The 70,543-nt window shown below is 38.8% G+C and overlaps 1 protein-coding gene across 1 annotated transcript; it reads left to right on the forward strand.

Annotated features, from left to right (window-relative positions):
* Positions 1 to 10,921: 10,921 nt before the first annotated feature.
* On the forward strand, positions 10,922 to 59,032 carry LOC145766026 (uncharacterized). Its single transcript, XM_082577680.1, has 55 exons — positions 10,922 to 11,221; positions 13,450 to 13,642; positions 14,531 to 14,641; positions 14,836 to 15,023; positions 15,351 to 15,548; positions 16,966 to 17,215; positions 17,711 to 17,920; positions 18,215 to 18,358; positions 19,789 to 19,860; positions 20,279 to 20,488; positions 21,086 to 21,218; positions 22,094 to 22,194; positions 22,574 to 22,711; positions 23,406 to 23,585; positions 23,739 to 23,924; positions 24,838 to 25,055; positions 25,580 to 25,752; positions 26,197 to 26,317; positions 26,881 to 27,077; positions 27,423 to 27,515; positions 28,156 to 28,389; positions 28,958 to 29,171; positions 29,250 to 29,445; positions 29,839 to 30,090; positions 30,724 to 30,919; positions 31,615 to 31,756; positions 31,943 to 32,042; positions 32,259 to 32,484; positions 32,974 to 33,142; positions 33,520 to 33,654; positions 34,217 to 34,340; positions 34,885 to 35,005; positions 35,079 to 35,265; positions 35,719 to 35,824; positions 36,435 to 36,617; positions 36,967 to 37,102; positions 38,594 to 38,727; positions 38,957 to 39,180; positions 39,376 to 39,571; positions 40,118 to 40,306; positions 40,592 to 40,808; positions 40,962 to 41,086; positions 41,177 to 41,327; positions 47,571 to 47,707; positions 48,082 to 48,284; positions 48,615 to 48,718; positions 52,085 to 52,242; positions 54,720 to 54,878; positions 55,450 to 55,541; positions 55,797 to 55,970; positions 56,282 to 56,437; positions 56,767 to 56,948; positions 57,595 to 57,776; positions 58,064 to 58,206; positions 58,545 to 59,032. The coding sequence occupies exons 1-55, from the start codon at positions 10,922 to 10,924 to the stop codon at positions 58,809 to 58,811; spliced, it is 9,330 nt and encodes a 3,109-aa protein (XP_082433806.1). The 3' UTR covers positions 58,812 to 59,032.
* Positions 59,033 to 70,543: the final 11,511 nt, after the last annotated feature.

The raw sequence follows: 70,543 nt of genomic DNA on the forward strand, positions 1-70,543 counted from the left end.
CGTTTCAAAGGAGTGTTTCTTTTTCGGTCATTACATACAGACGAATGGATCCGAGAATCTTATGTTACAATTTTCCCACGAAGAGATTATGGTTTACCGCTGTGACCAAGGCCTATACACAGTTCTGCTCGAAATCAATGCTCGGACAAGAGCAGTAGACGCCGACGACAATGATTTACAGTTTTATCTCTTGTTGTTTTTTTATTTAGAGCTAGATCACTGCTATGTTGTGGAATGATGACTTACGCAAATTAGGCTATACCGTATAATGATTGATGCGATATTTATAAACTATGATGCGATGACCTAAACTAAAAATAATCCCGAGTGTGGTAGCCCAACCTATAAGGTTATCAGAGGGAGAGAGAGAGATTTTTGGCTTTAAATTTGCAAAAAAAGAAGATGATTTTGCTTGAGTATCGTTCAGGGAAATGTTTCAAGATATCCCTGGTATCGTTGCAGCAAACTTCTTCCTTCTTGAATATTTGTTGAACGTTATATAAATATAGTCTTTTGCTGCTTCCTGGCTGTGGTGAAATTTAATTCTCAATGACGCCATTTTTTTGAATTGTTAATTATATTTGGATCGTATTATTCTCACAACAGGTAAAATAATTTTTTTTGTTTCTCCCTCTTCGCACATGTTGTCAAAAATTGATGACAGGTTACCCGTTTTGCTTTCTTAGATTGACCAATCACATATCAGGAGGTATCACTTCACAGCTGTAAGTGACGTCATACTCACAATTGCAGACAACTAGTGCTGCCAGTTTCACCGTTTTTCCGCGCAACTGAGTTTGTGTTTTGTAGATTTTGTAAGAAAGAAATCTTTTATTTTGTCTGTTGCGATAGTAGTACGGTACAATTTTTATAAACAATATGAATATAATAGCACCATAACAATCTAGATTTCACAACAGACAGGAAGCAGCGAAAGACTAGCCTATATCAGTCATTGAGTCAGCTCTAAAACTAGAAAACGAAAGCCGAAGGTACAATGTAGGCCTACAACTTTAATTAACGCTTGTAACAAGGGCGATTAAAATTTACTACACACAAGAGAATATTTAAAATATGACAAGCTTTCCGAATTTTTTTTTGGAGAGTCTTAAAAGGCAATGATAAAATAAGATTCAGTTGATTTAATGCTTTAAAGTAACCATGATTTTTTTTTGATTTCGCATTTGATTTTTTGAGAGTGTATTGGCAATGTTTTTGAGTAGCAGTTAGCATTAGAGTTTATTTCACTAAGTTGTAACCATGTATCAGTATCTCAGGTCTCAGTTAAGCTCTGGAGTGAAATAGAGCAATCAATAAGAAACAAGTCATTTGAATTATTTAAAAACCTTCACTAAGATATTCTGATAAATTCTGGATAAAACTAATTCATCTGTTTTAATAACGTCATATTTAACTGGTTAACGTCGCATTTAACTGTTTGTATTAGTTACTTTAGTGCTTATCTATACTTTTTTTCACTGTTTACTGTTTATACAACGTTTAAACATTTGTGTGTTTTTGTATATAAAAAGAACTTTGACCAGAAAATTGCAAGGTTTGTTGGTGCTTCTTACCTACAGTATTATATATGTTTTTTCTCGTTTATCTTTTTGTTGATGTTGTTGAAAGACGAATATCTCCCTCTTTTTATTAGTTCTTAATTAGGAATCAATTTAACACTCTACTAGCTGGATATTGTGAATTTATCGAGTTTTTGATCTTGCACTGTTGTTCAGTATGAGTAACACAACCAAACAACAGTTTAAGCAACTTTGCATTGTGGTTGAAATTCATTACTTGCTCTAAAAATAATAGTATTTAGAGCAAGCAATGCAATGCTTGTATATGCTATAAAAGTGAATGTAAAAATGAGGTGAAGAGAGCCTGTTGGAGCTACCGTACACTCTCAATCATCTTAGGCTGCTGTGTGATGTGCAATCTGTCAAAAAAAGTGGGCAGTGGCTATTTGACCGGCTCCGGTCTTTGAATCTGAAACACTATTTGACCGGTCATGACGTCACTACATAAGCACTTTTTTTTTCTCTTTCAAAGCAAAAGACGATAAGCGCGTTAAGTTTTAAATTCAACACATTTTCTTCAACTGAGTCCGTGGCGCATACGTAACGTCTCGGGCTGCCATTTTAGAGGGAATGAGTTCGATACTATCCGGAAGCTTTTTTTTTTTTTTTTTTTTTAATATTTCTACAAAAGGATACAAACTGATATGAATGAATCAACAAGTGAATAAAAAAGTTTTAAAACGAATTAAAAATATTTTTTCTAGTCTTTATTTTTAACAAATTCCTTTCATTTCTTAGCACAAATTCTCTGAAAAAATCACACCTTCTAATAGGCTTTTTGTTTGAGAATTATTAAAATAAAGTTCAACCAGCCTCATGTTTAAAAAGAATATGTATTTCGCTACATAATGAGCATCTTCAGTTCTTATTCAAATAGAAATAGAAATAGATTCTATTTGAATAAGAACTGAAGATGCTCATTATGTAGCGAAATATATATTCTTTTTAAACATGAGGCTGGTTGAACTTTATTTTAATAATTCTCAAACAAAATTTTCGATGTGATCAAGTCAACCGCTTCTTGCTGACGGCGTGCCAGGGTTAGGTCTCGGTGTCTCAGAAGACATTCACTTCTAATAGGCTTCTAATAAGATTACGTTTCGCTGAAGTCCGAAGTTAAAAATTAAATCCAGTCTCATTGTCGCACAACAATCAGTCAAGTTTCAAATCATCATCTCAACCAACCCTTCAAGACAACTTTCCACTTTCAAAAATTTAGAAAAAGAACGCTTCCGGATAGAATCGAACTCATTCCCTCTAGAATGGCAGCCCGAGTTGTTACGTATGCGCCACAGATTTAGTTGAAAAAAACGTGTTGAATTTAAAACTTAAGGCGCTTATCGTCTTTTGCTTTGAAAGAGAAAAAAAAAGTGCTTATGTAGTGACGTCATGACCGGTCAAATAGTGTTTCAGATTCAAAGACCGGAGCCGGTCAAATAGCCACTGCCAAAAAAGTGCCAGCCACCATCATGCTTTTCCGGACCACGCCAAAAATGGGCTTTTTTGAGCATATACAAGCATTGCGTGTTCGGTTATTCTTTTTCCATTCTATTATCACAACTGCACATTCACCTTAATACCAAACTTGCAAAATCACTTCTAAAACTCAATCCACATTATCTTCTATTTGATTATGTTGTTTCACTGCATCCTAATTCATGGATTCTAATATAAAATCTTTACCGTTCTTTTCAACAGAAGCCTGAGCATAAGTTAACAGAGGTCAATTTTTTTATGTATCAAAAAACTGTTTTGAATTTCTCCACTCCCAATCTGCAGAAATTTAAACGTAGGTCATTAGGCACTATTTTTAGCCTCAGCACAACTATTGTTCAAGATTTATATTCCCTACACACAGCACATTAAGGAAACATTCATACCGAATGTACAAAACTATCTTCAGCATACAAAACGTTGCATGAAAAGTGGTGCATGTTTGTTTCCTTTGAAGCAAGAAATTGTATTCCTGGTGTGAATAGTAAAAGGAAATAAACATGCGCCATTTTAGATGCGACGTTTTGTATGCTGAAGACAGTTATGTATGTTTGGTGTGAATCTCACCTAAGGCGTAATAAGAGAAAGAAAATAGTCAAAAAGCACATGAATTTGAATACATGAAACTGATAGAGTTGACATAAAAACGTAACAATATAATACATTCTACATCAAACTAGCTTCAGTCACAACTGAACAACACTAAACAAAAAGGCAGAGGCTATTTTCCTGTTCACTCAAGCAAGATGATGACCTCAATTATGCACTCTGGTGTGTTGTTACATAACCGATGCAGCCGCTATGAGCCACAAACATTCATGCTAAAAATGTTTCGTAAAGTTTTAAAGAAACAAGCTTGCAAGAACTCACGATTAAATGTTGGTAATGTAAATCCTGATTTAAAGTTTTTCTAGTTTTCGAAAATCAATAAAAATTTTGTGACTCTTGTGACTAATTTCTTCCTTTTTTCATTTGTAATCACTCAGTGGTTACGCGCTTGACTTAAGATTACACGGCGCTGGTTCGACTCTCGGGATGTACACTTGAGCAACGCATTTCAGGACTGCTCTCCATTCAGCAGCACCCAGTGAATGGAATAATTCTCCGACAACAACATTTGAAAAATCGAAAAACTTTACTCTGCCAATCTCGGTAACTGGCCCTGCGTCAGGACTCAGGAGCCTCTACACTACAAGACTACAAGTATGCAAAACTACCAGGAATAATACATCAAGGCTTTGTCACTCTGAGGATAAAAATTCAAAACCGAACCAATATTTTGTTGTATTTACAGTTATAACAAACTGTGAGTGCTAGAATGAAAGTTGCCAGTTTCACGGCTTTTTGGCAGAATTGGGCTAGTTTTGTTTAAAGTCACGAGAAAATTTTAGCCGTCGTGGTTATTTTTATTCGGCAGCCGTGGCCGAGTGGTTAGCGCGTTGGGTTCGCAGTCGAGAGCCTGCATGTTCGACTCCAGCCACCCGCACTTGCTGTTGTTTCTCTGGGCAAGAAACTTTACGATAATTGCCTCTACCCAGTGATCGATTTCGAGTAATGGGTAGTACCAAATTTAAGTCATAAGTAGAGTAGACCACCGGAAACTGACATTGCCGTCAGGTGCAGCGTGGGTCAGGTGTATGTCGGAAGGCGTCGTACACCGATGCATAGCGCTCAAGTCCGCTTTCCCGCAATGCAGGATAAAGATAAACAAACAAACAAATTCTATTTTCACTGAAATTTTTTCGATTTTGCTATATTTTGTAAAAATTTGTCATATTTTGGTCTGTTTTTGGGTTGCTTTTCAGCAGCAATTGGGAATTAAAAAATTAAAAATTGGAAATTAAAAAAAAAAACACTTGGCAATCTTGGCTGGTAAGATGTTGACCAACCATTGCATTTCTGAATTAAGTAATAAGCATTGATCGATAATTCTGCTGTCTCCAAAAAATTTAAGTTGAACATACGTAGCCTTATATTTATAATAAAGTTAAATTTTTTAAATATGAATTTTGTTAAGTTAGCAAGCCGAACCTTTGTGTGACACCTTTTGAAATTCCAAAAAAACGCACTGTTGCACTAAGGCATTGCGACGCACAGTTTGAGAATCACTTGTATTAAATACAGCACAATCAATCAATCAATCTCTAAATATCTTAATTTATCGTCATTTCGGAAACTTTCACGGACTCCCTGAAAACGTTTTGCAGACTCCTTGGGGTTTGAAGACCCTGGTTGAGAGCATAGGCGCCGACTTCGGAGGGGCGGTGCCCTCCCGTGAATTTAGCTCGGGGTGGCTGCCCCCCGCAAATTATTTAAAAAAAAATCCTAAAGCAAATGTTTTTAAGTTCAAATTTGCATTAGTTTGACCTTCATTGCGGATCGATCTCAATTAAAAGATCTATAATACGGTACTTGTTGCAACAAGAGCACTGCTCCCAAGATAACAAAAGAAACAGAAGTACGGTACCGTAGCTGATAAACGCCAGCATGGTGCCACTGAAGCATTGTGACAACGATTGAAAAACGTTTTTCTTGATTTCTTCCGCTTTGTTTTTTCTTGGGAGTGTCAATAACGAGGTGCAGTTCGCTCAGTTTAGTATCTACGCGTATTAAGAGCTAAAGTTCAAAGTGACTAGCATATAATTCGAAGTAGCCTACAGGCCTCGAAACTCGTTTTTGTTGACTGCGGACAAACGTGTCCACTGTCCGGTCTGAGTAGCTATCTCGGCGGACAAATCAAGTCTCACGGCGGACACACCAGTTTTAGCCGTCGATCGTCATGCTTAATCACTTTATCTTGATAATAATTCTTCGCCATTTCAGAACTATAACTACGGTTTTAGAAGGCTTTTTAAAAAATCAGTAAAGTCACTCTGAAAGGCTTTCATCAGACCAACGACTTGCGCTTGAAGAGTCAAAGCGCCGTGTAGCTGGTCAATACGTCACATATTATAACTGATTAACTTCCCCCGAACGAGGTCGTGTGGCTTATTGCGTCACAATACTCTGGGAAGGAATCGGAAAATTGCTACAATGACGCTACTATTTTCTAACTCTGAAACTCTGTGTGCAAACTCTGAAACTGTGAAACTCTGCTGTGCAAAGTTTTACAGGCTTTTTTCTTTAAGTTTATTTTTGCGTGTCATGTGAGCGAAAGTGAATTTTCCTTTGGTCTTTTCTTTCTTACTGTAATACCAAAACTTAACAAATTTTGTTGCATCTTGCTGTAATAGCGTACTCGTATAATCTAATTTAGTAACCAACCTTGCCGTATCATCATTAGCCTACTCGGAGATCAAAGCCAGATATTGTGACGTAAAACTTGAACTAAATTGCGTGTGATTAGTGCAGAAGTACCTGTACTCCTACCGATTCTTAGCAAAGAATTCACCTTTGTTATGCTGATTCAATGTCATCAATCCTTGAAGCAACATTAAAATCGAAAGTTTTCCTCCTTGAATGGAAGCTAAGGGATACAGTATTCACATTTTTTACATGCGCGCTAGAATGCGCTGGAAAATATATTATTGCAATAATTGTTTGTGCTATGCAATGACGATTTGTATCGCTAGTTCCTGTTTTGTTTCTCGGCGGACAAATATGACCGATCTAGATGGTACTTTGCGCAGACATCACATGCTGTGACGGTGGGCATGTCCGCCGGGAGTTTTGAGGCCTGAGCCTACATTATAAAGTTTGGCGATATACAATGGCAGATAGATGCAAACAAACATCAATGCTGACAAACAAATACGAAATTAAAGCTTAATACGAAATTAAAGAAACAGGATAGTTGGAAACTAATTGAAAAGTGATAAAAGTGTGATTGTGGAAGTGGAAGTATTGTTACTATAAGTTATTCAACATTCTATCAAAATGAGTTGTGACAGAACTAAAAATACTTTTACTTGTGATTACATTATTATTTGTGAAACTGCCTCCATTCTTATCTTACTGACAAACGTTTTGTGCTATGCGTTTTTGCTGTATGAATTATGAAAAATCAATGAACTAGTATTAGAGGTAGGGGATAAAGTGTGACCTTCTCAGATTTTGCTCTGTCCACATTTTTTGGAAAGTATTTATGATAACTATCAACAATATGCAAAAATATTTGAAAAATATTTATTTTTGATCAGTAGACACAATTTTTAAAATTTTGACCATATTTGTGAGAAAAAACGTAAATATTCGGTTTTCGGCATGTTTTGATGAATTCATAATAAAGACTGTTGAGTAGAGTGTAGGTCCTCTTCATGCACGTATGCTAGGTACGTTCCACTTGACCCACTTTATTGTTCCGCACATCTTTAATTTCATTTTGACCTTAGTTGACCCCAAGAGCAGAAGCTTGACCTCTCATTTTGTGACCTTTAGAATAGTGAAAATTTGAACAATTTTCTTTGCGAATGAAGACAGGAAGAATATTACGAAGTTAATAGTTGAAACCTACGAAAGATTGGCTACAGCAGCCTCACTGACTACACCTTCTATTGTCACAGCCAAGCAATTTTGGGACAAAACAGATAGTTTAATGACTGATGCTGCAAGCAAGAACTTGCAGGTAGAAGAGCATGTTGTAATTGCAATGTCATCTGATCATCGACCATATCATTTGCTTTGCAAAAGCCATACTGTTGAGAAACCACGAATAAGTCTTTGAGGTATTTTGGCTCATTCTTTTTCAGATTAACCTTCAGCGCTTCCAAACTTTGGTGGTGTTTACTTGAAACCTTGCTCTCAAGGTAAGACCAGATGCCAAAGTCTAAGGGATGAAGGAGGCCATTCTTCCTTGGAAATGAAGAACGGCACATTCTCTTAGCTCCATGTGAAGGGGCAGAATCTTATTGGAATGACCAATTACGTTTTTTGAAGTGTTTCTTTTCTCAAGGCAACAATGAACCCTCAAGAATATCATTTCGGTGGTTTTCTTGGTTCAATTTCACTCCTTGATCCAAAAAAATCAATGGACTTCTTCCTGATTTGTTGACTGCGGTCCACACCATCACTGATGCCACCCCTTGTCTTCGAGTGACTACCCTGGGTTCCACGTCACCATCTATTGACCAAACACGATCATTCTGACTGTTAAAATGATGCTGGACATCAAATTTCTTCTCATCGCTGAACACAAGGTTTGGCAGCATGCCTCCAATGCCTCCTCCTTCAATGCGTGAGAGCAGAAATCTGACTCTGGAGAGACGTTTCTCAATGGTACTGGTATTTAGCAACTGTTTCTTCATGTGTTTGAATGGGATCATCTTCAAATCCTTCTTGAGAACTGTGAATATGATTCCATAGGCCACCTTTGCCAGGTTTTGAATTGGATCTCTTGTAATGTTAATTATTATTGATGACCCTGTATTTGAAGATCTTAAGAATGGCAAAATGGATACTTTAGGTGATTTTGTTGTGCACTATAAACATGTACCGATATATATAATATACACCAGATACAGTCTTGAAATCTAAAATCTTACAGGATATGTGCTATGATTCTGCAGCAGCCATACAGTTACAATGTGGTCGAGAATATGGTTTTGCTCAAGAAAATCAAAAATGTCGTGCCACAAAATTGGACAAACTTTCAGAGCAGGATCTTCAAAACTTACTAATTTACAACCTCGATTGTGAGCGTGACCTGGGCAAGTTTAACCACCTGTCAGTAGTAGTGAAATATCGCAATAAGTTCAATGCAAGAGGCATACGCTCTGACATGACCTTATACCTACCAAAGCAATCAAGGAAGAGTCGACAATATATCAAAACAAATCATGAAAATCCTGAAGGTAAAAGAAACTAATAAGGCCAGATTAATGAAACGACAAGAAAAGGATTAGGCCTATGCAACAAAATTATTAGAATTGTGCAAAACGTGGAATGGTCCTTGCACAATGCACATCCACAACAGAACTTGGATCGATCCTGGCATCAAACTGTGACAAGCAGGAAAAAATTGTAACAGTAGAATTGGCATATTACCGTCATACACACAAAGTGGATGTAATTCGAATGCCCGGATTATTCAAACTGAGCAATATTTCCCATGAGGAAGGTGTCGAAAATCTGTGCATTTTGTTGAGTGATACTGATCCATTAGTCTCCAGTAGTGTAACAATCATGGACTTGCCAAGTGATCAAGATGTCCTTCATGCGGTACATATTACCGAAACTGGAGTTCACCCTGTTCCGGATATTTGCGAAGCAAACAATTTGGAGGAAAGCAGCTTATGCGTTACAGTGTGGGAAATGGCAGACGGACCTACATGGTTTATTGGGTATGTACGTTCCCACAAAGGAAACATGGTGGTAGAAGTTGAACATTTGCATAGAGTACAACCTAAAAGCAGCCGGCTATGGAAATACCCCGAACATAATGGCGTTGAGGATGTTGACATGGAGCAAGTGTTGCTATGTAAACCAGATGGTGATTGGGAAATGACTGGTGGACACATGATGAAATTTACGCTTAAGAATGCAGATGACATTATAAACGTATTTTTATCTTTGAACTTGAAGTAAAACAGATAAAAATGCACGTTCAAATAGTATTGATTTAGGCTATATTTTCGAAGTGACTTTTTTCAGGCTCCTTGCACGAAAGTGTGAGTTTCACGCTGCGGTAACCGGATTCCTGCTACCGAAGTGTGAAACTCACACTTCCGTACAAGGAGCCTGAACTACCGAAACTGTAAAACTGCAACTATGGTACCCGAAAAATGCTACGCAGTGTATGTTTTCACACTTCGGGAAAAGGAATCAGGCATGCAGCCACCATTTTCACACTTGCGCGCCCGAAAGTTCTGCTATCGAACTTCCATTTTCTAGGTTCGGTCTCAAGAAAAATTGATCATGGTCATACAGCTGGGGACCGAATCTCGCAAACTACACTTGCAAACCTGATTTCCTTGCAAAAAAGGCTGCCATATATTTTGAATTGTTGGTGTGAGTTAATTGTACACATCATTGAAATTTAGCTTTCTTTTGTGTAACCGGTATTCTTCGTTTCGCAAATTTGAAAAAACTAATCTTGTAAATGATGTCTACTGATGTGTAGTTGACGGATTTTAATATTTTTTGCAGTTTTGAAGCTAAACAACAAAACTGTTTCCAAAATGGTTGGACACTGATGTTTTTGACACTACCCCCCAAAAAATGTGTTGTACCCCCTACCTCTACTAGTATGTATGTTTCTGAGTTGCTTGTACAATTTTTTTTTCCTCTTTTGGTTTTAGACCACAAACAAAAATGAAATCAATGAAATGAAAATGTTATTTTAATAACAACAGCAAAAGACTGGAAGATCAGCAGCCATAGTATGTTGCAAGAGTGGAGAAGAAACTGTCAAGCATGTCCTGCTAGAGCGCCCAATTATCCATTCGTCGACACACGGCCAGTTGACTGTCCCGGAGTTGATCGCAAATGAACCACAATTGGCACTTAAGCTTTGGGAGAAATGGAAGAAGGTGGCTGAGATGATTGTGACAACAACCCAACAGACCGACTGACAATTGCTCAACAACAGCAATTATTTTTTGCATTTATTGTGAAAAAGTGTAGTGTGCAGTGAATTGTACGTGCAGATGCAACACACAGACGTTTACACAGCATCGTGTTTTTCTTCCTTTTTTTAACCCAGGGAAAATTTAAAATTTTAACTGGTAACTAAATGATTGTCTCGATATGCCATGTTTGCAATTTAATCCATAAATGGTTTAGGCTAATAATTCCTTTAAATATGTTCAGTGTATATTGGATATTAAAAACAATAGTTTACAGGTTTACAGTTTAGATAGGCCAGTTGCCTTAAATGTAAATTGTGTGCTGGATGTGTTTATTTATTTAAAATGGATAATCCAGAAAATCATGAGCCAACTGAAACTACAACAGGAGCTACTACTGACAATACAGAAAAGGAAAAGGCTGCCAATAGTACCTCAGGTCATGTGGAAGCAAAGCCTGATATTCCCAATAGTGCAAATGAGGGAGAAACAACAGAAGTGGCAAAAGAAACAGAAGAAGGAAAGATTGCTAGTGAAACCTCAGTTCATGCGAAAGCAAAGCATTCAAAGCCTGATATTCCCAATAGTACAAATGAGAGAGAAACAACAGAAGTACCGGTAGCAAAAGAGGAACCAATATCTGAGGTATTTTTCAGTAGTTGCAGAAATTTTGGTAGCATTAATTGGTATAAATGTTTTGTGTACCTAGTTTTAATATCAAGTGTGTTCAATGCGTGGTTATATGTGCGGTATGCTCCTATTCTGAGAATCCATTTCAAAGAATCCAATTCGGAGACTGCCTTTTTCAAGAAAGCTTTTTCCGAGAATTCTAAAATTCCACAGCGACATCTGTTTATTCAAAGGAATTATCTTATAATTGATGTTAGCCAAGTAAAGTTTCAGCAAAAAAGTTTCAACTAAAGAAAAAAAAAGAACAGTTATCAAACAGCGTTTCATGATTAATTGATATCAATAGAGGTTAACTAAATAAACTCTCGTTTTTGATTGAGGTTAATTAAGAAAACCTCAATATCATTTAAAAGATAAGCAGCTAGCTTTATCAATATAAAATTCACTTCTCCAAACCTTTTTTTAAATAAAACATAATAAATATTTACAACATTATTAGCAAATACCACCACAATTAAAAGTCCATTTGTCGCTTCCACCAACAAGGCCAGTAGCCTTACAACTCGATTATTTATCCTTTTCCCATTGATCTTTTACGGTGGCGATGGAGCACATAACCTTCTAGTCTGAAAGGAGATCACAAGGCATCACTGAGCAGTATCTTGACTCGTTTCTTACATTAAAAAGATCTCTCAGCCTCAACAGTTGCTGCGGGTAATGCTATAATGACATAGATTGCGAATGCGTGTACTGTTTGTTCACCACTTAAGTGATCTGACATTGTTAATGTTGGCTACCTAGCCTATAGATCTGCCTGACAAGGTTTTGGAAACCCACTCTTATCCCAGAGAGATGAGCTAAAATACTTAATGAAATTTTCAAAGCAAAATCTATTCTTACAAATCCTGTGACGCTTTTATGCACCTTAAAACAGTGCTGAGTTGTTCTTTGCCAGAATTACCTCACAACTAGCCATCCTGTTACAGACACAAATGATTTGGTAGTCTCAATGGCAATCTCTTGCACTATCATATTGCTGGTTACCCTGGGAATCTCATTTTGTTCCATTGGGTTTTGCTTGCAAACTGAGCTTTCCCGGCCATTTGAGTAAAAATGCTTTTTCAATCTTCATCTCCGCCGTCAATGCAAAATTGAACAAACTTCAAAAAATTTTCTTTATTACAAAATATCCATAAAAAACGATGTGAGGCTATTTGAAACACAGAACATCTCATCTTGACAATGGAAGTCATTATGTTCCTGTTTTCTTACATTTGCATATAGGGTACACATTTTGACCAGTTTCCATGCTTGTGACGACAATTTTGCTTCTTTGTAGTAACTAGCATCTTGGTGTAAACAGCTTTCCCGACCAATTTATAGAAATCTTGAGATTTTGTTGAAAAAAAAACTCACCAATTTTGTCGCTTAGGTGTTGCCCTCTCAGTGAACTGCGATTTTCAGAACTAATATGATAAGCTGATCAAACGTTCGAAATCGCAGAGAACAAATCTCGACCTGATTGCAAATAAGACTTTATTTTTTTTTTGCTGAGACTTTTCGGTCATTTGTCCGAAATGACTTGAAAAAATTCGCTCATTTTTTATTTATTTTGGTCATTTTTTCTGATGAAAATATTTCCTTTCAGGTAGCTGATACAAACCAAAATTTGCACTTCCTGACTAGCTACAACATAAAGTATATATTGCTGAGAAACGTCGTGTTTTATCTGAGAAAAGTTAGAACAGACAAACGTTTCTTCAACGTTCATCAGCGAAACTCAACCTTTTAACACCCTGCCGCAGACACCTTTTATTGCATATTTTGACCGAATTGACTATATTTTTTTCAGACATTTTGCTAAAAAATCAGTCAATGACTGATGGATGACCGAAAAAAAACCCAGCTTACCGTCTGCTCATAAAATGCTAGAAATGCAAATATTGAGAGTTAATGTTTGAGAAAATTGGAAGGAGGGCATGGCCCCTTTGTCTCCCCTAGCTACACATATGTGTATTATGCTAAACTCTTGTTCAACAAACGTCTCGAAAACTATACTGTTTTCATCTTCAGTGCTATACTGTAAATGTTTATGGAAAGATTATTATCAAAGAAAGGAGACAGTAGTGCGAAAGCAAATAATTACCTCCATTTGCCTCGACATTGTAGTCTTCACTCTTTGTGATAAGCAAATTTGTTGTGTTAATTCAATTTTAAAGACGTTGTATGTTGATTTTCGTTAGAAAGAAGCTGCTGGGAGTGAGAAGAGAGTAGAAGAAATTGCTGTGCATGATGTAACAATAGACGTTCTTCATTCAAAAATTCCTGATACAGTAAAAGAACAAGACCTTGTGAAAACAAAAGCGTCAAAGCGAGACAAAATAAACTCACATGAATCTGTGATTGAGGTTGAGAATAAGAAACATCATGCTAAAGGTATGACGCACACATGTAGTTAATACACCATTCTTTCAATTTTTGCCTGTACCATGGTGATTTGTTTCAATGGGTGTGGAGTCTGTGGACCGTAAACTGGGTCTGCTACTATTCGGCGAGTCCAATTCGGCTAGTCCGATTCAGCGAGTGCCCTATTCGGCGAGAGCCCTTTTCGGCAAGTTTCCTATTCGGCAATTTTTTGAATTTTTTAAAAAATTATCAGGTAGGCGTACCGTAGCCTAATTATGATTGCCGCTTTTTCATCGTTTTAATGTCGCTAAACGTTGAAATAAGACCCTAACCTTTAACCCTAACCTTTAACCCTAACCTTTAAAGTTTAACCCCAACCCTTACCTCTAACCCTTACCCCAACCCCTAAAACGGCAATAATAATTAGGCTACGGTACCCGATAAGTTAAAAAAAAATTCAAAAAATTGCCGAATAGGGAACTCGCTGAAAAGGGCTTTCGCCGAATTGGACTCGCCGAATCAGACTCGCCGAAACGGGCCATTCCGCGTAAACTAATACCGAAACAGCAAAAGTTTATTTTTTTTTAATGCTAAATGGTGTAAAGAGGGCAACTTTTGCTCATTGGATGATCATCTTCATTTGCATTCTGTGACTTAAACTAATTATTGACTGACAATTGACAAACCAATCACGCTTGACAGGTCTGTTGCCGTCCTTCAAGTGGTTGGTCTCAAACGATATTTGAAGATGAAGTCAAGTTCTTTTTAAAATGTGTTTTGCAATGTTTTAGTAACGCTATATTTCTGTTTTATGCCGATCAATCAGAGCAGCTCTGCTTGTAGATAAAAAAGAAAATTGTCTGGTAGTAAGGAATACATTAAAGTGGACACATTTTTCTCTATACAATTTTCTTATAGGCCTACTACCCAAAGTTATAAAGGAAGAAGTTTCTCTTTCGCGGTATTGGAAGTTATTCTGGCCATGGTTTTCTGTTGCAATCCTTGGCATCATTTTCATACTAGTGGCAAGTAAGTGCTTGTCTCATGCAGTTTTTAATTTCACTTATTCCTTGAGAATAAGCACAGTACTTGTGCATTTGTTTGTCCAACAAGATCACACTACTGTAGCTAGTTCTTTACAAAAAGATTTGCACTTTTGGGATAGAAGATTGGCTTGATCGGTAAATTTCATTGTCTACATGAAAAATCGACTTGTCTTTCAGTTATTCTACTCGGAGCTGGGGTGAGCAAACGAAAAGGAACGTTCTCTTTACAAAACATCAATTTGCCTGCTTTGCAAGGTTCTATGAAAGTACACACAGTTGATGGGGCAGAGCTCGTATATAATAAACAGTTAAAATTCATTGGCAATCTTGAAGCTCGAGAACTGCGAAATAAAATTGAGCCAAAGGTGAACGTGTATTTTTTTTTAACTTGTGTTAAATAGGCTTGTGCTCAAATCGATTGTAAAGTGGATCATGTTTGCAAAATTAGATCATGACCAAAGTGGATTTTTTTTTTTAAATTTATTATTTGTCGCCATTGTAGGCTTAATTTATTGTTGCATTACAACGTTTCTTTTCCAAGTTATTTGAGTTTGGTTCAGGTGCTTACTTGTTTTGAAGCTGGCCGCCTTTCGAATGTTCTGCCGCCAGTGGTCGTGTCAATTGCTTTTGAATGTGCATGTTTGTTAGAATACTTGTGCACCTTTCGTAGTTCAATTTCTTGGTTTCTTCAGCTGAAAAACATTTATGAAGGGGCCGGACTCAACGTAGACTCCACCCTCATTGTTGCCTTTAAGTATGGCGACGGATTAGGGGATGTTCTTGTTGCGCCTGGAAATGGACGCATCAGTGTGGAAGCAAGCAGGAAAAAAAGAATAATCGCTGGTAGATTGGCTTCAACATCTGGACGCTCACTGCTGATCCGGCATTGGGTAAGTTAAGATAATATTTTCTCCACTTTTTGTAGAGTGTTTTACTTTGAATCGTTTTATATACGATAAATACGTATTTAAAAGATGCAATTTTTCATGTGCACGGTCTTTTCATACGCCATTTTGAAATTGCATTACTCGTAAATTATTTCTTTTGCTAGAGCATTGGTTCCTGACCTTAACTAACTCGCCGAATCCTCACAATCTGTAGAATTTTTGTGGAAGCTCAATAAGTTCTACAACTTACTCTGCACAAAACTTGAGGCACCAACTCAAAAATAAGTTTATAACTTTCTTTTGGACCACAATCTTTGACAATGGCGGCTGAATTTCATATGATGCAACTTTGTAAATTTCCTCAATTTTTTCTGGTTGACAGCTTGTGGTCAGAAGGCGGTCAGGTACTGATACTGACAAGGCTAAGAAAGCCAAAAACGCTGTCTGCTTCGCACTACTTTTTGACATACGTTGTAGGATTCGAAGTAGGCTATACAGCTAGCGTGAAGCTTGGCTGTGATGGTTTGCAAACTAGCTGTGTGCTCATTGCTCAGCTTTGTGTGGTGTGCAGATGGTAAAGCAGCCTTCCTTTCTTCTTGTTGCCTTTCTACTGGTTTGACTACTTTCTTACCTTTTAAAAAAAGTTTTAGTTTATGGATTATTATTAGTTTCACTTAAAATGTTTGTTGCATCTTTGAATCACCTTTTGGCCTTCTTTCCTTTTGACCCGAGAACCTTGTTGTTTATTTGGAGGAGCGTTTGTCTGTCTATTCGTAATTTTTTTTTTTTTTTTTTGACAAACCGGTACGGTAAGTTCAACAATCTTTAAATGAATAAGAAATAAATTCATGGTTTAACAGCCGCCCACTGTTCTTTCTACATTCCCCTACCAACTTACATTTTATAGAGTAGGCTAGCTTATGTTCAATGTGACTTCACAAAAGTGAAGAGGTCAATAGGACGTTTGGCAAGTAAGCTAACGCATTTAAGAAATGACTTGACAGCATCGAAACTATGACTAATCCTTGCAAATGCAAAAAAGCATTCTCTGAAGTTTTGTGGTTTCAATATTTCCGCTGAACCACTAAAGCGGAGTTGTCAAACCTAACTTAAAAATCACTTTAGTGCAGTGAGTGATATACAATATAGCTGGATTGAAGCATTATTTAAGGTTTGAACGACGCGTATATTCTTGTTGAAATTAATGCTTTGATTTGTATCATCTGGGTAGTGGGTAACTGGGTATGAACCGTAGGTTATGTGTTACCGTTATCTTTTGCAAATCTTTTTGTAACCTTTTCTTGATGCAGTGAGCATTTATGTCATTCGCCTTTATTTCATTTGTACTTTCTGCAACTAGTTAGTGTTTGGTGAAAGTTTTGTATGTTTAATATTGGCACTTACACTTTGTCATGTTCAGGTTTACCTGGCTAATGATCTTACGGATGCTGACCTTACTAGCTTGGTTGGCAGAGTCAAGCAAGCGGCTACAAACGAACCCAACATTGGCATCGACACTGACTCAATCGCGATCGTTAGTCTTGCAAATATTTCACAAGTCGACACTCTCACAGCTTTGTCTCAAGAAGGATTTTTCCAGAACGGGTTATCGTCGCTTGATTTCAATCTACTTGCCACTATTGGATTAGTTCGGGGACCATCCAATATAGGTATAATGGCTGCTTCTTGAAAGTGAAGTACTATCTTTTGATTTTAATTTCAATGAAAAGACATAACAGCGCTGAGCTTTTCCAGCCGGATTTAGGTTAAATTGAAAAATTCTGGAGCCGAAACTGTATTAATCTTCATATAGCCTTTGCTAACTTCACTAAATCACTTGCCTTTGCTAACTTAATATAAAATATAACTTTTGTGGTGCAGATAAATTTTCAGGCCTGTTCTGATTGGTTTCGACCTGAAATACACAACCCACTTACAATCCTGCATAAAAATAATTTTCAAAGAAAAAAGCAGCCTACAATTCCTTTCCTTTTTGTCAGCGAAAGCAGCTAAACTCACGCCGCCTTGTTTCAGGCACGTGCAAACTTTGTATTGGAAGGATTCGTAAAGGCCAATGTTTTTTTGTGTGCGCTTTCGACTCCTAAAGTTTCGCTCCATTAACAAAATAAATTAAATCTGGTTAAATCTATGTTATGCTACGTCAGGTCTTCAGAGTGGTGACGATGGGCTTTGTCCTGGTTTTAAAAAACCCATAAACATGGTATTGGATCCTCCCGCCTGCAATGAATCTAGTAATACATACCTGGGAATGCTATGCACGTTCACTTGTCGGAGCTCATTTACTCTTGTTGGATCGGCCAGCAGGATATGTTTGTCTTCTGGCCACTGGAGCGGCTCACCTGCTTCTTGCACTTGTAAGATTGCATTCTTTGTACAAACAAAAAATACTAGAATCTTGATTTTGTTTCACTTTTTTTTATAAGAACGTGATAACTCTGTTAACATTGCAAAATTATGTGGTTTGCTGTTTTCTCACCGCATTTACGTACTGAGTGATTGGTATTCCAGTTCTGTTGTTATAAGATGTGGCTGCATTCATATGCAGAGTTTATCTTATCTTTAAATATTGTTGTTGATAATACCATAAAGCAAGCAATGTTACCATAAAGCAAGCAATTAACGATTTAGAAATTGTAGTTTAATTTCAGCTATGTGTCCTCCGGTTGTCCTAAACACTCCAGGGACTCTTTTTCCTCAAACTTGCTCTTCTTCCAACGCAGTTTCGGGCCAGTTGTGTTTTATTCATTGTCCGCCATTGTATCAGTTGTTCTCAGCTCAAGACGATAGAATAGGTAGGCTGTGCTTCATCTTGTTTTGTAATTGTTGAAGGATTTAAAATGTGTCAATTTTCCTTAGCAAATCATCGGCAACTTATGTACACTGTACAGTAATTTGAATTATATACATTTGTGTGTCAGGTGGTATGATAAGTACTTATCGTTTTTCATGTCAATGTTTTTTTGTAATATTAATTTTTTTTATTCCACCCACCTCATAAATTTTAACTACTATCCTGTTCTATCTTGAATCTTTTTTGGTTGAATAATTTTAAATTGATACTGTTTCAGAAATTTCCTATAAAAGCGTTCAATGTCGTTCACTTATGTGTATTTCAGCAGAATAATAAATTACTTTTGGGAATGCGTTGTTGGTAACGAATTTTAAAAGTAATTGCGTTTAATTTTAAGAAGTGTCAAATTGAAAGATGAAACACTCGACCACCAAGCTCATGTTCAATTTTTGAATATTTCCACTGATTTGAATATGAAACTGTAAATAGGCACAAGCTGTTGCAAATGCTTAGCGCCCCTGCTGGCTTGATTCTGCACTGGCTGAAAACGGGTTTTTACAAAGAAAAAATGATGGTTGCAGTGCATGTGCATTATGCAGCCATCTAAAAAGCGTATAAATTGCATACAGTTATTCAGTTTGATTAAAATGCCATTTTGTGCAGATATGCTTATAATATGAATGTTGACTGTTTGGTTTGCTGCTACTACAATGTAGTAATATATCCGAAATTATATATGCTACTATTTCTAAAATTTATTTTCGAAACTAATAAAGATATATAATAGATTGAGTTTCGCTTTTAGCGTACATATCAATAATATAAATACTGAAAAGTTTGGGTGTTCATGAGGACAATTATCGTTTCTAGCACTAGTTGCAACGTTCATCTGATAAAATTGAAAGTGAAAGCAACAACAAACAGGATGGTTTATTGCTTCACTGACGTTTCGCGCACCATGACAATGCGCATCCTCAGAGCGAATAACATACAAAATAAAATTTTACAAGGTAATATACTGCAGTGCGATTGAAGGCAAGAAAAAATAAAACACACAATATTTAAAAAAATTGGCCAATGATGTCATATATGATTTTTGTTGCGGTATGCCAGAGCACATGTAAGCGTTTTACAAAAAGTTTTAGCATGGAGGCTATAGGCATTTGCTTCGTTAAAAAAAAATATTGTGTGTTTCATTTTTTCTTGCTTTCAATCACACTGCAGTATATAACCTTGTGAAATTTTATTTTGTATGTTATTCGCTCTGAGGATACGCATTGTCATGGTGCGCGAAACGTCAGTGAAGCAATAAACCATCCTGTTTGTTGTTGCTTTCACTTTCAATTTTATTAGATAAACGTTGCAACTAGTGCTAGAAACGATATTAATAATATATTAATTTTTTTTACATTTTTATGCTTTTTTATTCAGTTGAAGGTTCAAGTTATATAAGGCAGTGCAGGGACGATGGCACGTGGTCTGGTGATCTCGTTTATTGTAAAGGTAAGCTTCGTTTATGTGCCGTATGATCTGTTGAATGCTGGTTTCCGACCATGGGCGCCTTTGAGAGAACGTAACATTCATACGTGATAAATAAATATTAAATACGAACGACGACGAGGCCATATATGACTTTTGTTGCGATATTACAGAAAGTTTTAGCATGGAGGCTATACCGTAGGCATTTGCTATATTATTGGCGTACATTGCATTTACTGCAAGGAAAGAATCGGCCTTATAGACTGTTGTTTAGCCTACTTTGAAAACGTTGAAAATTGTTTAACTGTTGATTGGTATGACCTGGAAATTATGTTTTGTCATCATTGCAAGTATTAAGTCATGCCAGCTTGAAAACGATATGATAATTTTAATCACGAGTGGCTGATAATTGTGTCGCTTACCGGTATATTGTATATTGCAGCAAAATGCAGGTCATTGAACTTCAATGCGTACTTTACCTTCTATCTTGTGAGCAATTTTAATATTGCAAATGTGTCATGCGGGACGTTGGAAGGTGATGTTTGTTTACTGACCTGTGCAAATGGATATTTGCTTAATGGTGGTGGAAACGCGCAGCAAATAACTTGTGATACAAACGGAAAGTGGAATAAAGAAATACTCTATTGCAAAAGTGAGAACACCATTGGTTCAGCCACTTATTGACTTGTTTGAACTCTGTATGTTCTTTGGATAGCTATGTATGTTCTTGCGAAGATCAAAAATAAATTTCTCACAAGCAAATGTAAAACGCAAGTAAACAACTCACTACTGTAAGAATTTATCTCTTTTGTCACTTCAAGAAGGTTACAAAAGTGACAAATCCGGCAAATTGACTACAAATTGCAAACATTTAAAAGCTGTATTATAACGACGTTTATACTTTCTTTAAATTCGAAGTTTACTTTCTCTTTACGTTGTCGTAACGTCTTATAGATGGTAATTTGCAGAACATTTTGCTACTTAAAAAAGTCGTTTGCTACAAAAACTAATTAGGCTGAATGATGGTGAATTGCGGTAAGCGTATGGTGAAGCGTGTCGATTTTCCATTTGTGATCCCTCGTTAGTCAGTTGTTGCTTCTTTTACCCACCTCACCATGACGTTCAAACTAAGCACTTGTGGAAGTTAATTTGAAATCAAATCAACAGTTAATTTAATTTGAAATCAAAGACTAACTCAGAGCACTAACTTAAAAAACAAAACAACAACAAGTTGCATGTTGATGCATAGAGGAATGTTCCAAGATCTTCCCCTACGCAAACCAAGCTGTGGAACCTGCAGAATGTGAGACCAGCCCGTACGAAGGAATGAAATGCACTTTCAGCTGTGACGATGGCTATAAACTTGACAGTTCCAGTGTGAGGTTTGTTTATAGTTCTGCATCCATCTTGAAATTTGTCGATATTTTTCTCAGAAAATGTCTTCTCAGAAGAAAGAAATGATGTTTTGTTTGTTCATATTCATATGTTTTTGTTTATCCGATTTCTGTCCATTGTTCTGTATCCATCTTGAGACTTACTGATATTTTTCTCATAAAATATCTTCTCCGAAGAAACGTGATGTTTTGACCTTCCAGCAATAAACTGTCTCACCTCAAATTGGAAGAGATGATGGGCATGGTAGTGGTACCTTAATCGATTGAGCCATTTGGTCAAAAACATGTTGAAGTAAAATTATTCAGATATCTGTGGCGCAAAACGTTTTCTCTCCGGACGTTCCCCTACAACTTTATTAAAACTTTACCTTGCAAGAATATTGCCACGCATGTTATGTTCTCTGTGGCTACAGCGTTTAATTTAGTTGCCTTCATAGACGGCAGTTTGCTGGAAATTGGAGATAAGGCAATTTTCTGCACGAATAACAGCCGACAAAAACGTGTTCAGAATGAAGTCTATTGTGACTCTGATGAGATCCAGGGCCCAAGTGGCACTTTCTACCGCTTCGTTCTTTCCACACGTCGACTGCCATTATGCATATTGCATAAGCAATAGTTTTGTTGATTGTGTTCACAGCGACATAATTATATTTACAGATCTTGCCAATGTGCGAGCCTATAGTATTGACTGGAGGCTGATGTAATTTTGATTTCGATCTCTAGACTAAATGTACTTTACGTTTTATTTTATTCCGCGACAACGTAAAAGCCCGATAAGATTGTAGATCAAGGAAGTATGAGGAAAAGGGTTGAGGATTTCTAACCTATTGTGTGCCAAATTTTCACATGAAAAATAATTTCAGGTATTGCTCTGCTGCAGATTGGCAAGATGCTCAGCCGAACTGTGTTGCTGTTTGCCCTACCTTATCACCTCTTAGCCATGGCAGCTTTGTTTCAGTGTCTGGTTAGTCTCATGCACTGTGCTTTAAACTTAATGTTGTAACTTTTGTATTCTTTTCAACACGTTGCTTTGTATCTAATTCACACATACACACACACGCCTTGTATTATCCGATGGGAACATTAAGCATATTCTAAACATCGTTGTGTGCTGTTTGTTCATAAATGTCTCTTTGATTGAGTCAACTTATATTTCTACCATCCCCACCACAAGGTCTTAAGTTAACGTAACTTGTTGCAAACAGTTTACACCTCACCGTTTTAACTCATTTTAAAATATAATTTCATGTTTCGCCAATGATACGCTCCCAGACCCCAGCTACCAAAACCTGTGGTATACACTATAAAAAACCAATTAGTTTTAATATACATTTTGTTTGTAGGGGATTGCTTGGAAGAAACGCCTCAAAATGGTACAACTTGTACAGTGGTTTGTGATGCTGGTTATTTGCCATCAGTTGAAACAGTAACTTGTGATACAACACTTGGAAATTGGACAGCCAATGATACCTCATGCAAAAGTAAGTACATTGAGCAGATCTTACATTACTCTTCTGGTTCTGAGAACCTAACCCAGGTTGCCAGCTTAAAGCGGTTGATTGTTTCACTTCAGTATAGATAGGTACATTATTAATCACACAGTATCAATTCACCAGCCTCAGTTTTATTGACAATGCATTTCGCTGTAATAAATCTTCAGTTTTCAACGTTGAAATCGTTTTTGGTTCAAGTATGGAGAGCGATTGCTTTTGACAAAATCAGTTAATTGCTTTCAAGTCATCGAATGGAATTTCAGCCAGACTGCATGTTTTTGCTGAAAAATCACAATTGGTTTGTTTTAAAAAATACTCTGGTGCTTGTTTTAACAGCATTGTGCTGTGGATGGTTGGTTTAAATCTTTATCCTTAGACTGACAAAGCCTCTGCTAGGTAATTTCTACCTAGTTTCGCATACTTGTAGAGGTTTTCAACTACTGACGCTGGACCGGTTACCGAGACGGACAGAGCGAAGTTTCGTCTTGTTATTAAAGTGTTGGTGTCTGTAAATTATTCCATCCACTAGGTGTCGCTTAGTGAAGAACAGCCCTGAAATGCGTTGCTCAAGCGCACACCCCGAGAGCCAAACCAGAGCCACTTGATCGTGAGGTTTCTTCGTGTACAAAGTCGGGCGCTTAGCCACTGACCTAACAGGAGTGCTAACTGTGGTACATGACAGGAAGCTGTAGCGGACTACCTACGCCGCAGAACGGCCTGTGGGATCCCAGCAGTTGCAACACAACGTCATTTGGACAATGCGAGCTGAAATGCGATGCTGGCTCCGTGTTAACTGGCACAGCTGTGCTCGCGTGTTCTGACAGCACAGGGAAATGGAGTAGCAGGCCCGGAAGATGCGAAAGTAAGTGAATGTAATTTTTTATCAATGTTATAGTTTCTCCATAACAATTTATGTCTAGGTGGAAAGGAAAAGTTACTTGCGTGCCTTCTAGTACTTAACTTGTTGTTTTTAAAGTTTGTTTGTCTTTTACCTTGAGACGAAATCTTTTGACAGAAATTTGTGCCAATCTTGCAAAGCCTGCCAATGGAGACTTAACACCATTAAGTGCTTGTGCAACGAATCCTATTTCCGGTACGATGTGCCACTTTTCGTGCAACCTGGGGTTCAGCTTGAGCAGTAAACAAATGATTCGGTGCGATACTGACGGCCAGTGGGATGGAAATGTTCCGACTTGTGTCTGTAAGTGCAAAATTGTTTAAATTAAAAAAAAAGAACTTCATACGGCCTGTGGTTGATTGTAGTTATGTTGATTGAAACTCTATAAATTACATCGAGCTATTTAAGCTTTAAGGATTGAGAACAGCATTTAAAACAACGGTATTTCTTTGCATCGGCATCCAATTGCATAGACAATATAGACAATACAACAGTGACTAAACTTCCCTGGTGTTAGGAAATAAGAAGTATTACACTAGAAGCTCTATTTTCTTTGAGAAGTACCACATACAAAGAGAACATCACTACGTACTTGTTGATCTTGGAAAAGGATTGGCACAGATTTTGTGATGGTCGGCTGATGTCCTGAAGCTGGATACGATGAGGAATGCTCATTCGAAATTGTTGTCCGGAACAGGTTACGATGGTTTAAGGCACAAGGATAGGAGTGGTTGAATTTAGACAGTGTAAACGGCCCAAGAGAAATAGCGTACCTGCGTCGGTAAAATGACCTACTAAAAGATCGCGAGTTTATGATGGGCTTGGTACAGCCGTTTGACAAGCTGGTTTGAGAAACTGTAGACAGCGACTCTGAGGAGTCTTTTTTCAAATTCTCACCATTTGGCCACACAGTAGAGTGCTAAGACTATAAATGGAATAACTTAAATCACTGATGCAAAACGCGGGTCTATGACAAGTCAAACAAATATTTGATCATATGAGTCTGCATAAAGCTATCATCATCTCTTGCGATTGGTGAACGCTTTGTATTCTTTTTTTTAACAGTTAGTTGCTGTGGTCACTTTTTATCAATGCTGTCGCTTTGTTTCCTCGTAAGTTATGTTTTAAGTAAGAAAATCTGTAATATGTTCAGAAATAAGTTTGGTTCTCTCGAAAATATTTTGCTACGGCTAAACACCAGAATTGTTCGCCGCAGCTATCCCTAAAGAGTATATGATCAAAACCGTCTATCACGATCCTCCGCTCTGTCTGGCTACTGACACTGTGGCTGGAAGAAACATTGCGATAAAAACTTCTGCATGTACGGCTGCTAACAAGCAGAACAGGTGGTCCGTTGAATCTCCGTCGCAGTTGAAGAACTCTCATACCGGTCAATGTCTTACAGCTGTATCTCCCCCTCCCAGCGTGGTTCAGGTAACAATCTACATTTTTCATTTGTATACTGTAAATAACGGTAAATTAACCGCTAATTTTTATCTGTAAGAACTGATTTTTTGTATTTGTAATTTTTTCTGACAGTTTAAAATCATATACATGTTGTTATAAAAGCTACAAGGATTTTCATATCTTCCATTTGCTAGCAAGATACCCACTGCTGATCTGAACATAGTACAGTTTTCACTACTTTACTGGTGCAGAGTGTTGATTTGTTTGTCATTAATAGCGAGAAAGCAGAATATTTATCTGAGTAAGACCTGCCTAAATAACTTCTATTTTTTGGTGTGTTCGAGTTCGACTAATTCATGCTACTTAGATTTATGTTTATTGGTACAATGCCAAAAGACGTAGTTTTTTTTGTGGATGTGGTGCTATAAATAGATGTTGTTATTGTGCGTGATGTTGTACGTGTTGCGTTGTACGCGTTGTACGTGATGAGTTTCAAACCTTTCTACGTTCTCTTGCTCAGTTGCTCACCACGTAATTCAACTTGCTTTCAGATGGGTGATTGTTCCAGTGGCACAACCACTATACCGAATAATGAATTCATCGCTGGTAAACAATACCAAATTGTTCATAAAGCGACGAATGGATTCTTGACTGCTGGGGGAACTCTAACCGCAGTTACACTCACAAAAGCAGAATCACTATTTTCACCAACAGCAAGCTGGAGGTAAGTCTTTCAATACAAATCAGAATCGCCCCGTGTTATTGCAATCGCACACTCAGCGCGATTTTACATTTTCGTTGGGACCCCTCCACGACGTAATAAAGGGGCTGGTGGTGTCTTGATTGCTATCGCAGCGCTTTGTTATTTTTACAAGTCGTTATTATCTCTTCTTTATCAATGACTTTGAAAACTGTTTGTGGGCAAAGTTTTGTCAGCTTCAGTACCTGTTTATGAACTACTAGTGTTTTATTTTGCCCATTCTTCTGCTTTTTTCAGTTGTTGCGAAATAGCATTCAATGAAACATGACATTAAAAAGACGCCTTAGTTTTGTGTCAGTTTTCAAATGAAAGCAAATACTCCTCATGCATGACATGAAGCTCTTTCAACGAAATGATTTGGAAACTTCTCAATTCACCAAACTGAATGTGGTTGTTTTGCTGCTTTAGGTTGATCGATTTGACTTCTCTTTCTGAGAGAAGTCTGCATGGTTACTCTGATAGGTCGTGCACCGGTCTTGTGGCTCCAACTGAGTCGACCGTCGTGACAAGTTGCACAACAGGGAGAAAGGTAGCGATATCTTCCATTAGAATTGTGTTTCAAATCATAGTGGAAAATGAAATATACTAAACTTTGTTATCCTACAACACAAGTTATGAACGCATGGCTGTATAATCCAAGAAATGACATGTAAAAATGGTGGTTGAGCTCTCGCTGTGTGAATGTGCTACGTATTTGCATGAAAATCTATCTCTACAGCCTCAGCGCAAACAGTTATGAAAACTTACAACTGAGATGACTGGCATTTTATTCACCATCTTTTCTTGTGCCTGGCCACTAATGTTCTGCTACTACAGCGTCAGGTTGGCAACACTGCTACCAGCATGTGGGGACTCTTGTGTCAGGCGAACCTTCGCTTTATCTTTGTCTTGTGATGGCAGAACTCAGAGGAAAGCAGCAATAGAAATCCAATGTGAATGTGTATCTTGAAATATTTTTGTGACTGACAAGTATGCTTTGCAATTTGCATCCTCGAGAAATCATTTGGAGCAGGAGAAATGCTTTGTTTAATCGACTGTTATTTTGTTGATCAACTATGCCACGGCCTAACATTTTATTCTTGTACCTTGCAGACAGCGGGTACCAGGTGTGTTATTACCTGCGACAGTGGGTTCACACTTTTAAGTGGTGGCACGACGATCACTGTGGAATGCACTGACGGGGCGTGGAACATAACGGAAGACATCAGATGCGTCCCTAGTGATGGTTGCAAAAAATATCCTGTTGGCCTTTTGTTAGACGGTGCAAAAATATCTTGTCCTGAAAATAAGTAAGGAACCTTAACAATTTTTATAGGTCTTCAATCTTCATACCAGCTTGAAGAAAACCAAGCTCTTTGTTATCTTAATTTTTTTTCTCTGAGTTTTGTTGTTTCAAACTAAATTTCCATCAAAGGCAATGGTTTTTTTTACTTTTGTAAAAATTAAACGCAATATGCTAAATAAACGTTGAGATTCAACTGTATGCTATTTCCATAGCAAAAACAATTCTTACCAAATCAATACTATTAAAATAATAGATAGTCGCGCCAGTGCCAGTATTTAAAGCTAAAGTGATCAACATACTGTATATTAGCTTCACAAAATGTTAGTTGGTCATGAAAACGTTTTATCAGAGTTCCCAAAGGAACAACCTGCATATTCACCTGTGGTGATGACGACGATGTCATAGTCGGATACCCCAGTGTTTACTGCAACAAGGATTCCAGGTGAGAACAAGTTTCATAGCGTGTTGACTAACAAAGAATTTGATATCTTACTTTTTGCTTTTTTGGTACCCGGACATTTTGCCGAAAGACATTTTGCTGAATGGACATTTTGCCGAAACCTCTTTTTGTGTTATATGTATTGATATTCTCCACGGTGTTTTTCGTCTATCGTTCACAACCTTAGTCCTTTCGGCAATTTGTCCATCGGCAAAATGTCTTTCGGCAAAATGTCCTTTCGGCAAAATGTCCATCGGCAAAATGTCTTTCGGCAAAATGTCCTTTCGGCAAAATGTCCGTGCACGGCTTTTTTGACTACTAAGAAAGAGTAGACGTTTTTACTCTGACAGATTTTTGACTCATAGTCTTCTGTATGCCGTAATAGACTAGGCTATACTTTGCAATAGATTAAATTTCGCTTTTAGCCGCATGACCGTTATTTACTTCGCCAATGTAAATACAAACGACCTGTTTTAGTCTGATACTGCGAGTTCGCTGTATTAGTAGCGGTTTGCGCTACTTTTCGGACACGGTTTCCCAGTTCCCGAAACTCGTCATTGCACAAGACTATACTTTCATTTGCACGCACAACAAATAATGTGTTTACTTCATATTTCAAGTTTCAATACTTTTTGTCTTGCAGATGGTCAAGCTACGAACCTGTGTCTTGCATGTCTCCCTGCGCTAGTAAAGCTCTTGGAAACAATATGATTCTCAGCTCCATTGTAAGCACTTCCTGCGTGCGCAATGGTTCCGCTGTTTATGGAGATGTGTGCCAGTATGCCTGTTCTAACGAGGCAGAGATAGGCAACTTTCAGGCCACCTCTTGCTTATCGACTGGTGAATTTGACTCCGAGAATCCCTCCTGTGCCGCTCCGTGAGTTACTGCATTTCTTCAAAAGTGCATTTTTTTCTTAATGTTTGATTAAATTTCGCTCTTGTCTTGCTGCATAGCGGAGTAGTGAGAGACCTGGTAAGGTATTCGGAAGAGCGCTGGTTCGACACCAATCAAGAGCATGTGGCCTGGTACTACGACAATTAATCGAACGACAGTTAATCGAAAACCTAACCCTAACCCTTGAGTATTCCATTGCATATGTGCATTAAAATTTTAGATAAAATTTGTTTCGGTAGATTCGTCGTTCGATAAACTGTCTTTCGATAAACTGTCGTTCGATAAATTGTCTTTCGATGAATTGTCGTCACAATGTGGCCTTGTCTTTGGCAAGACACTTACGGCATGCCTGAAGGTGGACACGAAGATGGCTTCCTTGCCTTCCGTCCACTTAGTCTAAATCTTCAACCACCGGGAGTAGGGTTGGATACGACAAAATTTTGCCGATGTTATTTCTTTGCAGTCACGATCCGTCTTGACGAGAAGAGTTTTTTTTTATCCGGAACGTCCACTTTTCCAACGTTTGTTTCAATCGTGTTGCTTTCTACAGATGCAAGGCTCTAGATCAGTCTTCCACATTTTCGATCCAACAATGCAGCGCAGAACTTGGCAAGCCATACGCCGGCACGCTGCCTTGCTTGCTGACCTGCTTGCCAGGATATGTCGCACGCAATGCAACGATGGAGTGCGTGAATGGAAAATGGAATCACCCTGTCGGTTGCGAGGCATCTTGTCCAGGTCTTCCTTCCTCGGCAAACACAACAGTAAGTTGTCTGTCCTAGGGGTTTTCAAAGAGTAGGCTAAGCGGTGGAAAAATCTTTTGAGAAACTTTTTGCTCGCAGATGGAGCCGTCTGTGTGTATGAACGATGAAGTTCCAGTTGGCACCACTTGCACAATGACATGCGGCCAAGGATTGAATTACCTGATGAATGGCTTGCTAGTGCAAACAATGGCACGGACATGTCTCGACACCGGATTGTGGGATGGAGAGTTATTTTTTTGTGATAACTACTGTTCCCCATTGCAAGTTCCAGAAAGTAATCATTATTTATCAAAACAACTTTTTTTCTTAAATTAGTCGTATCTTATTAAAAAAAATAGTGTTTGCGTGCATGCGATGAAAGTTCTTAACGGTATCAATTGAGTTTATCAGTATTTGTTTATTTTATATCTTTTCTTGGTTATAATACTTCATTTGATTTGTGAAAGTAAAGTATATTTTTGTGTTGTAGTCTCTAGTCTGGACTGTGAACTCTAAACACGTATGGTGGTTAGAACTCTTAAAGTTAATAAGGAATAGTGACCAATAGAACTTCTAGTGAATTGCGTAGAGCGTTGTTTCGTCTCGGTTTTCCGCAAAATGTGTCATCCAATTTTATATCTGGCCTCTTCCAAAATTAGTGGATTATATCATTAATCACGTGACACAGGTGGCGGCTACTATTGGCCAAGTTCGTGCAGTGCCATCCCGCAACGTGCAACCACCGACTGCTTCCTCAAGTGCCAAGGTTCGACCCAAGTGCATGGCGGAAAGGACAAGCTGACGTGTTCGAGTGGTGGGAAGTGGGTGACGGAGAACAACGATAAGCTGGGCAGTTGCTCACGATTATGCCCCTCTCTTGTACAACCGCCACTTTCTACTGTGTTTCCCGAGCACTGTTCAGGGGGCGCCGTTCAACCAGGTTCGTTGCGATAAATGATGCAAAACTCTCGTACCAGCTTGGATTATTTGTAGATTTGTTGTTCTTATAATTTTAAATATAAGCGGTTAACAAAGTTTCGTTGCTGAACTTCATTTAAAAAAAGAACGTCGTAAAACGAAACCTTTGCATTAGAAAAGAGTGTTAGCTGAGCCTATATGTTGCAAATAGAGATCATGATAATCTGATGCAAACTACTGTACGAAAAACGCTACTCAACCAAAGTAGTTTTCATTTCTCGTTTTAAAAAGTGCATAATAGTTCATTGAAGAATTGTTGTATGAGCTGTTTTGCGTAAGACTCCTATAAGTCAGCAGTTGTGAACTTAGCATATGGCAGCTGAGCAGGTGACAACTGAGCTAGCAACATTTCAGCAAGTGACTGAAGTTGATAAATGGTGAAACTGAGCAAGCCAAAACTTGTCATGTCACAAGTCAGCATATTCAGTTTAGCAAGCGATGATCAAGCAAGTCCGAACTGAGCAAGTAAATCTCATTTGCTGACTTGGCAGTAGCTGAAATGTACTTGCTGAGTGTCGCATCGCGAGTGGTCTGACGACTGTTTTGCATTGATTGTAGTGTACGTTTGCTGACTTGCTTTGTTTGTTGCGTTCAGGCACTGAGTGCGTTGTTGAATGCCCACTCTCCATGGAACGTTTGGGTCCGGGTGTTTGGAGATGCTTGGGCACCGCACCTTCAGCATCAGATTTGGGAACGTGGTCTTCCCGTGAGCAAACATTCTGTGTAGCCAGGTGTCCACCTTTAGCCGTACCCAGAAACACACGCGTTTATCCTGCCAGCTGCGCTGTCCAGTGAGTCAACAGCATTTTGAAAAGCAAGCTTGTACAAAGTAATAATAAGTAAAGTAAGATAAGTACAGTAAAAGTAAATAAGGTATAAAGCAAACTTTTTTAATAATGCACTTTAATATGTTTTTTGACCTGCACGACTACGAGAGGTCAAAAAAGAGAGAAGCAACAAAACGTGCTCGAGACCGAATAAAACATCCTTTCTAAGCAAAAAAGGATTTGACACGGCCTCACACCTTCTGGCTTCTGTAGGATCAGTATAACTTTAGAATGGTTTCACTTTAAATACAAAACCTTTGGTCAACGCTGACTTGCGATTGTGTATAGTTGTGCCGAAAAGCTATTGTGAAAAGAATTATGACGTTATATTATAACTGATGTGGCCAAATTATGATGAGCGATGATTGTAATGGGCATGCCCTGGTGTAGGCTACTGGTGAGGCAGTCATGTTTGTAAAGATTTTGACTGGTGTTTGCATGAAATAAGAAGGTTTATTGGACATCTAGTAGGCTTAGGTAAGGTGTACTGTATAGGTAAGTTCAGCAGCATGTTGTGTTAACTACAATGATATTATTCTAACTTTTCGACGCCAGAGGAACGGGTTATTTTTGGGTTTTTAAGACAGGTAACCTACTGAATTCATAAAGCATCGCATTTAATTTGATTATTAAATCAAAAAATTTCTTTTCCTTTTCAGCTACAAATTGGCAGGTGATGTGTGCAATGTTGAGTGCGAACGTGGCTTGCTTTTGAGGGGACCGGCTTCAGTGCGTTGCACAGAAAGCGGACAGTGGAGTAGTGCACCGCCACTTTGCCAGCGCAGTTGCCTCGGAATTAGGGTAACATGGCCAATAATCGCTGCATTTTAGACGGATTAACGTGCCCAAAATCGCGGAAGTAATATGTAGCTTCACTTATGATGAACTCATTACTATAACAAATCACGCACACTTAGTTCCGATGACCAGTGTGACCGCTTGTCAATCTAAGCTTCATTAATATAAAAAAGTTTTGTTGCATTGCAGATTTACAATGGAAACATGTCATGCGCCGGACTTCCTTTCGACGCGACAGTCGGCTTTGATCACTACCCAGGCACCAGATGTAGATTCATATGTGACGACGGTTAGTTTTGGCTTCTTATGTTTAAGTGTCAAATATCGTTTTTATTTTCGCATTTGTTGAACGTGCTAAAATATTCTATTCGCTTATTGCAACGCAATTTATTTTATTCCAGTAAACAGATTTTATTGAGTAAGGTCAGTCTGATGTGCTTCTGTTCAGTTTAGACCGGTCAGTTTAGATGGTCAGAACAGTGGATGATCAATTGCTGTCGCACAGGTTATGCTCCGTCGTCGTACAACGAGGTGACGTGTACTCAGCAAGGTCTGTGGACACCTGAGCCATTCTGCAAGCGTGAGCCAGAAAGGTTCAGCATATTTCAGAAAATCGAGAATCAGTCGAAATGTTTAATTGTTTCACTGAACACTGTCAATGTTGGCAGCAATTGGATACTCACGTTCACTACTTCACCAGATGGCTGCGTGGCAGAAGGAAACAATGCATTGTGAGCGCCTTTTTCCGTTGTATTAGCTTTACAGTGCAAGGTCAGATTTATGGTAGAACGAGGTATGTTGTTCGCAGTGTTGACGAGATCTGCTGAAATTGTTCAGTGTTTTCTTTTGCACTACTACACGTCCACACTTGCAAAATTGCAGCGAAAGTTGAGACTGTGCACCAATAGCTTGACATCATTTCAGAGCACACAACGGTTGTGTCTTCCATTTTCTTGCCTGTTAGGTAAGCCTTCAGGTGACACCTCTAAGTACAGTGTGACCTTTAAAGATCAACATTTCCTGCAGGCTCACAAACAAGGCAGTGCACAGATTGCAGCCATCTTAGGTTCTTTATATCCGTTTGAGTCTATGTTTGTGGTAAGATCACATTTCTTTATTCTTGTTTGCGATTCTCAATAGTAAAATACAACTGACGCACAAAAGTATATATATAACCGTTATGCACATTCAAGTATGTGTCACTGCGATGTGTCTTCCAGGTGGTTATGGCACGGCACCAACAACCTGAAGCATGTACGGACCGGCTTGTGCATCACTGCCGAGCGAGCGATGCGTGAATCGTTGATCGTGCTCGAGATATGCGACGAGTACAACCCCATGCAACAGTGGGATTGCGACGCTTGGCGCCTTCATAGAGTTTTGTTAAAGGTTCGTAAGACCGTTAGGGTAATGGTTTTTGTTGGCTCCTTGATTACGCAAAATCATACAAAGGAATTTATTTTCACACGAGTCAGTTCAATCATAAATAGCTAAAAATCGATTTTCATCAACTAGCAGCAAGATCATTTTCAGTCTAGCTGAAAGCAAACAGCACAAACAATCAAATGGTGAAAGTGCGAAGGAATGAAAAACGTTTTACTCTTGCTACGTCAAAGAATTGATGGAAAAAAACTAACAATCAAAGGCGAAATAAAAGGAAAATGGCACGAAAGAGTATGGTATAGAATTGTACCATTATAAACCTAACCAGGAAACATTGTTGATTAACTTACTAAAATTAACAGTTTAATTTCTTCAACTACCAGGGCACCGATCTAAGCATCGATACAACTTATGCGGAATTGGGACCAATATTGGAGACGTGGACACACACTAAGTCATACTGGCTCACTTACAATGAAGAGCTGGAAACTACGGCGTCTGTGTGCTCGTATAGATCGGTTGGTTCGCATCGCTTGATAGATACGGCCTGCTGTTATCTAAGCATCGAAACAAAACAACTCTCTCAAATGTACAAACATGCACAAGCATTAGATTCATTGACTTTCAAACGTCACTGTTAAGCTGTTACCTGCTCCTGCTGGTTGCACGAAGAGCATTTTTCTAAAACCAGCTTGCCTCATCAATAATTGCTAACATTTTTTACATGGTTTAATTGAAATCAGTTGTCTTAGGATTATCGGCCAGCAATAGGTAAATAAGCTTTATGCCTTGTCCAACATTCGCATGTGGCCTACTGCGAGTTAACATAACAAAAAAAGTAGTTGTTTTGTTTGAACTGTCGTTGTGATTCAGTACAGTGTATCAATAGAAGGTCAATATTTTCTTGTTACTTACAAAATTACACAGATTTTCACGCAGTTTCGGAACAAAATTATCATGCTGTTGCGTTTTCTTTTTGCACAACCTCTTCTAGTCTTAATCAACACAATTTTTGCGATGTTGAAAAGCACTAAACAGACAGAGCGTAACAGCATAACGAGAATTCACAATTTGGTTTAGGTTGGTACCTGCCCTGGAATAAAGATTACTAACGTGGTAGCCACACCACCCGTATGCACATCTGATCGTGTACTGGTTTGGCAGCAATGTGAAATCGCCTGTACTTCGAACAGCTACGCAGTAGGTTAGTCAAGTGCTCGAAGATTTGTTGTCTTAGTCGAATTGATCACACCTTTTCTGGAGTTGAGCTGTGTTTTTCAACAACTAGCTTAAATCGGGAATCGAACCAGGATCACATGATTGGAAAACGAGCGCTTTGTACGCTGCGCCATCCCACCAATCTAATCTATGGTGGTAGGCCTACACCTGCAAAAAACGTCTTAGAATTTGTAGCCATTTCTATTAGACTTAGAGTAAACATCAATTGTTTTTCGATTTGACTTAGGCATTATTAATTGACATTTAATGACATAGGTCACTATTTTATACGTTGCGAATAGCGATAACCTTGCTGATGGTACGAGTAGTTCGCAAAACAAAGGCGGGCTGTGTCTTTAACCACATGATTCAGGTAGGATAATGACAACCTGCTTTATTCTTATGGGTTCATTTCATCCAGCAAGTGAGAACGTAAACAAAAGAGAATGATTTGCCCAATATGTTACTTACTGGTACAACGTGTCTGGGTTTACTAATTTTTCGAAAATCGTTGTTTTTGGTTCTTACAGGTACCCTAGCAACCACGGAGTGTCTTCCAACTGGCAAATGGAAAGATATAGAGGAAGTTCAATGCGTGAAGAGATGCCCCGCCTTGACTGATGACGGAGGAAAAAAATTCGATCCTGCCAGGTAGCCACGCAATAGCTCCCGTTGTTTTGAAGTCTTGTCCGATTGACGCCTCTCATCATGTTGTTTCATGCAGTTGTGGGTTTGGCGCCGTGGACCACCTGGGGCAATGTGCCGTGTCATGCGTTGGCGGTTATCGTTTGCCTGACAACGAAGTGTCAATGACAATGCTGTGCGAAGATGGGACATGGACCGGTCCTGCTGTCAGATGCTTTTGCGGACCATCAGCACCAACACATGGAAAAGTCAATTGTGTCGACAAGGTTTCACCTTTTACTTATCCATTATTTTGTTACCGGCTGTTTCTACAGGTCGCCAGACCACTCGTCATGCTACAACTCAGCAAGTGCTTTAACTCAGCATTTACAATTCAGCTACTGTCCAAATCAGCTGATGAGATTTTCACCTAGCATCGGACTTGCTTGTTCATCGCTTGCTAAACTGAATATGCTGACTTGTGACATGCCATGTTCCTGCTTGCTCAGTTGTTACTTTCTCATTTTATCATTTACTAACTTCAGCCACTTGCTGAAATGTTGCTAGCTCAGTTGTCACTTGCTTAATTGTCATTTGCTCAATTCACAACTGCTGACTTGTAGGAGGTTTGTTTCTGCATGTGTGTGACCCTGTTCTTGTTTTCTGAAATTATATCAAGATTTAGTTTATGTCCTCACGTGTTGCGTGTGAGAAACATGCTCCACTGCTTCGTGTTACAGACTTGCTACTTCACGTGTGATCCGGGTTACACTCTGGTAGATGAAAGCAAATGGACGGTTGATTGCGCAACCAACGTCAGCGCCTCCAGCTCCATCCAGTGCAAAGGTACCATCCTGGTCGTTGTCAAATCATTGTTGAGTGTCTAGTTTGGTTCTGAGTCTGGCTGTTATGCCCTTCCACTTTTGATATTTCCAACGCCTTGGAATCCAACTAGTTTGATATCATGCCCTTCCACTTTTGATATTTCCAACGCCTTGGAATCCAACTAGTTTGATATCATGCCCTTCCACTTTTGATATTTCCAACGCCTTGGAATCCAACTAGTTTGATATCATGCCCTTCACTTTTGTTAATTTCTTTTCGTATACGATTCTACTGTTGCGAAGTATTTACTGTAGCAGTCGGCTGCATTGCTGATTGGTGAGAGCTCTGGAACGGCAATCGAAAGGGCGCCGGTTCGACACCGCTCAAGAGCATGCGGTGGTGTCTTTGGCGGGACACGAAGATTGGCTTCTTTGCCTTCCCGTCCACTTAATCTAAATCTTCAACCACCGGGTGTAAGCCTGGATAGCACAAACAAACAAACTGTAGCTGCGGTTAATTCTATATTAAATTTCCATTCCACCCATACCTTTGAATAGCATTAGATCTCGTATATAAAGAAGCACCACGCTCGGTGTGTTCCATTCTAACAGTCGTTGTTTAATTGTTGCAGAGGATGTGCAGTTCGTCATATGTTCGGAGCAAGTGGTCGGTTCGAGTCGCGACGCTCTGTGCTTGACAGTCGACATCTCAGTTTCGTCTTCTACCAAACAAACAAGGAAAATGGTTCTGAACATAAACGATAGATCGTTGTATTGGAGGTGGAAAGGCGATATGTTGCAGCATGTTGCTACAGGTGCAGTGTTCCTTCCCAGACAGTAAATCAATCGTTTTTTTACATTTCAACGTCTGCAGACGTTGAATCAATGTAAAAACGATTGATTTGCTATCTGGGTTGTGACCATGTCGTTGCTAGTTTATCTTCTGTATGTTATGTTATACGTATGAGCTTATTCGGGCTTACTTCCTTTGCTCATCAGCAATCGGGCTTACTTCCTTTATTTCCAGGTATATTGCACGAGCCTTAGCTACTGAGAATATAGTTTTTGTTTAGTTGAATTATTATCGCAAGCATTGTTTTCTTAGCTTTACTCTAAGTTATTGACAATTGGATAATCTTTCCAGCCGCGTTTGCTATTATCCAGGCACTTGTCTTTTTTCATCCACCACAAGTCACTGGAGTGCGCTGCAAGCGAAAGCTTGTGACCAAGCCGTGAGTTTAAAGTTTTCTTGTTACAATCACAAACACCCAACAGTCATCCGTGTCGTTGGTTTAAACAGGTAAGTTGTTGTTACTTGCATTATCTTCATTCGTTGGTAGTTTCCCTTCTAAACTCAAAGCTGATGCTATCTTTGATCCAGTCTTCTGTTCTATTGTCGCTAGATACAAAGGCACCCGTCAGTTTGCCACTGCATGATGTCATCTTTAATGAAATCTGGGCCCTCCAGACCATGGGGGGTTTGGGTACATAGGGTAATCCTTGATCATATGACCTATCGTTTGCACCACACCGCAATCACAGATAGCACTCTCTGCCAAACGCCAACTCAACATACTGTAGGCACCAAAGCGCCGAACATCAGTGAGCAAGCGGTTATGCCTTGGCCTGGAGAGGCTATGACCCAACTGACTCGCAGATGGAGATCCAGTTCTAATATAATCGTTTCCATTGAGTATTATCTGCGCTTCCCGTCGCTTGATTCTTTGAAGCGTTTGGGATTTTTCCTTTTACTGTGTGCAGCCGGCAGCGCCCATAAATTTTTATTTTTGAAATACGTCAAACCTATAGAGCCGTGCCCCACATCTTAAATGAAGTCGATGTCACAATCAATGTGCGCGGTCTCGCGACGGGCTGCTTTGTATCTTGATCAAGCGTGTTGTTTTGATTGTAAAATTCTTATGCTATAGGTTATCATCGGTTATTGTCCTCTAGTAACCTTTGATTGCGAGATCTCTGTTATGTAATGTATTTCCAGAACATTCATTCAGAACAAACCTGGAATGTTCTTTTGTTTTCCACGATTGCCAAATGTCGTTTGTCATGATGTCATAAGGATGTTTACCAGTAGATCTGTGATTGCGAAATCTTTATTATGTAACGTGTTTTCTAGATCATTCTACTGCTACGTGCAGATCTAGAAGCTTCTTTAAACTTGCTTGTTTACGTAGTTGAATGAGTTTCGCTTTTAGCAGCATGATCGTTGCTTACTTCACAGTGTAGATTCAAACGTTGAATCTACACTGTGAAGTTGCTTGTTTACGTTTAGTGCAACGTGACAGGACAATGAGTCCTTATGATGTAACATTACGTGACCTTCTCGAAGTTACTAGACCGAACAATCTTCTATAAATAGTGGTGTGAATTGATGGATTATTTATGAGAGTTGATTATGAGTTTATTATGAGAGTTGTGTTAGGAGTTGTGGATTGGTAAAAGATGCAGAGATTATTGTTGATTGAGAGTCAGAGTTATTTGAGAAGCCGTTCGTTAAAGTCCTTCAAGAATTTTCATTATCATTTCACCAGTAGAAATATTCGACATTTAATTGACTGGCTTTCGGTAATATCCCATTAAACTACGTCATTGAACCTTTCCAAGTCTCTTTCCTGGTAAGAGATAGAAAGAAACTGTGACAGTCGAAATGAGGTAAAATTTTGTTTGTCAAATTTTTACCCAAAATCCTACCTCACCAGACCCCACTCTTTTAGAAAATGTAGAAAGTATGCTTTTGTTGTGATGGTGCGATAATGCCACGACTTTCCTTGCGTAGTTATATCGGGTTCGGAGAACTGGCTTCACATACTCCCGCCATACTGGTCAATAATGCAGCCAATACCCTGGTGGAATGGACTGCACTCAGAAGTGGGAATATTCGTAGTCCGATCTGTTCTTTCAAGCCCAAAGGTAAATCTCACTGTATTTTTTAGTACATCAATTTGAAAACTACAATATTTCAAATACATTTTTTATAGGTTATAGATTTGCTTCCAACGTTAAAAGTTGTGTTGACACTTAAAGTCTAAGTTCCGTAGATTTTAAGCTGATACTAGCAGGCTACGACTACAACATCACAACAACACCGATCAAAGTTGATCTGATACAAGATTCCAATGTCATTGCAATTCTTGGTCAGGTCAGTGTCCACCTCTGTTTGTCGACGCGGACACGTCATTGACCCCGGCCAAATGCGACGAGGACAGCACGGTCGGGTCTACCTGCACCTTGGGCTGCCTCAACAGTGCAAGGTTCCTGGACCAGGCCACTAACCAGTTCAGCTCCGACACAAGCGTCACTCTTACCTGCTCAGGAGCTGCGACGTGGAGCAGCCCTCCCAGCGGCATCATGCCATGTGTTTCCGTAAGACCTTGTTTGCAGCAATGCGACGTATTGTTTGGTAACTTGTTTAGTGAGGTTCACTTATTTAAACGCTTGCTTACCCTTGTATCGTGTATCACCATTGATGAGATGTTGAATGTAAGCACAATTACCCACAATTCAAAAAGATGCAAAAATGAAAATGTCTTCTGGTGAGTTAAAACCGTTGCGTCGCAGACAACTGGAAGTTGCCCAACCATTGCTATCACCTCCGGACTGCTTGTGGATCCAGCCAAGTGCATGTCTGGTGACGCCCTAACCACTGGATTCCAATGCCGCTTCACATGCAAACCGGGATATTTCCTGCAGGGCAAAACAACAGCTTATTGCAAGAGTGACTCCACATGGAATTCTCCTATTCCGACTTGCATAAGTAACCCAATCTTTTGTTTTATCGATTGATCATAGTTTCAAGTAGATTGAATTTTCTCATTAGGCCTACTTGTCAGTTGATGGATAGCATTGCGATATATGATGTTTCAATAATTGCGTTTTCCTTGCTCAGTCGACTTTTATTATTTTCCCGTATTTACTCTTGAACTAACTCTTTGAATAGAATACCTTCAATTGACTTTGCAGTAACACGGTAGTTAAGATACCCGTTGTGAACAATGGATTATTATGATAATGTTTATTTTGTTGTTCGTTTTGCTTTCAGCGCATTGAGTTTTGTAAGGCTTTTGATGTGACACGACATGATAGAGCGTTATTTTCCTGCTCAAAGGTGGGCAGTGCATTCAAATACCAGTGAGCTAGTTTATGATCAATTGACCATAAGTGACCAACAAGAGATGCATCATTGATGCGGTTTGATTGAACTTCAAAAGCTTTTGCTTTTTTAGGTATAACGGATAATGTAGTTTCGAACGTTTACGTCAAAAGTTTACCAGCGCATTCAACTTAAGCTCAACATTTTCAGGATATTGTCCCGCGTTGCTCAAGTACAAGCACGTCACCTTTTCACCACCAGAGTGCGCAGGAGCGGCAGTTCCTTCGAAAACGTCTTGCGTCATGACTTGCATGTCCGGTTACCTTGCGGCTTCGTCTTCTGCTACCGTGCAGTGCCAAGATGATAGCTCTTGGACAGAAGCAGTTTTCATGTGCAAAAGTGAGTTAGAAAGCGGCACTTGGTTATTGCTCATGGCCTCATAGACTAATAAAGATGTACCATGTTTATGTGGGTCAAAAGCATAACTTCATTTTTATAATAAGTAAACAAAATCAGTTTAGTTCGGAAACTTGTATAACATATTGATGAAGCTTTCGTAACTGTAAAGGGGGCTTTTGACATCGCTTTTTTGAACTCGTGTTTTTACTTTCATCATACGTTATAAGTCTACGATTAAAGACGTTGTTGTTCTGGGTAAATCTTTTTGTTATCATGTATCTACAGAAACATGCCCACTTTTGTCATCTACCATGTACAACGTCACCGACAACCCTGTCTTGGTGACGAGTGGTGCCAAGCGTTCAGTTACATCATCAGCGTGCGCCTCGTCAACCCAGGTAGAGGGAGCACGGTGCACATTTTCTTGTCCGACCGACTTCGTCCTTGTAGATGGAGAAGCGACATCGACTTGTAAAGACGGATCGTGGTCTCCTGTGCCAAGGTATACGTATATGTTTAACGCAGATGGCAAAGACTGTTGCTGTTTCCATAACTAAACAACCTTCCGGTCACAGGTTAACTTTTGCTGGAAATTTTTTGCATTTTTTACAAATTGTCATTTTCCTGGAAAAAATCACTACGTTGTTTCACGCAGGTGCTTACAAGAGCATGGTTGCCCAGAGTTGTCGATGACAGCGGTCGCATCAGTTGACTATAAACGGAGATACAGTGACGTGGCTGTCGTGGTTGGCACGATTATATCAGTGACTTGCAACGAAGGTCAGTCCGTGTTTCTCGCTTTTCGCATCGCCATCCTTCATACGGTGACAAGGAATTTTTAAGCATCGTCATAATTTTGACTTCCCTCAGGCTACATCGTCGATGGAGACCCCGAGCGCTTGTGCACAATAGGTGGAGTTTGGGGAGGTAACGGTCCTACTGCCCCTGTTTGTGTGCGATCGTGTCCGCGTCTGCAGACCGACGCCCTGTCACCGGTCACACCCCCAGAATGTTCAACAAGGTAGGATGATCGGAGTCTATGTATTTCGCATCGAAACATGTTTCTTTAATATTTTTCCGTTTGCTCGAGACAAAACTAATACCTGAATAAAGTCTGTATCTTTAAACTAGAAGCTCGACTGGTTAGGGCGAAATTTAAATCAAACGACGGCTCCGCAGCGCCACCAGTACCTCGGGCGAAAGTCCATATTTCACTGCTCTGGGACGACTTTGGCGGTGTTACGTCATCCTGGGTGGGCGTCGTTAGCGACGGATGAAGCAGATGTTTCCTAGATGTAATTGGTGGATCATAGTTTGGTCGGAGTTGGTACAAGCCGTTGCTTTTTTCAAAGATTTATTGTTTTTTGCGGTTTAATAAAACTACTGGATACGTTCCTAGAAAACCTAAAATATACTTGAAGTGAAAAATGAAGAAATCGTACGAATCATCATTCATATTTACTATTCATAAATAAATAAAAGTTCTCCCTCTCTCTCTCTCATAATGTGCTTTCAGTTGGCCATTGAAAGCCGGTGTAACGGCCATCTGGACTTGGAAAATTTTTCGGGTTCGCCAACAATGCATGACGGCAGCACATACCAATTGTTGCTTCCTAGAGCATCACCTTGTAGTATCCACTCCAAAAGTCTTCTGCTCAGCACACCATACGCTGTGTACAATAGGCTGAACATAATTTACTTGATAACGATAATGTGAACGCTCTCTCACAAATGGTATGTTTAGCAATTGCATGAAGCGTTCCATTTTTGCAAATGTGATTCTCACACAAACAGTCAAACATGATACAAGCCAGTTTAATTTTGATACTTTTCTCTCAGCGTGGACGTTCTGCCATGTGTAGATATAACCGCAGTGGCAGAATTGCGTTACTTCAATCGCTGCGCCTGCCTCCAAGAACACCAGGCGAAATGGTCGGTTTGCAACATTGCTTGCAGCTTGAGAAAAGTGCAAGTAGCTTGCTCTTGCAAACAATGTATTTTTATTCCTCTACGATGTTTTCATTGACATCTTCACTGCATAAATATAAATCAAAATATCTTTAAAAAATTCAAAGAGATGTTCATTGAAAACATTGCAAACACGTTACATTTTGTCTTGAATTAAACTACTGTACATTTATCAAAACAATTCCCAAAACTGCACTTGTCCTTGAAAATATACTAAGTTTACCTTTCCGTTGTGGTGTCACATGGGTGCCACGATGGGTCATAATCATCAAGGACAGTTGCATCATGAACGCTGAATTCAGCAGAAGCATTTTGTTTATAGGGTGCTGAACATTTGTTTGGAATTGCCTTGATTGGGCTCCAAATGGGAGTTATATCACTACCTTTCCGGCATATATCCACTGGTTCAGGCAATGTCTGTACACCATTATGAAAAGTAAATGTATAATTAACATGTGTAAAAATGTAACATCGAAATAACACAGGCCAGCTTGTGCTGATACAATTGTCACTTTTGGGTATACAAACACGACAAATATAAAAAATTATGGGCATGTAATCCATGTATACCTGTTTCACGAGTGTTTGGTTTAGTTTGGTTGCACGAATTTAGGATTGGTCTGACACGATTTAGTTGCAGAAGTCAAACCATATTGAACTTCTACCATGACAAGTGGCTTGCATCGATCACTGGCCAAAGTATCAGTTTCATCAACATCCAAATCATCTTCAGTCTGGTATACAAATTATATAAGTAGTCCTATATATCACATTTAAGACAGATCACGTTAAGGATCCATTTATGCAATTTTATACCTCAAAGGCAGTGCTGTATTCGAGGGTATACGGCGGTATACGCAGTATATTCTCTGCTTTTTCGAGCAACTATTAGTATACCCTCTGGTTTTCCAAAGAGATTGCGTATGCTATCCTTAATTCTTGACAACTACCAACTAACTACTTAACTAGGCCTACCATATTTTCATCGCCTAAAAAGAGGACACGTTTCGCCAGCAAGTAGAATTTTATGCTTGAAGAATCTTTTACATGTTTTTAGATCATTAAGGCCTACCCGCCTACTGTATAGGCCTACGCAGTAAAAGTTACCAAAAAAAAACAAGAAAACAGATTGACTGAACGTTTAACTTATTTTTTCACATTTTTAGTGCTTCCTTAAGACAACAAATGATTTTATATTTTTAAGAGTCAGCAAAAAGTGAAAAAAAAACCTAATTTTTAGACAGTTTCAGTCAGATAGCAATGATTGCAAAAATCTACAAAACGTGACAAATCAGGCACGACCTCCAGGTCAAGCCTTAACTTTTTTCAACAAGGAATGGTCAGCCTTAACGAAATTGTTAAATTATTTGCAAGAAATATGACTAAAACAGTAAGCTGCGCATTACCGTTAAGATGTTAAAAACGACATGAACTAGAAAGCTGTTCCTTTCCTTGCAAAGCTGTTTGAGTGTAGGCCTATCCATGCCACGATTTCCTTTGCTGTAGGTTAGGTGTTATATTATACACATTGCACTTTTAGACATTCGTTTCGATTTGTTCAAGTACCAAACTGAGTTGGTAATCAACAAGATCTACCAGCGTTGTATCAATATAAAACGTATGTAGGACGTAGGTGAAAGAATAATTTTTTGTAAAAGTGTGAGAATGGCCTTTGAAATGTCATTTAATATCTTACAGTGAACCAGGCAATGAAAGTTCAACAACAGTTCCATAAAATGCGCCAATTTCTTTTAGAATTTATAAATCAAAATGCTATTGCTACATTGGTAGGCCTATAAAAAATGTTTAGAAAACAAATAGCCTACAAGCTGTCGCTGAAAAGTCATCAAGCAATATAATCCCGTTGAAAATATAAGCATGAAAACCCAAACTGTCAAAAAAGAGGACATTTGAACATTTTTTAGTGTCCTCGGAGGACAATTCATTTTTCTTGAAAAAAGAGGACAAATCCTCTTAAAAGAGAACATATGGTAGCCCTAACTTAACCCTTTGAGGACCATTAATAATGTGAGCTGTTTGGTGTTTATTAATTGCAATGGACTACCTGTGGCTACCAATTTACCGCTAAAAATATGTAAGATCCTGGCTGCTAAACCACCGATCAGCTAAAGATATATTGCCGAGCTTACTGCATAGCCGGCTGGCATTGCCGAGTGGTGAGAGCCCTGGAACGGCACTCGAAAGGTGCCGGTTCGATACCGCTTACGAGCATGCGGCTGTGTCTTTGGCAGGACAGTTTAAGGCATGCTTGAAGGTGGTCACGAAGATTGGTTTCCTTGTCTTCCCGTCTACTTAATCGAAATCTTAAACCACCGGGTCTAAAGCTTGGATGCGACAACAACAAGCTGAGAATATTAGATCCCAAATTTGTAAAGAGGTTAAAGATGTAGACTGGAATGTATTTATAGAAAAATAAACAATTTTGTACCTCTCGTCCAATTTTGATGTTGATAATTCATGTTATGGTAGAAATAGAATAAAGATTAGTATTTTGCAAGTTGTGTATTATATATCATTTTGGCAAATCTGACAGTATACCCTGTGCTTTTTTACGAATACAGCACTGCTCAAAGGGGACTTTTTGTGTTGTGTAACTCTTGCCAAAGGCTACAAAACTACATTAGAAATAAACGATTTACTGGCTGTCTAAACTTTAAAGCATGTTATCCTCTGGTTGCAAAACTGAGTGAAAAACAGATGAATACATTGTAAAAAATTTACTTTTATGCAGCAACAGCATACAATGCAAAAGCCATGAATATACTCTAAGCAGTAAGGGATACCGAAAAAATATGGTACAAACCACTGTTCTTTCTTTCTGATAACAGCTATGTATGAACTGCTATCCAACCTGTCTTCTTCCTAACTTTCGACTCAAGTTCCACATGTGTTGAGTGAAGATTGATTGTATATTGTTAACAAGAGACGGGTTCAATTGTGATGTGGAATAGTCACTCACTTCACAGTTCACACTCTTATTACGTCCGTCCGTTAGATTCACACATCGTAAAAGGACAAGGAAGACGAAACACGCTTGGAAAACACAAGTCAGTAAAAATAGAGAAAGAATGACGAGAGATTGTCGCTCAAGCGTGACAGTGCATTGCAATGATGACGTCACGATTGCGCTACAATCTATGTCACAATACGGAGACAGATAGCTTGGCCATAATTTCGTGAACAACCACATCCATTGCAGCTGCACAATGCACATTCATCACTGCCAGATTGACTTTTTTGGCCAGTCATATGTTCAAGTGATTTCATTTGTCGATGTGCATCAATTTGAGCTTTTAAAACACTACCAGTGCCGACCGCGCGTATACACGCGGTCACCCCTGGACCGCACTGGTCATTTGATATAAATTTGGTCTTTTTGTTTGCCAAACTGCATGAGTCTGACTGTTTTAAAAAGAGGAAGACTTGTATTGTCTAAAAGTTGAAAGAAATTACTAGGTTTGTATTTCAATTTTTTCTGCAATTATCAATTATTTACAAAAAACTGTCATTTTTTGTGTAAAGTGAGGTATATCCAGTTCTTCGCAAAACGCGTCAGTATCTCCGTGACAACCTTTGTGCGACAAGCGTAGTACTTGCCTGACATCTACCGGTGAAGTTTATCGCAGTTTAAAAAAATTTTCAGATATCTAAACGGAAGCGAAAAAAAGTCAAAAAAACGCAGAATTTTTGTAGTTTGTCAGAAATTTTAGTAATTTAAGGCATTTTAAAAAGAAAATACACAAAATTTGTAAACATACTGTAAAAGACTGTTGAAAATGCAACAACTTTCATGTTTTGATTGTTTTTCTAGCAGTTACGGTTCTCAAAATACAGCAGTTCAAAAGCAAAGCCTTTGCTCAAGCTAAATCCTAAAAATTTCATCAAAAAAAGCGTGGCACTGAAAGGGTTGACTGCAAAAGATAACTTTTGAACTCTTATTAAAAGCTACTAACATACGAATAAATAATTTTCTGGTTATCTAAAGCATGATTTTATTTTCGCAATTGAATGAGTGCCAGATTCTCCGAAATTGAACGAAAGTTTGCAATTGTGTAACTTAGTAGCCTGTTGATATTTTTTTACGATTTGCTGGTCAGGGAAGTTTGTTAGTGTCATCTTTTTGATATCTTAGGTAAATTTAGCGAATATATTTGCCTGTCAGAGGCGCTTTAATCTATAGTTTTACGTACACATCCTTCCTCCTTGTGCTGTTACACAAAATCCTTAACGTCTAACTATCTCTTGACAAACTGTCGTACGCAAACACATAGCTTTATTTGAATCTTAACCAGTACTCAGACTTCAACATAAACTCGCATCGTAAACGCCCACATGGCTGCGGCACTTAAACGATTGAACTTCGTATTATAGAGTTGGAATGCCGCAACGCTGTCAAGAAAGCGTATTTAACAGCGGCCAATTAAGAAGTCATGGAAAACGCGTAAAGCAAAACGCAAAACTAGGATTTCTAGAGTACGGGATGTCCAACTACCTGCCTAGATAAGGGTGTGTTAAAATTAGTGTTGCCTGATGGTGATGTTCAACCTTTTAGGATAAACTTTTATTTTACAGCAGTTGCTACCCAAGTCTTTCCAAAATTAATTTAAAAAAAGTTTTTATCATCTCAATCAAACTCATCTAAACATAATAATGTTTACAAATTTAATCCACGCAGAACGTATGACCAGAAAAGAATAACAAGATGTATCACTTGATACATGATACTTTATATGCCTTTGGAGTAGTTTTCATTTTTTTAGTTTAAAGGTTTAGTGAAATATTTTTTTTGCATGCAATAGAAAAATATCATTGCAAGATGAGTTAATTACAAATCACTTTAGAATAATTTTGTTTACGCCAGTATTGAACGGAAAGATTTCCGTGATCGCTACTTCAAAATAGCCTTTCTGCTTAAAATTTGAAAAATTATCTGGCAGCATTTTGTCTTAACACACCCTTTTCTTGGCAGTTAACGCAGCCTAGTAGGAAATCCCGTTGTTGTGAATCCCTGTGCCTGCTGCATGGTAATGCATCACGCCATTACATCGTGGTGCATTTGTGCCAATATGATATGCAATTTCGGTATGGTAATAGCATGTTTAGCTAGCACATTCAAGACAAGAACCAATTTATTCATCATAACATATAGTAAACTATTATAAGATGCGAACGAGAAATATAAAATAAAAAGAATTTGTTAGAATTGAAAAGGAAACAGAAAAATACATGAGAAGTGCTGCAGCACGTTACCATCAATGTCTTTATTGTTGTGCAGAGATTCCAAGGTTGGCAAGACGTGCAAGCTCACTTGTGCACAAGGGACGGCAATACAAAATGGTTCAACTTCCGTTACTTTGCTCTGCAACAGTGGGACATGGTCACCACCTCTTCCAACTTGCGTGTATCGCTTAAGTACGTTGATCGCCAGCTTCAGCCTTCTGCTGCTGATTTTTGCCTGAAGGAAGAAATCTCTTTAGTTTCGAAGTGTTTCCTGTGAAGTAGACGCATGCCACACATGTGCTTAAATTTTTCGATAACTTTTTTAAATTTATAAAAGTTCACAAAAGCTTCGGCTCATGTTGTCGCTTACAGTGTATAGAAAAAGTACATCTAACACTTTATTCTTACTTATAGAACAACTTAATTGAATTGTTGATACTGAACAGTGAACACCCCTCAAAGTTTTACAGGTTAACTTACATAACTATAACTTCATTGTGTAATATTTCCTTTACTTCATTCATACAACGTGATTAGCATGAAAATTTGAGTTCTTTTCCTTTCAGATCCTACGGACAACGGATGGAACTATCAGTACGAGTTCATGATGGTGACTCGAGCACCAGAGTGGGGATGCTTCTATCCGGATGACCACGACGTCATCAGGTGGAAACCCAACACGCAATGTAGCGTCACAAACAAGATTGACAGGTGGATATGGACGAAGGATCGAGCCATCATGAATGTCGGAACGTCTCGTTGTCTGGAGGTGAGAAAACGCCAATAATGTCAACGCAGAAAATTAGTAAACGTGATGATTGATAAACCACCTTGCGGCGCATTAATTTGTTTGCAATTATCTTTTTTCTTTCTTGATTTAAATCCAGGATACGGGATCGCTGGTGCGAATTTTTAAATGGTTATTTTGGATGCACCATTATTTCATTGTGGTCTTGTGCATTATTGCGGTTTTAAATAATGCAGACTCTGTGATTATCAGAAAGATAATGCCTTCGGCGGTGTCTTCCTCACTGGCACGCTAGGAAGTAAAAAAATAATGTATAAGATTTTGTTTGATCTACTAAATTTTTCGTTGCAGCCGCTTGAATTCAGCAACGGTATCGGTACGTTAGGTGTTGCCCCATGCTCTAGTTTCGCCGCTCAGTATTTCACTTGTGGCAATTCAAAGTCTGCATTGGACTGGTAAGTACAACTACTTCCATTGGTTCAGTAGCATTTTAAATTATTGTACGGATGCCACTTCGTCGAAGGCCGGAAGGTTGTCGGTTCGATATTTACCGGGAGACCCATCGATACATAAAATTATACCCCCGAGGGAATGTTAACCCCTGGGGTTTAATTTCATGTATCAAACGGGTGAATGTACCACAGAATGAAATATGGACTGCCTTTTTAATTCCCAAAATCTATTTTTGACAAATAGCTGATGGGGTTACGTTCACCCTTAGCAAGTCGGCAAGAGGTCAACGAGACTCATCATCATCATAATCCATCGTCGGTTTGTTCCCCACTAGTGGGGGTGGCCGATTGTTTCCGCGCAGCAATTGTTTTAATCCCTTTTCTCCATTTCACCCTGTCCCTTGCATCTTCCTCCTTCAGTCCGACTTTTTTAAATTCATCCTTCACTTGTTGTTTCCACGTTCTTCTTGGACGACCGCGTTTCCTCTTCCCATCCACCTTTAGATCTAGTGCCTTTCTGAGAAAACTTCCTTCCTCCCTCCTTATCACATGTCCATACCATCTTACTCCATTTGCCCTTGCCAGTTGGTCTATGGTCTCTCTCATCTCTAGCATATCCAACAATTCTTCAGTCCTTTTTTCCCTTCTCGTTTTCACCCCACACATTGCTCTCACCATTGACCTTTCCGTTCTTCTCAGGATTGCCAGTTCACTCTCTCTCAATATCCATGTCTCGCTACCATATAGCATTGCAGGCCGCACACAGCTCCGATATACTTTCCCTTTCATCCTTAGTGAGAATTTTCTGCCATACAACATTTCCCCACATTCCCTGAACTTTGCCCAGCCCAATCTTGCCCTTGTTGTCACCGCTGCTTCACATCCACCACTTCCATTTATCCGATCACCCAGATAACAGAAGTCTGTCACTGTTTCTATGCCATGGCAGAACTCATCATCATGGCCTTCCACTTCATTCCTTCCTTTACTGCATTTCCCACAAACAAAACACTTCGCCAATCTTGTTGCGGCTCTCTTGACATTAGCACATCTTGCATGTACCCACTTTCCACATTCCTTGCATTGCATTGAATTTCTCATCACTCTCTTGCCACATATTCCACAGGGATCTACTTTGCTCTCAGCAACTGTTTCTTCTGCTCCACTCACCATCACTTTTGTTTTTTCAAGATTCACCTTCATACCCTTGGTTTCAAATGCTTCTTTCCATTTCTCAAACTTTCTCTCCAGTCCCTCCATACTATTACTTGTCAAGACCAGGTCGTCTGCATACAAAATTTCACTCAATAAGCCCTCCCTCACTCCTTCAGTTACAACGTCAACCACAATAGCAAATATCAGAGGTGACAAAACTGATCCTTGGTGTACACCAACCTTCACAAAAAACTCGTTTGAATAATTTGATCCAACTCTCACTTTTGTTCTTGCATCCTCATACATAGACATCACAGCTCTCACTAATCCCTCCGGTATACCTCTTTTCCTCATTGCCCACTCCATCACTTTCCTTGGTACTCTGTCAAATGCCTTTTCTAAGTCGACGAAACACATATATAGTTTTCTCTGCTTCTCTCGGTATTCCTCCTGCATTCTTCTCAATATAAACAGAGCATCCACTGTACCTTTTCCTGGCATAAATCCAAACTGCATATCATTTAATTTCACCAATGTTTTCAACCTCTTTTCTAGTATTCGCTCCACAATTTTCATTCCATGCTCTAGTAGTTTTACACCTCTATATGCACTGCAACTTCTCACATCCCCTTTTCTCTTGAACAATGGAACAAGAGTACTATGCTTCCACTCCTCCGGCATTCCCTCTCCATCTAATACCCTTTGGCTAAGTTGTAGCATTACTTCAATTCCCAACTCTCCACTTGCTTTTATCATCTCTACGCTCACTTCTGATGGACCGGCTGCTTTATGCAGTTTCATTTGCCCCATTGCCTCCACCACTTCATCACGAGTAACCTTTCCCACTAGACCCTCCACCAGATCCACCTCTGTCATATGATCCCATACATTCTCCTTATTCATAACATTTTCTATATGTTCCTTCCACACTTCTCCTCTGCTTTCCGGGCTGAAATGCAACTTCCCATCTCCACTCCTTATACATCTTCCCCCTACAATATCATTCCCATCCTTTTTCATTTGCTTTATGAGTCTGAATACTTTGTTTTGGCTTTCCCCCATTTTATTAAGTTCCTCCTCAGCACCATTCTTCATAGCTCTTGCAACAACCCTCTTTGCCTTCTTTTTCATACTCTTATACTTCTTTTTATTTTCTTCTGACCCATTTTTGCGCCACTGCTTGTATGCATCTCTTTTCTGTGAAATCGCATGCTTCACCTCTTCATCCCACCACCATGTGTCTCCACGATCCCTCCTTACTTTCTTTTTCCCACATACTTCATCACATGCTGCTAGGACACCTTTCTGAAATGAAGCCCACAAGTCCTTCGCACTCGTGTTTACCAGCTCTTTTGCTCTTTTCACAAACTTAATTCTCGTTTCTTTTTCCTCCAGTTTCCAAACATTTCTCACAAAAACTCGTTCTTTCTTCACAATTTTCTTCACTTTTTTCATATTTAAGTCTCCTACTACTAGTCTATGCTGCAACTCCCACGGAATTACTTTCACATTCTTCAAGTACTTTCTCTGTTCCTGCCCAACCACAATAAAATCAATTTCCGACTCATGTCCTCCTGAGCTGTAAGTCACCTTCCTTTTCTCTTTCTTTTTAAACCATGTGTTGGCAATACAAAGTTTCCTTTCATCACAAAATTCAAGTAGCATTCTTCCTTCCATGTTTCTCTCCCCAAAACCATACCCTCCATGAATGCCCTCGAACCCATTTGCTTGTTTTCCAACATGTCCATTAAAATCTCCTAATCCAAACACTAACTCTTTTGAACTCCGTAAATCCCATTCCTCTGCCTAGACTAACAAGGTTGAAAACCCCTGGGTTAAAGAATGCACGAAAGTCGGGTTCTTTGTCGTTTTAGTCACTTGTTCTAAATTTTTCACCCTCAATAGAAAAAAAAAACTTAGTCTACTGGTTGGTAAACCAATCGATGACCCAGCGAATGCATTGATGTGATGTTTTTAACTGTTGATTCGACCGCAGTGTCAATGTTGTGATTTTTGTAATAAGGCCGTTCCAACATGTCCTGTTTTTGTCTACATCGTACATCAAGTGAGATGTTTTCAGCAAGAAAATCAGTTCTTTGAATCAATGCAAAAATATGAATCTGAAAAACGGCTTGAAAAAGGGAGTTGAAAACAGTTCAATTATGTTGAAGAGTTTCGTTTGCGTATTGACATTAAGTTTTAGTATCTTTCTAGGTCATCACTGTATTCCATGGATCACAATGTGTGGGAGATGGCGTTTGCTGTCGACAAGATAACGAAACGTATCAGTTCTGTTGATGTTAATAAAGTCTCAGTTAACTTACAACAGTTTAGCAAGCAGAATTTTGCTACAATTCGTGTGTTCGGAACATGTAAGTATTTTAACCGTACGATGTTTGTTTAACATTGAAAAAATTGCCAGACGGAAACTGAATACAAACAGTCAAACACACTTCAGAGATGCCGACATGGGCGAGTTTCCTTGTTGCATTTATATATACTGAAAGAATATAGTTGATAACTTCACATTACAAATAAAACCTAACAACCAGACGGCATTTAACAAAATAACATGAAAATAAACTAAAAATTACAAACGTTTTCGGCCGTACTCATGTTAGCCCTTTTCAAATAACCAACTGACTGATGTTCTTTATAAATAGAAATTGTAGATCTGATCTACATACACAAAAGCGAAAAAAGAAACGCATAAGAATGAAACGGCAAGGCAGAGGAGAGGCAAAATCACAAGACGCTTAATTGCCCAGGAAAAAACACAAATCAATGACGCAAAATTAGGTGAAGACATTTAGCAGATAAGAGGCGCCTGCGGCAAACAGCTGCCTATTGAGGCTAAGATTGCAAGATTTTATGAGCAAAGCATCATGGATTTTAGTATCAAACTTCACATTTGCTCTCGGTTTATTTTTACAAAGTTCTTTCGATATGTTTGCAATTTCACCTCGCACTTCAATTTGTTATTAGATTATCGTTGGCGGCCTAGGTAGGTAGATACATTTGTTGCACATTCTTTTCCTTTTATAAAACAATTTTGTCCTTTACTACTACACTATGATCAATATTTGTTTGCAATTTTTCGCCGGTGAACAATTTTTAATTTTTTTTATTTCACGCTTTCAATTGATTGATCACAGTGAAAAACGGGACCTACAAAACAGGCGACCGCAAGTTCTTCAAACTTGTAAAGAGGGAAACATCTGATCTCTGGGAAATTCCAACACCAAACGAGGAAAGCATTTCTGATGAATTCACATTGGATGAGTTCACCGCTTCCCTCTCATCAACTAACCCCTGTGAGGCCCCTGGTCCAGACAACATCTGCCCCGAACTTGTACTCCATGCTGACACCGCTATGAAATCTTGTTTGCATAGATTTATGTATTCCTGCTTATGCCAACTCAAAATCCCCAAATCTGGATCTCTCAGGAATCTTTTCTGGCCCCCGTCTGTTTAACATCTACTCCTACGACTTAGCAAACACAAGTACGCCTATGCCGATGATTTGACCATTCGGGATTGATTGACCATTTCGGATTTGATCATTGGGAAACATTAGAAGGGGCTGTACACCAGGACATGTCGACACTTTTGGCAAACCTCCAGAAATGGAGATTGAAGCTCAGCGAAACCAAAACAGTGACCAGCCTTCCACTTAAACAACGGGAAGAGAAGCGTGAGCTCAAGATCAACACAGATGGGAAAGCCCTTTCCTTCTTCCCAATCAAACCAAACCCTAAATATATAGGGGTAGTTCTGAACAGGTCGCTCACTTACCGTCAACATTTGGAGTCTCATACGCAAAAAATCTCAGCACGCACAGTTGGCCGGCTCAGGCTGGGGAGCCGGAGTTGGCACCCTGCGCATTGCCACCATTGCACTAGTTCACACTCCAGCAAAATACTGTGCAACTGTCTGGAGCCGCAGTGCCCACTGCCATCAAATTAACACTGCTATAAACGACGTCTTGCGTATCGTGACAAGATGCCTGCGACCTACACCATCGGACTATCTCCTTGTCCTTGCAGGCATCCAATCAGCTGAGCTTCGTCGCGAAGAAGTTATCCTGTCTCTTTCTCGCCGCCGTACGAACCCCAACCGTTTGTTCCACTCAAGTCTATAGAGTCTGTGAGGGCGACTGAAATCGAGACACCCATTTTTACAGGACGCACAACTCCTGATGAAAACCAAACCATTAGTGCGGCCACATGGGCGGATACCCAATGGAGCTCGAAGTGGATGAAGAACTCTTCAAGACTCCAAAGTTTCATCTCCGACACCGGCCCCCACCCGACCGGAATGCATTTGCCAAGGAAGGCCTGGGTGCGGCTCAACCGCCTGCGCACTGGCGTCACACAATACAAATAAGTCGCACAAATAAGGGAATGGCTCCATCCGCGATCTGTGAGTGCGGCAAGGAGGAACAAACCGCAAACCACACCATCTGCAACTGCACCAACTATCATGTGGCAAATGGTGCGTGTGGTCTGCGCGAACTGGATGACGAATCAGATCAATTCAAAACCACTGCCTGCTTTAAGTAGTGAAGAACTTTTTCTTGCTGGATTTTATTTCTGGATATTATATAGTGCACTGCGTATATGATGGTGAGAAACTGAAGCTTGTTCAGTCTAGTACTTCTAAGATTTACGGTTCATCTTTTGTGGTCAACGCATGGTTTGGGATTTGAAGAGGTCGCTTTGTAGTGATGCGACGCCTGTTTTTTGGTAAAAAGTAGTAAGAAGCTTTCTCAATCCGAGGATAAAATTCTCTCAATCAATCACTTGCCATTGGAATGCCAGAATGACTCTGATATCTTTTTTTCACCCAGCTGATATTGACCGCGAATCAACCAGAGATGTTCCGGTGTGCAAGTTCCAGTGTGGAGGGAGGATATCTATAAAACCAAGCACTGGGTTGATCGCATCACCGGGCTTCATTCAAGGGAACAACTACCTTGCCCTCTCCGCCTGCGAATGGCTCATCGTCGGTAAGCTACTGTTCAAAGCTCTTTGTTACGTGTTGGTGATGTCACAAGTACTGACACAATCAACACAAGTCCACTCACTCTGGACCGACTCGCCACCCGCAGGGTAATTGGAATTAATGTAATACGTGCAATCGCTTACATGCCACAGCAATTGCGACCTATTTTAGATGTTGTTGATGACTGGATTTGTAGAAGTGCGGAACGTCTACTACAAATCATCTGGTCTCACGAACCTTAACCTCATAAATATATTCTATACTGAGCTTCCCGTTGTGCTCTTGATTTCCTTCTGCTCGTCGTTCGTATAAAAAAGTTTCTGCTTCTGGTTGTCGTCATTAGCCTGAAAAAGTTTCCAGTTACCAGGATTCACCACGCGGAGGTAGACGACATAAATCCCTGCTGCTAACCCACCGAGAGACTTATTGCACCGAACTGTACTCGTAGGATATAGAAAAGAAAAGCAAAGTTTTGTCAGTAGTTCTTGCACCTTTTTTTTCTTCTAAGCATAAGATTTTTTAAGCAAAGTTTCTGTTCCTTTTAAAAAACAGCCGCAATGTGATTTTATTGGCAGCATACGAGAAGATTATAACTTTGGTTTTGTTGGATCTCGCCCTGGAGGGAGATCCCCATGCCGATGATCTATGCCAAACAGATTGCGTCCAGGTGGGATTTTGCCAAGCTGGTTTACAACTCACTGAAAAATGATTATAGAACCATCACTAAAAACCGCGATTATTATTATTATTAATATGTTTTGTGATTGTAACTTGAAAATAAAGCAGCCGACTATCCTGGCCGCTATGCGCGTTTAACTTTTCCTGTAGTGTTCCGCTCATAACGGCTAAGTTTTGGATCTTTTATGTCCGTTTGGTGCCTATTTTTAGTCAAAATTTTTTAAAATCATTCATCAACCTGCAGGTGTTCGATGGTCTCGACAGCAATCCAAGTTCATCCAACCTCTTGGTCACGTACACCGGTTTCAACCTGACGCAGTACAATCCACGCACAGTGTCCACTGTCGGCGGAAGCATTTTGGTGAAATTCACCGTCGACGAACGAATCAATGCTCAGGGCTTTATCATGCAGTATAAGGTAAGAAAGTACAATCCAGCTAGCAAAAATTATAAAGATTTATATTATTATCACGTGGCAACATCTCAGCCAGCCATTTTCACATCGTTTGAACGTAACCAAACGTTGAAGTTTGCAACAGAAGTTGAATTCTTTTTTGGTTTTAAAAATTAACTTGTAATGTTGACATAAGGTGAGGGACCCGACCAGTAGATCGTAGTCTACCGGTTGACCGCGGACTGATCCGTTATGTCAAAAGGTGGTGCCCAAGCTGTTAATCACGTAGTTTATCGCAAGATTAAGATAACATTTGTTGCAAATTCTGTTCATAGATTGAAAACATCGCTATTCCTTCCGGATGTGGCGTTCCAGGTCGCTCATGGAATGTTCCACCTTTGGATGCGGAGCCTCCGATTGGTCGCCAGTCCGAGATCTCCAAGTGGCCTTGGCTTGTGTCCATACGCAAACGAGCAGAGAGGAGAGGAAAGGTACAAAATGCAAGGGCACTAACAACTGATGCTAACTAACTAACTAACTACGGATTTTAATTCAAGCTGTGAACGTTTTATTTATTGGCGTCGGTTGTGTAAACTCCATGGCTGGCAGTTTTACTGGCAAAATAAGGTCGAGAAAGTGCCATTGCCACTGATTTCACAACTTATTCAACTAGCGATGATCGAAGAAAAGGACACCTTGTCAGTAGTCTTGTCGTTGTAAATTTGTAGGGCTGTTTGCTTATAACTGTGTATATAAACAAGTTTTTTTTTCGAAAAACGTCTTTCTGGAATGAAAACAAACTTATTGATCTTTGACGCAGGCATACCACCAATGTGCGGGCGTCTTGGTTGACGATACCACCGTCATTTCTGCTGCTCACTGTGCTAACTTCGCCATTGAAGGGTTCAAGATGGAAGAGGGCGTCACTATCGGCATCGGCCAGTCATCGCAATTCGCCATGGATGATGACTTGGAGAACGGTCGGGTCACTGAAATGGTCAGGTTAGATAAATCTTTATGAATTGAATTCATAAGAAATATCGGATGCATAGCCGAGTGGTGAGAGCCCTGATTCGACGTTCGAAAGGTCGTCTGTTCGACACCGCTCAAGGGCATGTGGCTGTGTCTTTGGCAGAAGGTGTACGCAGAGATCGGCTACGTTGCTTTCCCGTTTACTTAATCTAAATAATGAACCTGGATACGACAAAATGAGCGTGTTTGTTCGTGTTAGACGTGTTGTATTTGAAACATCACGTCCACAATGCCCATTATGTAAAAGTATACCCAGAAACATAAAATATTTTAGTTTACAAAGAATTTCACAGAAATAAAGGTTAGATATCATTGTGCTCAAATTTCTTAATAATCACTGTGGATGTTTTTGCTACGAAACAAGATGAACGTCACTCCACAGTAGCTTTCGATTGTGCTTCCAGATGTTTGTTAGTTGATTCAACTTCATCTACTCAACGTAAAACCTGCATTGATTAGTGTCATTTGTTTCATACAGACATTTAGCAAATTGATCGCTTTTGTCGCCGGATTAAGGTCTCAAACAAAAACAACTAACTGATCTAGGCTATGCTTTTTATAACGTGGTGGTGTTTCTGGTTCAGTTTTAAATTTTCAATTTTTCTTTTCATCACAGTGTCCACATTCACCCCAACTACAACGCAGACAGCAGAAAGAATGACATCGCTGTGTGGAAATTAAAGAATAGAACGACGTATGGCGCTAGTATTCAACCGATATGCATGCCGCCAGGTGGCTACGCGATGCACCATACTTTCTCGCCTTGCTATGCCATTGGATGGACTCAACTTGATAACGGTACTTCCGAATCAATATGGAAACTTAAACTATTTGATGAATTTTTTTTATATAACTTTCATGCCTATCCAAAATCAAACCGATGATTTTTATAAGTTGTTATCTCGCATCTACTATTATACAAGTTAGTGTATTTGCTTTCCTTATGCTTAATACTAAATACTTAAAGCATTGTCTCAAACTATATTATTAGTAACAAAGTTTACGACTTACCATTGTCGAACTTGATATAGCGCTGTTTCCATCACATCAACAAGTGGACATAATGGCTCGCTTTTTTCCTGCAGGTGTGCAGGTTAGGAAAGCAGTCGATTACCGAATGAGACTCGAAGTGACGTCATACTGTCAACTGGCGTTTGGCTTGGATGTCGACTCCAGTTTTGTTTGTGCTGATTTGGATCGGCTCGACAATTCGGTTGCTCTTGGAAATGTAAGTTAAAGAAATAGTAGACTTCGGAGGTTTCATCTGCCCAAAACAAAGTGGTTTCACGCTTGAAAGCTTTGCTACAACACCGCGTGTTGAAGATGTTGACCTGATGCACTGAATATAGGCTCAGTTTGAATATCAAAATAGGCACAAGAGCTTTGACAACCATTGGCATTTCAGAAAGTTAATACGAAGATTAGCTTCCTTGTTTCTTCGCCCTTAGCCTCATCGGAATGTTTATGAGAAAATAGATAAATAAAAAAATGGGACAGGCTTTCTCTGATTGACTAATGCGCTAAACCGAAAAAAATTACTAAAAATATCTTTTCACTTTTACACAGGACGATTCTGAACCTCTCGTGTGTCTCAGCGACAACGGCAAGTGGTATGTAGCTGGCGTGGCGAGCCACACTCGTGTAGATCGTCTTCTTACGCGTCGACTCTATACAAGTGTTCATGACAACACTGGGTGGCTGCGTGAAACTATCGATAAAACTTCTACGCTTTCGTTCCGGTCAAGAGGCTTGGATCTTCTCGCGGATTTTCCATCCAGTGATGAATACGATTTGAGCGACATAAGCGGCTCAGGAGAGGCATCAGGGAAATGATGCTTTGGAGTTCAACGTTTCTCATGCAAATCGAGGCGATGTCATCACAGCTGGAAGTCGTGGCGCGGTTTTCGTACCATTTACGAATTTACGTGCAGCGCTACGAAGTCTGGTTAATGCTTTGCTGAATGGCCGTTGGGTTGCCTTTATTGCATGAAGGAAAAACAAAATCACGTTTGTTTGTGTTTTTGCAACATTTTGCCCTGTTAATAAATGAACGACCAGATGAAGCCTTTGTACCGGTACCGGTAGTTGTTTGTTTTTAAATCATTTTACTTCTTCCATTTCCGAACGAGATGTTTTCACTTTTACTCCCCCCCCCCTTCTGATAGAGACTGCAGGGGCGTTGAGACAGTCCGTTGGATTCGGAATTACGAGAAAAATGAGACTCCCTCAAAAAAAAAAGCACATAAAAAGGAAGTTTGCAACCAAACCTAATAAGTTTAGATCCCAAAAAAGACTAATCGCACAAGCTTGATAACCATTAGAAGTTGGTTGGTTTTGAATCTTTATCACCGGACTGACAAAGCCTTGATAGGTAGCCTAATAACCGAGAGTTGAATCAGCGTCGCGTGATCTTGAGCCCGGCACTTAACTACTGAGCTAACGGGCCGATCAAGGAAGTCGTTTGTAGCAGCAAAATAGTGCTTACAGTTACAAGGGAATCGCTGAAGCTTTAGGTCAGCCCTGATAGCTCAGTTGGTCAGCGCGTGACTTCTTGAACGAAGAAGCTGCAAGACCAAGTAAAATAACCAGCAACGCATTCTAAGGTCTGCTCTCCATATTGAATGAAATAATTCCCCAGCAACAACACTTCAACAATAGGAATCTTCCACTCTGTCAATTTCTATAAGTACGTAGCCTACACTACGATCACAAATGCAAACGTTCTCACCACTCACTCAACTATGCAGCCGTAACATTACAATAAATTGTAAGCTAGTTAATTGGAATTTTACAATGATAAAAAGTTTACTAAAAATTCAGACTACAGATAGTAGGTTTAATAATTTAATAAAATTGTAGTAGCCTAACCAAAAAGTATGGTAGGCTATTGGCAGTGATGGGCATTATCGGCGATACTTTATCGGCGATAATTATCGGCGATAAACTTTTATCGCTTATCGTTATCGCTTAATTATATTTTCAGTTATCGTTATCGCCAAAGGCAATATTTGATTATCGCCGATAAATTTTATTTCGGATCAACACACAAGTGGAAAGAACATGAAAAGTAATATTTTTACTAGCCACCTAGTTCATGAAACTAAAATTAAAACCAGTTCTTCTTCAGTGCCTGAAATGTGTGTGCACAGGTCGTGGGAGGGGCACGCCCCCTGCAGCGACGGCCCTGACAACACAATAATTTTTAGAGTTGCAAATTGCAATGCAATGAAATGCAAATTGCAATGCAATGAAATGCATGCAACAAGTCTCTTGTTGTTTTGCTGCAATCGGCAATCGCGAGTGAATTTTACAATTAAAATGTAAGCGCACAGGCGGTACAGATTCCTTTGAAGCGAAGCGAAAGAAATTGGCCAGTGGTTTATGAAAGTGTCGCAATACGAGGCCGCTTTTACATCGGAAACATGGTCTTTCGCGCCACCATCACTGAAACAAGTCATTGCAGAATATGATATTGCTTGAAGTCAAATGCTGTCAAATGCTTGAAGTGCTGTCAAATGCTGTCAAATGCTTGAAGTGCTGTCAAATGCTGTCAAATGCATGTCAAATGCTTGAAGCATTTGACATGCAGACCGACATCACACTTTTTGCATCTTGTAGTAGTTTTTGCATGACAATAGGCGCATCGAGTTGCGTGGTAAAATTATGCTAAATACAGTATAACCTTTCGCATTTACCTATGCTGCATAGCCGAGTGGTGAGAGCGCTGGAACGGCAATCGAAAGGGCAGGACACTTAAAGGCATGCCTGAAGGTGGACATGAAGATTGGCTTCCTTGCCTTCCCGTCCACTTAATCTAAATCTTCAACCACCGGGCGTAAGCCTAGATACGACGACGATTTACCTATGCGACATAGCCAACGCTCAATCAAATATTTTTATTCCCACTGATAATACAGTATTACAGTGCCTATATTGTAATTCTTATCTCAACAACTCAGCGTTCTGCCATTGCTTTAATGATAATGTTCACAAAGAAAACAGAAAAATTTATCTGAAATTATCAGTAAATTACGATAATTATGTTATTGTTCTTGAACAAACACGACTAATTTGACAAGCTTGATGGATTTCACAGTATGCACATTTTTACTACCGGTACCAATAACGCTTAAGATTACTGATAAATTTTCAAGCATTTTGCGTTTTTTGGAATTTTTTCAATTATTGCTGCCTTTGCTGTAAACAGCCCGTAGAAAGCAAAATACAAAGTTTGAAATTTTTTATGGTATTTTCATTTGATTTAATTATTTTGCCTACTGCACGTAAGCGGCAGTGTAACTCAATTGATAAAAGCATCCAACTAGTATCTGAAGGTATAATTATAAGCACGGCGGTTACCTCAGTGGTTTGATTCTGGATCAAGAGGTTGAAGATTCGATACCTACTGCCGCTGTTGCGATTCTATTCAATTCATGCATAACTTACAAAAAGTTTTGTCCCTTTACAGTACATTATGTTCGATTTTTCGTCATGTTGATGAAAACAGTTCGTGCTGCATGAGGTGGGGCAGCGCTAATCAAGAAAAAAAATTTATCGTTATCGGACATTATCGGCGATAATTTATCGTTTATCGTTATCGCTTAACTTTTTTTTGATTTATCGTTTATCGTTATCGCTTTAGGCATTTTTCGTTTATCGATTATCGCTTAACTGAAAAATGAGTTATCGCGCCCAACACTGGCTATTGGGTAGTTTTATCTACCATAGTCAAATTCAAAATGAAAGCGTAGGCTATGTTTTGCAAACCTGTGATGTGATTGTTCTTATTTCGACAGAAAGTAATAATTTCAAAATATACAAATTCTGATTGTTTGATTCTGTATCAACATATTAGTTTTATAAGAGCAAAAGAAGCTAAACCAAACACAAACATTAAGTGGCTAGAAACCGGGAGTAGGCTAACCCAGGGAGAGACCCTAAACATAGGCCAAGCTAAGACAAAAACTATTTGAAAATAAGATTTATCAAGTCAAGTCAATTTATTTTGTTTCAACTTTCAACAGTGCATCTATTAACAAACACGCAGAGTAAATGTAATTGTCTAAACTCTATTGTCTATATTTATGCGAGGTCCTTTCGCTAGGTGGCTCCGTACAGTAGGCTATAGCGCTGTGCCGGCGGTAGTTAGGCGGCTTAGGCCCATGTTCTACGGGGCTACAGTAAATTTAATTTTTTTCGGTACTCACTCAATAAAGTACTTTTAGTACAAATACGACCAAAATGGGCAATTGTTCGATCAAAATAACAGCCGAAACCTTCAAACACTGTGCTTCACCACTATGCCTTCACTCAGTTCGTGAAGTACTTTGTTTTCAACGTCACGCTTCATTGGTTGGCCGCGAGGAAAGGTCTATTGTGGGAACTTAAAAAGATTGAAGTAATCAGGTAGTGATTTGGCAACACTACTTTTTTTTTTTTTGCAATTTTTATTTTTTGCCGGCAACACTGTTATTTCTGTCATTTTGTATTTTTTGTAATAAAAGGTGTTGTGGAACTTGTTGAGAGTGCGTAAGCTTTGATTAATTATTTGTTCATGTATTCAAGTTTTAATCAAAAGTTTAGGGTATGATAGGTTAGTGGCAAGAACAAAAAGGCAATTTATGGAAGTGCTGATGTTTTGGATCTAAGCAATTTCTATGTAAAATGTGATGGACGTATAGGCTAATGTTGAACGATAGAAAAGATCTGCCCTGTTAGCTCAGTGGTTACATGCCTGGCTCAAGATCACGCGGTGCTGGTTCGATTGTCGGGGTGCATGCTTGAACAACGCATTTCAGGACTGCTCTCCATTCAGCGGCATCTAGTGAATGGAATCATTCCCTAGCAACAACACTTCAACAATCGGAAACACGACTCGTCGCAAAAGGGGATGAGAGCTTCATCAACACCATCAGGACATCATCCAGCTCATCCATTCCATCACCCACCAGGACAAGAAACAATAACTTAAACTGGATATCAAATCTCAATCGTCTTAGGCTACTGCGTGATGTGCAGTCTAACCATAGAAAGAGCTCAACACCTGCTCTCCTGGGCTACATCGAAACAGGCTTTTGCCTGAGGATGAGTTTCTTTTATGTCCAGTTTTCTTTCTCCATCCTATTATTATTATGACTGCTCATCTACATCAATATTGGAACTGGCAAATTTAATCCACAACACTTTTCATTAGGCTGTCATACATTACTACAGGTGTGCTTCTCTCTGTTTTTGTTTTATTTTTTGCTATTTGTTTTTTGGGTTTTGTGGCCGTGCTAACTACTGATATATAGCCTACTACATAATTTGGTGCAAGTATAGAATCCGCCACCCTAGTCAACATGACGTCACAAAACGGACGCAACTACTACATAAAGGGTGAAAAAAAGGATGCTGAAAAGCGGCGAAATAAAGGTGATGAAGCGGAATAGACATGGATTTTTTGACAATTTTACTGTGTTTTTACAATAAAAACATTAAACCAACGTCGAGTGTTGAATATAACTACCTAGAATGACATAAAATTTACCAAATTGCATCAATTTAGCTAAAAATTTACCCAATTAAACTTTAAAAATAAAAATATGAAACGTTTGCAACTAAATGTGTTGTAGCTATCTAATTTCAGCTCGCATTTTAATTTTTACATTAAAAGTACCAATCTAACGCAACTGCAAAGAGTATGTCTTGCTTTATGCACCTGGAAAGTTTCAGGTTTATATCTTATCTACAAAACGGGCAATCGTCGTTCAAACGTAGCCGCTCGGCGACACTTTTTTCCAATGCATTGTAAAGGCGAATCGATCCTTATTCAGTATAAGCCACCCCCTGTTTGCAGTGATCGGTAAATAGTGCTTCCACTAAACTTGCTGTAGTTTTCTCGTTTCTGCTCGGATTTTAACAATTTTGCCATCGTTGGAAAGCACGATCATACATCTACCCGAATCAATTAAACAGTAGCACAAAATAGGTACTAGCTTTATCTTGTGATAACTTAAACTTCACCAACTTGTAACGATTCTCAGCAATTTAATTTTTGCAATAAAATCATTAATCTTTGCAAACTAAAAGAATATGTCTTGCTTTATGCACATGAAAACTTTCAAGTTTATATCTTATCCACAAAACTGGCAATCGTCGTTCAAACGTAGCCGCTCGGCGACACTTTTTTCCAATGCATTGTAAAGGCAAATCGATCTTTATTCAGTATACGCCACCCCCTGTTTGCAGTGATCGGTAAATAGTGCTTCCACTAAACTTGCTGTAGTTTTCTCGTTTCTGCTCGGATTTGAACAACTTTTCCATCGTTGGAAAGCACAATCATACATCTACCCAAATCAATTGGCTACAAATCCAAAACAAGTACTATCTTTATCTTGTATTAACTTAAACTTCACCAACTTGTAACGATTCTCAGCAATTTAATTTTTACAATAAAATCATTAATTTTTTACAAATTGAAAGGGTATGTCTTGCTTTATTCACCTGAAAAGTTTCAGGTTCATATCTCATCTACCAAACGAGCAATCGTCGTTCAAACTTATCCGCCCAGCAAAGCTTTTTTTCAATGCATTGTAAAGGCGAATCGATCCTTATTCAGTATACGCCACCCCCTGTTTGCAGTGATCGGTAAATAGTGCTTCCACTAAACTCGCTGTAGTTTTCTCGTTTCTCCTCGGATTTCAACACTTTTACCACCGTTGGAAAGTACAATTATATATCTACCCGAATCAGTTAAACACAAGCACAAAGTAAGTACTAACTTTATCTTGTAATAACTTAAACTTCACCAACTTGTACCGATTTTCAGCAATTTAATTTTTACAATAAAATTATTATTATTTTGCAAATTGAAAGAGTATGTCTTGCTTTATGCACCTGAAAAGTTTCAGGTTTATATCTCATCTACCAAACGAGCAATCGTCGTTCAAACTTAACCACCCAGCGAACCTTTTTTCAATGCATTGTAAAGGCGAATCGATCCTTATTCAGTATACGCCACCCCCTGTTTGCAGTGATCGGTAAATAGTGCTTCCACTAAACTTGCTGTAGTTTTCTCATTTCTGCTCGGATTTTAACAATTTTGCCATCGTTGGAAAGTACAATTATATATCTAGTTGAATCAATTAAACACAAGCACAAAGTACGTACTAATTTTATCTTGTGATAACTTAAACTTCACCAACTTGTACCGATTCTCAGCAGTTTAATTTTTACAACAAAATCATTAATCTTTTGCAAATGAAAAAAATATGTCTTGCTTTATGCACCTAAAAAGTTTCAGGTTTATATCTCATCTACCAAACGAGCAATCGTTGTTCAAACTTAACCGCCCAGCGAAGCTTTTTTTCAATGCATTGTAAAGGCGAATCGATCCTTATTCAGTATACGCCACCCCCTGTTTGCAGTGATCGGTAAATAGTGCTTCCACTAAACTTGCTGTAGTTTTCTCGTTTCTGCTCGGATTTTAACAATTTTACCATCGTTGGAAAGTACAATTATATATCTACCCGAATCAATTAAACAGTAGCACAAAGTAAGTATTAGCTTTATCTTGTGATAACTTAAACTTCACCAAATTGTACCAATTCTCAGCAATTTACTTTATACAATAAAATTATTAATCCTTTGCAAATTGAAAGGGTATGTCTTGCTTTATGCACCTAGAAAGTTTCAAGTTTATATCTTATCTACAAAACTGGCAATCGTCGTTCAAACGTAGCCGCTCGGCGACACTTTTTTCCAATGCATTGTAAAGGCAAATCGATCCTTATTCAGTATACGCCACCCCCTGTTTGCAGTGATCGGTAAATAGTGCTTCTACTAAACTTGCTGTAGTTTTCTCGTTTCTGCTCGGATTTTAACAATTTTGCCATCGTTGGAAAGTAAAATTATATATATACCCGAATCAATTAAATGCAATCACAAATTAAGTACCAGATTAATCTTGTGATAACTTAAACCTCACCAATTTGTACCGATTCTCAGCAATTTAATTTTCACAAGAAAATCATTAATTTTTTACAAATTGAAAGAGTATGTCTTGCTTTATGCACCTGAAAAATTTCAGGTTTATATCTCATCTACCAAACGAGCAATCGTTGTTCAAACTTAACCGCCCAGCGAAACTTTTTTCCATGCATTGTAAAGGCGAATCGATCCTTATTCAGTATACGCCGCACTCCCTGTTTGCTGTGATCGGTAAATAGTGCTTCAACTAAACTTGCTGTAGTTTTCTCATTTCTGCTCGGACTTTAACAATTTTGCCATCGTTGGAAAGCACAATCATACATCTACCCGAATCAATTGGCTACAAATCCAAAACAAGTACTATCATTATCTTGTAATAACTTAAACTTCACCAACTTGTACCGATTCTCAGCAATTTAATTTTTACAATAAAATCAATAAACCTTAGCAAATTGAAAGGGTATGTCTTGCTTCATGCAACTGAAAAGTTCAGGTTTATGTCTTATCTATAAAGCGAGCAATCGTCCTTCGTATTTGGACAACACTGATACATCTCACATCTAGGAAATGTGCAAGATGCTAGCCGTTTTTGTCATTCGTCCAGTTCAAAGAACACGCAACACAATTTAAACCCTTTGAATTGGGATTGTTTGGAGGGTAGCTCATAGCCTTCCTACCAGTTCTGTAGCCAAGGGGAGGGGGGGGGTGGGGGTTACAACCCCCCTTTAGCACGCGTATGACGTCACGATATTGAAAATGATGCTTTCAGTCTTTACGTCTCTAAAACAAAGTTTGCCTAATTTTAAACGAAACTGCATTAAAAGATCGAGTTTTGCCAATACCAAACATTCAAATATCTCAACCAGGAATACGCAACAAGAAAACATAGCGACTTAGCTCTATTACCAAAAAATGTTACGTTTGAACGACGATTGCCAGTTTTGTAGATAAGACATAAACTTGAAACTTTTCATGTGAATAAAGTAAGACATACTCTTTCAATTTGCAAAAGTTTAATAATTTTATTGTATAAAGTAAATTGCTGAGAATCGGTACAAGTTGGTGAAGTTTAAGTTATCACAAGAAAAAGATGGTACTTGTTTTGGATTTGTAGCCAATTGATTCGTGTAGATCAGGGGTGCACAACCTTTTTGCTATTGCCGGCCGCATTCCGATTAATTCTATAAAGCACGGCCGCCAGTGAGTTTTAAATGATTTTTTTTTTTCAATTTGCGTTATCTAAGAGAAGAATTTATTCGTTAATATTTACTAAACTTATCATACTTAGGCTATACCTAATAGTACCATGAAATATCAAACATTTTGAAATGAATTTATTCAATAAAAGTCTGCGACATTGCAACTCCCTTGATTTTGCATACGAGCACCGGTTAAGACACCAGTCTCAGTTAGCCTGATTTGTTCGGTACTCGTTTTTGTAGGTACTTCATTCGTGAAAAGGCAGACTCACACTTTTCTTCAAATTTTCGACACAGATTTTCCTCGACTCGCCTTCCAATTTTGCATAATGGTGTGACATATGACGACAAAAATGCTGTTTTGCATTATTTCCTTTAACAGTTTTAACCACTTGACTGCATATTAGACACATCATTGTATGCGCTGCCGTCTCCATCATGAAATAACCCAACTCCCATTTGGAATTGACTATCCTTTTCTCCTCTGCTAGTGTTCTTTTTCTTTTTAAGGACATAATGCAATGTAGGCATTGCGGTCTTAGGGTATTTCGGGCCCTGTGCGGAATATGCTTTGCGGGCCCTAATGACAATGATCCAATTCAGTAGCGTAGCTAGGTATTTGAAAGGGGAGGGGGTTTTGACGGCGTGTTCGCCGAAGGCGACACCCAGCGTCTGGACTGAAATGCCTCAGAAATTTTTGAAAAATTACTTTGAATTTAGTGCATTCTGAGAGCATGTTCAACAAAAATTTGGGTATGAATATTACTGTAAAATGGTGCTTGCCTCACCCTCACCCTCAGCACTTGCCTCACCCTAAAGCCGCAACTATGACTTCAAGGAATGGGCTACCGGTACTTGCTTGTGAATCGAATTGAATTTTTTTCCATTGGAAATGACAAAAATTACTGCATTTTTTGAGTAGCCTAAATTGCGGGGCCCCCTAATTTTCGGGCACTGTGCGATCGCACGATTTGCACACCCCAAAGACCGGCACTGAATGTAGGCTACCGTTACAATGAAATTAGGTTGAGGAAAAAGTTTTGTCTCAAAACGATTTTAACAATATAGCCTAGCCTACAAAAACTTATGATGACAATGTTTTTCAAGTTTTAAAATTTGAAATATTATATATAATTACAAGCTACAAGGGTATCCAGTGGTTTTAGATATCCCTGTATAATATTTAAAATACATTTCATTTTTATTAATGAAATAATTTTTTTATTTCAAAAACAGGGCACGGCCACCAACACTTGCTTATTAAATTACGTGTTAACGGCCGCATAATTATTTATCGACGGCCGCAGGTTGAACACCGTTGGTGTAGATGTATGCTATTGCTTTCCAACGATGGCAAAATTGTTAAAATCCGAGCAGAAATGAGAAAACTACAGCAAGTTTAGTGGAAGCACTATTTACCGATCACTGCAAACAGGGAGTGGCGTATACTGAATAAGCATCGATTCGCCTTTACAATGCATTGAAAAAAAGGTTCGCTGGGCGGTTAAGTTTGAACGACGATTGCTCGTTTGGTAGATGAGATATCAATCTGAAACTTTTCAGATGCATAAAGCAAGACATACTCTTTCAATTTGCAAAATATTAATGATTTTATTGTAAAAATTAAACTGCTGAGAATCGGTACAATTTGGTGAAGTTTAAGTTATTACAAGATAAAGATAGTACTGTACTTGTTTTGGATTTGTAGCCAATTGATTCGGGTAGTTGTGCTTTCCAACGATGTATGATTGTGCTTTCCAACGATGGCAAAATTGTTCAAATCCGAGCAGAAACGAGAAAACTACAGCAAGTTTAGTGGAAGCACTATTTACCGATCACTGCAAACAGGGGGTGGCGTATACTGAATAAGGATCGATTCGCCTTTACAATGCATTGAAAAAAAACTTTGCTGGGCGGTTAAGTTTGAACGACGATTGCTCGTTTGGTAGATGAGATATAAATCTGAAATTTTTCAGGTGCATAAAGCAAGACATACTCTTTTCATTTGCAAAAGATTAATGATTTTATTGTAAAATTTAAACTGCTGAGAATCGGTACAAATTGTTGAAGTTTAAGTTATCACAAGATAAAATTAGTACCTACTTTGTGCTTGTGTTTAATTGATTCAACTAGATATATAATTGTACTTTCCAACGATGGCAAAATTGTTAAAATCCGAGCAGAAACGAGAAAACTACAGCAAGTTTAGTTGAAGCACTATTTACCGATCACTGCAAACAGGGAGTGGCGTATACTGAATAAGGATCGATTCGCCTTTACAATGCATTGAAAAAAAGCTTTGCTGGGTGGTTAAGTTTGAACGACGATTGCCAGTTTTGTAGATGAGATATCAACCTGAAACTTTTCAGGTGAATAAAGCAAGACATACTCTTTCAATTTGTGAAATATTAATGATTTTATTGTAAAAATTAAACTGCTGAGAATCGGTACAAGCTGGTGAAGTTTAAGTTATTACAAGATAATGATAGTACTTGTTTTGGATTTGTAGCCATTTGAGTCGGGTAGATGTATGATTGTGCTTTCTAACGATGGCAAAATTGTTAAAATCCGAGCAGAAACGAGAAAACTACAGCAAGTTTAGTGGAAGCACTATTTACCGATCACAGCAAACAGGGGGTGGCGTATACTGAATAAGGATCGATTCGCTTTTACAATGCATTGAAAAAAGGTTCGCTGGGCGGTTAAGTTTGAACGACGATTGCTCGTTTGGTAGATGAGATATAAATCTGAAACTTTACAGGTGCATAAAGCAAGACATACTCTTTCCATTTGCAAAATATTAATAATTTTATTGTAAAAATTAAATTGCTGAGAATCGGTACAAATTGGTGAAGTTTAAGTTATCACAAGATAAAATTAGTACGTATTTTGTGCTTGTGTTTAATTGATTCAAGTAGATATATAATTGTACTTTCCAACGATGGCAAAATTGTTAAAGTCCGAGCAGAAATGAGAAAACTACAGCAAGTTTAGTTGAAACACTATTTACCGATCACTGCAAACAGGGGGTGGCGTATACTGAATAAGGATCGATTCGCCTTTACAATGCATTGGAAAAAAGTGTCGCCGAGCGGCTACGTTTGAACGACGATTGCCCGTTTTGTAGATAAGATATAAACCTGAAACTTTCCAGGTGCATAAAGCAAGACATACTCTTTGCAGTTGCGTTAGATTGGTACTTTTAATGTAAAAATTAAAATGCGAGCTGAAATTAGATAGCTACAACACATTTAGTTGCAAACGTTTCATATTTTTATTTCTAAAGTTTAATTGGGTAAATTTTTAGCTGAATTGATGCAATTTGGTAAATTTTATGTCATTCTAGGTAGTTATATTCAACACTCGACGTTGGTTTAATGTTTTTATTGTAAAAAC

The sequence above is a fragment of the Aplidium turbinatum genome, chromosome 1 (genome assembly GCF_918807975.1).
Source record: "Aplidium turbinatum chromosome 1, kaAplTurb1.1, whole genome shotgun sequence".
In the NCBI taxonomy this organism is placed as follows: Eukaryota; Metazoa; Chordata; class Ascidiacea; order Aplousobranchia; family Polyclinidae; genus Aplidium; species Aplidium turbinatum.

What these genes read in the sequence shown, in the direction of transcription:
- LOC145766026 (XM_082577680.1), top strand. Translation starts at nt 10,922, where the DNA reads ATGGATAATCCAGAAAATCATGAGCCAACTGAAACTACAACAGGAGCT. An exon ending in AATCCCTCCTGTGCCGCTCC is followed by an intron (nt 28,390 to 28,957) that starts GTGAGTTACTGC and finishes TGCTTTCTACAG; the next exon opens with ATGCAAGGCTCTAGATCAGT. An exon ending in GCTTTATCATGCAGTATAAG is followed by an intron (nt 55,971 to 56,281) that starts GTAAGAAAGTAC and finishes TTCTGTTCATAG; the next exon opens with ATTGAAAACATCGCTATTCC.